Consider the following 61,163-nt stretch of genomic DNA (forward strand, 5'->3'; position numbering starts at 1 on the left):
GTATTAATTATTATTAATAAAAAAGATATATTAGAAGAAAAAAACTTATTAGAAGAAAAAGAGGTAGATTAATTTCAATATAGTAGATTTGGGTAATACAAATAAAAACCGACAATAGGGATTTCTAATATTAAATATAAAACCTAAGTATTTAGTAGGATAAGTAGGGAAACTATATAATATAATACTATAATTAAAAGTAGTAATAATAATATAAGAGATTTAAAATGAAATTTAGTTTGGGATCGGTCGGGTTTTTAATAATAATAAACCCTACGATAGGAATTTTAATAGCAGTAAATTCGAATACGTCATTCGAATCGCTAGACTTTTGATGCTTGCTTCTTTGATGAAAGATTGTATCGCGATACGATAGGCTAGTATTATTTAATCAATTCTATTAATTCTAATAGTTTGAGGGTACGAATTAGAATTGAGAAAGGTAGTTATTTAAGGAAGGAGGAAGGAGGTAGGGTTAGTTGGGCAAAATTCTTTAAAATTATTGGCACAGGGTATACAGTCAGTAGGGGAATTTATAGGTAGCTAGTAGGGTTAAAAAGTGGGTTAAAATGGGCTTGCTGGCCCGGTTATACTATAATGGGTTTAACGGGGCAGGGGGGGATAAATCCGACGGGAGTGAGAAAAAGCGGTACTACGACACCACGGCGTAATCGTTTTCTCTGCCTTTCCCTGCGTGGGTGAAGAGAGAGTGAGATAGAGGTACGTCACTGAGACATTTCACCGTTACAAAATGTTCCACTCACGTACGCTCCAGTCAGGGGTTCACTCCCACGTTCTTTACAACCAATGCCCAGAAAGGGACAAGGCAAGACGAACGAAGCGAGTAAAGAACCGAAACGGCCAAATCGTTTCGGTCTCAGTCTCAACCGTCGAAACTCTGCTTCATTTCGTCAACATTCTCTCTTCGTCACCAGCCTACCCTCTCTGAGGGACAGGAAGGTTTTGGATAGGATGTGAATACCATCATCATAACTGTTGGCGGTGTAGCTTCTCGCCAATGGTGCACCCATCCGCACCTACTGTCCACATCCGTCAATACACCGCTCTCAAGACCGCTTCGAAAATGTGCAGAACTTTAATGCACAACTCACCGTCTTTGTGAATATCTTCACAAATTTCTGCGTTCACTGCTTCTTTCTCTGCGTCTGGTACCCGACGGCCGACGCTACCAGACTGCTACGCAAACCGCTTGTGCTGGCGACCGCAAGTCGTCAACACCAAGGATCGTGATATTCGTGATATCTCCAACATTTGGTACACAGCCTCACTAGGACAGTATTAGGCTCACCGTCGTTCTGGAGGTGCGTCTGCCAACCGCGTCTGGTTGCTATTTCTGGCGCGCCTGTAGATAGCGTAGTTCGTGATGCCCCGCATCTCCCATCCTTCCCGTCACCACCAAAAAGCCCGTCGAAGGTTTGAAGAGATCGAAAAGAGACAATCCCGCATCACTAGGGCGTATTTGGTTCAACCAATATAATTTCAATCTGTTTTTAACAGGGGTAAAGGGTACAAAACGCCATCTGCAGCAACCGATTGGGATTTTGTACCATTTATCTTTCTTTTCTTTTTATCTTTTATTATATAGTGGCGTCTGTACGTACTTGGTGGCGCTAGTAAGCGAAGCTATATGTTGGGGTGTAAATTATTATCGAGATCCTTTATAAAATGCTTCGTTTTTTATGCTACGAGACTGTAATTACTGTAACGAACTTAATTTTGAAGATATTTACAAATAGAGACATCTTTCTAGTAGCTAGGAAACTATTCTATAAGATTGTATAACGTTTACGTAATTCTTATATTGGGTAGTAGCGGTTATTAATTGTAAAGGTTTCAGGAGTAAAAAGGGGGATGTAAATAATAGTCTACTATAATAATAGTTGGAATCGAACAAATTGTAGAAATAGTACTTTTAAGCATATAAAAACTATTATTACTAATAATAATAGCGAATCGATATAAATCGAAGATTTTTAGTTAATTAAATACCTAGTTGAGTGTTTAGTCAAATAGAATAGAATCGAATCGGTTAGGAATAAATATAGGTATTAATTCTATAATTTTATTAATTAGAATCCTCTATTATTAGTACTCTTATTTCTTCCCTCTATTATTTATTACTTCATTTTGCTTATTATATTTACTATTCGTTTATAAATTGCTAGCCTCGTTAATAACGATATCGATAACGAGGTATTTGGTTTAAATGAATTCGTTTATAACGGCCGTTGCAATTATACAATTTATCCCGAGTTGAAAGAGTTTAGTTTTATATTACTTAGTTACCCTAATATTTAGAAATATAATATTACGGCCGTATAGTTAGCGCTTCCTCTATATTTTCTTTTTTTTATTTAATTTCCTTAATCTACCTCTTTAGTTAATTAGTTAGCACCCTAGCTTCGAACGTTGCGTATTAATTAATCCTAGTTAATTCTGATTATTCTATAGCGAATTAGTATTAGAATTGACCAGGTATTACCTATTCGCTTAGGCCGGTTACCTGGGTAACTAGGAATAAATTATTTTATAATTCTAGCGCTGTCTCCTTAATTAGAAATTATAACCTTTCGATTTCGATTTACGTTCATTAACTGCTTTATCTAAATTAGTCCCTCTTTTACTATTACTTTTACCGCCGTTATTTCTATTATTATTATTATTGAGGATAAGTATAATATTGAGCCCGCTTTATCTAATGATAAGTTTTTACCTTTTAAGGAAATTAGGTCCCCGAAGTGGTTTATTAGTTAAATGAAGCGGTTTGTTACTTTCTTAGTGAATATTTAAAAGGAGTAAGTGTTCGTTAAAGGTTTTAAGGGGAAGAAATTGACGGCGGTTTTCGATAAGGCGCTTATAATTATATATATTAAATATTTTAATTAAAGTTGGATTCGTTCGCAGGTATGTAAACGTTAGAATATATTGAAGATTAATTATTGGTTATAGTTAAATTTTATATATAAAACGAGGGTATTATTTAATAAAACGGTTAGTTTCTTTAATGTTTATAAAAATATCCAGGTATCCTTCCTAGTTAATAGATTTAAAGCGAACTAATGAAAGACGATTTTATTAGAGAATTATAAGGAAATAGTATTACTCTTTATTATTAATTAAGTAATAGGTAAATATATTATCGATATTTTTAACCGTTTTATATTTTATTTATTTGGTCTTATCACGCTATAACTATTTATAGTATACGGTACTGCTTCCTTTCTTAGTCTAGAGGGAAAACCGTATTACGGATGAAAACCTCCAGCTATCCTATTTCTAATCCTAACCCTAGCCCCCGCGCCTATACGCCGCCTTACCGCGTCGCGCCCGGAGGAAATTTTGATTATTTCGTCGTTTATTGTCTTGTCTTATCGTTATCTCTTTCGTCCCAGTTAATAGATTTTATCGCTTCTAATTAATCAATCCCTCAAGACCCCACCCCTCCTACCCGGCATTTTAGTACTACGTTTTTCGTTAAATAGTTTTTCATTTTATTTTTAAAGTATAAAAGTAGAGGGGAGGGGTCTTATTCGATAGATTTCTTCGCCGATTAGCCTCTATCGGCTACTTATATATACAAGTAGTCTTTTAGCCGAGATTAGTAAAATAACGTAATTAACTATTGCGTATTGTTGTACGGGTTCTAGATTTTAATGCCGAGCTAATACCGTAGCTCCGGAATAAGCTTTAGAGGTAGGGTTCCAATTCCAAGATCCTATTAGCTAGAGCGGAGAGAGGCCGTTTTTTCAAATAGGGATAAATTTTACACGTGCCTAGTTACGTATTGCTAGGGTTTTAGACTAGAGCGGGCCCTCTATATTTTTAACGCTTATTTAGGGAGGAAAGCGGAAAAGAAATTTTATCCGAAAAATTAAATAAAAGAGAGGGGAGCGGGATTCGAACCTACGACCTTTCGGATAAAACCGAAGGTGAACCAAGCTCAGATCTTCCCAACTGAGCTATCCCCCCAACCGTTTTATATTGTATATAAAAAATAAGAATCCTTTGGTTGTAATTAAGCGAGATACTTTATATATTAATTTTGCTAGCGGTAAATAGAAATGGCGTAGTAAATACCTTAAAGTTGATAACGTATTACTTAGTAATACTGATGAGGTAGAGGAGGATTTGAATAATGACGAGGAGAAGGAGGTTAAAGTCCGCTGGTTAATTAAGAAGAGAATAATTTGTGTTGCTAATATAGATTGGTTTGCTTTTTTTATTAGTATTAAATTTAAAGCCTTTTCTTAAGCATTCGAATCTTAGCTTACTTAATTAACGGCCGCTGGGTTATTATAATTATAGTTTTTTTTTAGTCCTACTTCTTTTAATTTTTCTTATACGTTTGTTGCTTTAACGATATTTCTATTAAAGAGGATACGCGGCGATAAAAAGTAGTAGTTAATTAGCGAATTAAAGAAAGACCTAATATATGCGGCGGTGTTCGCTAATATGTTTAAAGCGAGGATATTATTAGTAGAGTAATTATTTAATATAGTATTTAATTACGAGGACGCGCCGGTACTTATTTTTTAAAATTAGTTTTGGTTTTTGCTTCGTTAGGAAATATTGTAATCTTTTTATACTATTTAATAGTTTTCGTTAATCCGATTCTATTATTCGTATCCTTATATTCGTATATATTATAATTAGAAAATTATATTATGGATTATAATTATATTACTATAATATAAAGTTATTATTATTGGGAGATATCGGGGTTTGACTGTATTAAATACAAAATATTATAAAATTCGAAATTTTATTAAATTAAAATTTAGGCTCTAGTAGATAATACAATTAAGGTTCTAATAGCTAACAAATTTAAGTTTTAGCGGGTAGTAAAATTTAACAAAATTAGGGCTCTAGCGGGTAGTAAAATTGTAAATATAGGGTAAATATAGCGACATAATTCCGCGACTATAGAATATAAACTTTAACCCTATATAAAGAGTTGATATTATATATTAATTAATTTTTTAATTTAATTCTAAAATACGTATAACTAATATTTATCGATTTAGTTTAGTCTAACGAATGAAATAATGCTATTATATTAATTTTTAAATAAAAGATGAAAAAGTGGCTATAGTATAAATAAATTATCGCTACCATATTTGCCGTATTTATTTAGTTTATTTATGCTTTACCCGGCGGATGTTTTTTACTTACCGCTAGCGATAATCACCCTTTTATATTTTCTAGGCGAATATATCTTTAAACCCTACTATCCTTCCGTTTTATTCAATATTTATATTAATTGTAACTTTATTTTTATTATTATTATTATTATTAATACGAGCGCGACCGTTCTTATTACTAATTTTATTTCTTTTATTGTTGGTTTTAATTTCTAAATTATTAGGATTAATACGTTCAATCTAATTATAAAGTGCGGTAACGGCGAATATAATATTTATTTGGGTTTTAATATTGTACTTGGGCGCCGTCGACTTTATAATTTCTACTTTTTTTTTAATATATTGATTGCGATTTTAATTTTTATACGATATTTCGAATATTTTAAATTATATAGCTCTTTTTGAATCTTCGGTCGATTAGTACCCTCCCCTTATTCATTAAAATAATATTAGGTAGCCGGGTGTAGTATTAAAATCCTTCGCCGTATATAATATTCTACGTTACTAAAATAAAATTTACTATTTAGTATTTCGAAACTACTTATATTAAATATTAATTGTATAATTTTAAAATTATATATTGAACCTTTTATTTCCGGTAAAACGTACGTAAAAAGACTATTTAAACCGACGGTAATTATAATATTCTAATATATATAATCCTTTCGACCCCGCTACGTTTTAATTTCGGATTTATATACCTGTATATAAATTAAAGTACCGTCGACCGCGCTTAAATAATCTTTAAAATATAGTACCAACGCTGCGTCCTTTAAATTGTATATTGTATTAAAAGGGGGAAGTTTAACAATATAATAATATAAAATAATTATAATATTAAGGATTTTATAGAAGTTATAGTTAATAATTTCGGTATTATAATTAAATTAATAAACCGTATCTCATTATATTTTATTATAAATATATATATATAAAAAGGTTATAAACTTCTATTTAAAGGATATCTATTTTATGTTATATATAGTAGTATATTTTAATATTTAAGTAATTACCTAAATAAAAGGGTAGTACTGTATATTGTATAGATTAAATAGTTTAGTCTTGTAATTAGGGTAGAGGGTATTACGAATAACAGCTTTACTTTCGTCTTTATTAGTATGGACTGATCTATATACGGTTTCGTTACTCTTTCGAAGGTAGATAGTTTAGATAATAGCAGCGACGGTTAGAAGGATAGTTATTAGGAACGTAAAGATACGCTATCGAATAGGATTTATATTAGAGTATTTCGTTTTATTAAGTAGTTATAGTAAAAAATAAAATTCGAGAGGGGGTCCCGCGAAGTATTAATTTCCAACTTAATACCCTAATTAATTAATAAAATACTTTATTTTTATGCCCCAACCCATTAAGATAGAAATTAATAGAATGAATTCTTACTATACTGGATTAGGAAGTTAATAAGGCTTTATATAAGTATATATAAGCTATGTATAGGGGAGGTACAGCTAAGAGCCTGCTGTATTTAGTTTATAGAGGGGTTATAGGGGGGTTATAAAGGGTAAAGAGGGTCCGACGCTGGATCAATACTGATATTTGCAGTTTGTTGGCTGATAGGGATAATTTTCCTATACAAACTTTTGTTTTGTTGGTTGAACCAAACACGCCCCTAGCCTCCCCTTCTTAGCCTTCTCAGTGGTCATCCGTCTGACTGCCGTTTCGACGCCCAATAGCAATTGCCATTCTCAAAGGAGAAGCGCAAAATCTATTCGCTGTGTTCTAAAGCCCTCAAGCCTCTTCAAGCCCTTTTCAAGCCCTTTTTACACAGGGGCCGTGGAAAAGGCCTGGCAGGCCACGAGTATGGCTCGGCACAGACTGGCAGCGGCGTGCGTGGACGTGTGGTAACACCACGGTTGTACACGCACCAGACGGGGCATTTCAGCCACATCTTCGGACGTACCTGGTGAAGTCTCAACAAAAAATCCAAATCATCAGGGTCCTTTTGCGGCGGTCTGTCGCTTGCGATGTGGATGTCAGTCATCCATCCATTTACATCCCAGTCGTGATGCTTCCAAGAAAAGCCCGTCACACCTTCACACCACACACATTTTCTGTTTCTGTCAGTCAGGCAGTTCGTAAAAAGGTCGTCAATACGTCGTACAACCGTCCAGTGGACCAGTGCCGAAGCAGTCATCTTTGTTGCCCTTGCAGGTGGCAGGTCGTGGCAGGCAGAGTTGCACACCACACACAACCGGTCCAGAACACCACCTATCTGTACACAACCGGTCCAGAACACCGCCTATCTGTACACAACCGGTCCAGAACACCACCTATCTGTACACAACCCTCCATGTCCAGATGAAGCATGTAGCGATGAACGCCTCAGCACACAGATAAGCGATGTCCGCTAATCTCGATTGAGATCGTGCCAATGAGAACCAATCTATTTCCAGTTGCAGCCCGTCCAGAGAATCGGACGATTTCGCCATTCTCGGGGCGGGGGTTGGTTCGTACGGGTCTTGTCTTGGACTAGAGGGCAAAAGTTCTGTAAATGTGTGTACTATGGAGAGAAAGCTAGAGTCAAGAAGGAAAAGAAGTGTGGAGGGCTAAAATATAGGAAGGGTGTAAGGGTATGGACTTATACGATAAGGGAGGGGTGGGGATATGAACCTACCTAATAATACGCCCCCGTAGCCTGAAATAGCTCGCAGGGACTATTATAAGTAAATAAATAAAGAATTTATAGTATTAAATACCTTTATTATCTCAAGGAATTTTCTTGGCCTTTAAACCTAATATTAAAATAAACTTGCCGTACTTATCCGCCTTTAACAGCTTTATTAAACCGTCTATAATTATCTCCTCTCCTTTAATATAAATAATATTAATTCTTATACTTCGATATTCTTAATAATCTATTTGAATTGTATATTTATATAGCGGTTCCTTTCTAATACTTTATAGTTTAGTACCTCATCCCTATTATTTTTACTATCAGTATAAAGAACTTTTAAGGGCGGTTGAGTATATTCAAATTCTTTTAATATATGTGTGATCTATTATAATGATTTTGTAGTCCGTATTAAATTCGTGAATTCCGCCTTAGTTGTACTCGTTGTAATAAAGGTTTACTTCTTTAATTTCTAGAATATTAGGCCGCCAATTAGAAAAACTATATGGCCCCCGGTATTATACTTAGTCACCAGGTCATTTGTAAACGAAGCGTTTCCGAATACTTTTAAATCTATATCCCTTAGTAAGATTCTTCCACCTAGGATTATACCTATATCCGTAATCTTTATTAAATAGTAGAAAAGATACTTTGTAATTATTATTAATTTAGTCGTTGGTTTTGCGTTTACTTTATACAGTTTATTAATCATAAACGTAGTATTTAATTATATACTCATTAATAAGTAATTTAAATTTTTAATCTTTTTGATATATTTCTTCTATTATTCTAATAATTCATCCCTAGTTTTATAATTCTTAACTTTAATATTAAAAGGCTATAATATATTTATCCTATATAAATTATTGTAACCGAATTTTTTAATAATAGCCGCCGTATATTTAACGTAATTAACGAAGACTATCTTCTCTTCCCTATTCCTTAAAATATCGAAACCTAGGAAGGTTTTTACTTCCCCTATATATTTAAATTTAAAATAAGCTAAGAATTTATTTTCAATATCGAAAATAATAGATTTTAAAGGTACTACAATAAGGAAATTATTTACGTAGAATGCTAATAATATACTTAGCTTTATATTATTCAATAAATAAATATTATTATTAATTGGTTTAAAACTTAACCCTTTTAAAATAGGTAAGAGTATTTAAAATTAATAAAGGGGTACTCTCTTTAAACTATATAACGCCTTTCGAAGGAAGTATACTAGTTTTTTTCATTTCGAAATCCCTTTTTGAATTTTATTAATTATGTAACGTAGTATTTCTTTCCTTCGGGAATTAGGGCATTTGAGAACGCCGTATTGAAATTAAATTAATAATATTTTAAATTGAGGATTATTATAATAATTAATAATATTTTTACGCTTACCGCCTTAGCTACCGCTATATATACTTTCTCTATATCCTATAATCCTTACTTAAAATTACTATAAATAACCTATTTAATACGAGGATCCTTAGTCTTTAATTTAAAATTATCCTTTTTATTGTATACTTATTTCTTAGGTAAAATTTCTATATCCCTAATATATAGTACTAGATCGTAAACCTTTCTTTCTTCTAAGGCTTCAACCTACTTTCTTATTATTAGCTTCCAATATACTTCGAAATTAATTAGCTTTCTAACTTATTAATAATTTTTAAGAATATTTAATTTTATTTCTAAGTCGTATAATACTTTAATAACTATTAAATATAGAAGTTCTATATTCTATTAAATAATTCCCTTCTCTTATAACCTATCATAAAAGGTAGGTATTATAGAATTACTATCCTTATTTTTTTAAATCGTATAATTATTATTAATTACCTTTAATTTATTTATTATATTTTCTATTATTAGAATTATTCGCGTCTAAAATCTCCCCGAAGCCGTCGTCGCTATAACTTCTAGTATTATTATTGGGATTTCCGGTGCTATTATTAGAATTTCTAATTTTAAGGATATTTTGAATTATTTTATTATTAAAGCCTCCGCCCCCGAAGATACTTTAACTTAATCCGTTATCGAAGCCTCCGCCCCCGGAAATATTCTAATTTGGCCCGGAAATACCTTATCATCCCTTATTATTAATTCCCTAATTAGAGGATTAAATATTAATTACCGGCGTAACTAATTGCGAAAGGGTAGTATAAGTATTTCTTCTTCAAAATTATAAAGGTTAATGAAAAAAAAAAAGTTCGTATATAATTTATTAAAAGGTAAATTCTCCTCTTTATATTCCTTTAATTTACCTCATTTAGTATTAATATTATCGTCCTTATTATTATTATATTATATTATTATTATTATTATTATTATTATTATTATTATTATTGAAAGGTTCTAATATATCCATATTATTATCGAAGGATTGAAATAATAAGTGGCCCTTATCTTCATTTTATTTAATAAATTCTAAAATATAGATTCTTCTATTATTATTAGTCCCTATAGTATTAATTATCATAATTCCCGTATTATTTCTTTTATTAGTATAAATATATTCGAATTGTCTTCGATTAATATATTTTCCGGTCCTATAATTAAGTCCGATAATTTTACAAATAGATTAATTGGGTTTATAGGAGGGGTGGTCAGTTTTATAAGTAGATTAATCGGTCCTAGGAATAGATTCGTCGGTTTTAAGGATAAATTCGTTAGGTTTAGAAATACTATTATCAAAGTATTAAGGAGGGAAATTGTAATTGGGGAGATTAGTATCGGCGTAATATTTAGTAATGGTATAGGTAGGGTAATTATTATTAATTCGGGTTTTGTAATACCTAATATTATTTCGGGTATTGAATCTTCTTTCTATTAAAGTCTTTATAATTCCTTCGGTTAGTTATTAATAATTGTTATTTAAACCTTTTTCTTACTTTATAGTACTTCCTCTACTTATTTAATAGATTAATTTGAGAAAATAATAGTATAGCCAAACGTTTCTTCTTTTAAATTCTCTTTCGAAGATGTTTCTAGGAATCTTATTACATTAATTTTAATAAGTTGTTTCGTTTTTAGATCCTAAATTAAGAATACTTTACTCTTTAAATTACTATATTTTACTAAATAACTTCGCTTTGTTCGTTCTATAAATTTATCCCCTCATATATATCTTTCTTTTTTAATATAATGATATATTATGTAGTAATATGTTTGGAAATGTTTAATATTAGGTTTAGGGTTTGGAATATTAATTGTTTTATTAAGAATTTCGTATAGGTTAATATATTCCTTATAAGATTTCGTAAGAAGAAGATTTATTATTTTAATTACCGAATCAATCATTAGGAGCTATAGTTCGATAGGAATGCTATATTTTAGAATTATCGCCTTTATTTTTTCTATTATTACTCTCCTAGCCCTTTGTAACGTTCTATTTATTTAAGGAGTATATATTAGGGTTTTAATAATTTCGATCCTTTTTAGAAGCCCCTAAGTAACAATTGAATCGTTTTAAAAGTCCTTAGAATTAAAGCTAAATTTTATACTACTATCCAAGTTTAAAACCTTTATTTTTAAGCCTATTTATAATTCGATGTATTTTTTCTATTTTTTAATAGCTATTAAATTATCTCTCTGCTCCCTAATTATTTTAATTTAATAAAAACCGCTAGTTATATAGATAAAATGAATTATATATTTATACCCTATATACCTTAGGATATTATAATTCTAAGTATTAATCCTTACGATTAAGAGCTTTACTACTATTAGGCTTAATACTTTATATGTAATATCTATTAATTTACTCTTTAAATAAGTATTGTAATTGTTTGAATATTCCCAATATTAGTTAGTTTTACTCTTGTATCTTTATATATTTTTAGGATTTATTTTCTTCTAGCATATATTAAGCGGCGGTGTATAATATTGTAATTTATTATACCGACTAGCGTTAAATCCGGTATTTAATAGTAATATTTTTAAATAATTAATTCTAATAGTATAATTAGTAGGATTAGTAGGTTATTTACCTAGTGGTATTATACTTATTATCTTTAATGCCTCCCTTTATTAAAAGAGAGCCTATTCGATTCTATATTCTATATTATATTGCTATTAATTAGATTTATTGTTATTAAAAAGTTAGTTGGTGTTGATGGGGAGAATATTGTATTTTTAATTTTAATAAAGATATAATCCCTTAAAAGTATTAGTAATTTTAATTTAATTACGTTAATATAATATAATTTCGAAGATTAGCTATTTCCTATTTAATGGCTTATAAACCTTAGTAAAGGATATAATTCTATAAATTATTTAACGTCGTTGAAAATGTTTAATATATATCCGCTGTCGAATATTATTATATTTCTATGTAATAAAGTTGCTTCGGGAGTTTATTAACTTTTAATGAAATTTAATTAAATATTAATATTATTCTATATATATTTAGAAGTAGTTGGTTCTAAATTATTCATTAGGAATTTTAGTAAAAATCCTCTAGGAAATCATTTTTAAAGGATAAACCGCTTAAATTAAATAATAAATTGGAATTAATGGTAGAGGTAGCCGGGTTGTAAATATTCGAATTATTACTCGCAATTATAGTAATCGTACTAGAACCCTTATTGTTCTCCTTAATAGCTTTCTTCTTATTCCTCCAATTATTCGGGGTTTTATTAGGTTTATACTATTAATAATTAAGAGTATCGGGAGCGCGATAATAATTATAAAGGAAATACTTCTAACTTTTAATAATTTTCTTACTATATTTATTATATAGAATTAAATTCTAACCGTTTCTTCTTCTATTTCCCTTTTTTCTATTATTAGTTTTTATAGTTTTTATTTTAATCTTAGTAATAATTATATTACTATAAGACTTCTTAATATTAATTAAGGTCGATAGTAAATTTAAGAATTTCTTAATAATAAATTATCCTTTATTTAAATCAGCCGCTTAGAATTTAATATTAATCAGGTAGGAGTGTTTAATAGCGTTGGAAAGGTTTGTTAATTCGATATTATTATTAATAATATAGTTAATATCTTTAATATACTTATATAAGGTTTAATAATATATAAGAAAGGCTTCGAGAAAAGTAAAGAAAGTTTACTTAAGGGTTTAATACTTATTTAGAATATTGTTTTTAATTTCGTTAATAATATTGGAAATACTATTATAAATTAGGTTAAATAGATATTTTAGGTCGTTATTATCCTTATGCTAATTATTAATAATTAATTAAATAATGTTTATAATTTTAGTATAATTTATATATTATTTAACTAACGCTTTCTTATTTTTAATTTTCGTAGTAATTTTAACCTTAGGCGCGGGGATAATCGTAATAATATATAGCTTTAAACTTAAGGAGGCTAATTAAATACGTAAAGTACAAACCTAAGCGTTAAAGTTAGTATCTCCCTTAAGGAGAATTAAAGTTGTAATTATATTGAATTCTATTATATTATTCGAATAATTAAAGTCGATAGGAAAGGCTATTTTATTAACGAGTAAAATCGTAGTCTTCGGGTTTATTATAGTATATAAGTAAATTATTATAATATTATTGAGAATCTTTATTCCTCGTAGTAAATTGTAATTATATTATAGATTAAAATTGATGAAAGATATTTTATTATCGGCGGGCGGGATTTCGTAGTACTACGTATACGTAATAATACGATACGACGGCTTAATTAATTCTTAAATGCGCGCGATGGTAGCGATGCGATACGATGATATGATTGTAAGTAGAGGGCTTATAACCTCTTGGATTAGAGGGCAAAAGATATATAGATGTATGTATTATGGAGAGGAAGTTGGAATTAAGAAGGAAAAGAAGTGTGGAGGGCTAAAATATAGGAAGGGTATAAAGGTATGGACCTATACGATAAGGGAGGGGTGGGGACATGAACCCACCCGACAATATTTTGCGATGGTGTCGTCTGGTGAGGCTACGTTGGGTCTGCTTGGCGAGAATTGAAGATGCGATGACCTCAATTTGACGGTGCTTCGGTGCCGACGGTGTTGAAGACTTGTGGGTAAAGGTTGTAGGTAAGGATTTAAGCTTTTTCCCCGGTCTTGTGAAAAGCTGCATTTTCAGGGTTCAAGCAGATTTCGCCTTGCGATAGAAAGTGAGGTTGATGCAGGGAGGAACACATAAGGTTCGCTCCATGTCCCTAAACTCCTAGCAGTCTGGGCAGAACCGGAAGGAGGAGTGTTGGCGATAGTGACAGCTTGGAACTGGAGAGGTTGACCTCTCTAGCCCTGGGACTGGAGATGACCACCAGACGGGCAATGGTGACCTCCAGTCCATTCCCAACACCACACCGCATCTGCTTCGCCTGGCAATAAGCGCGCAAGCGCCGTATCAAGGCAATATCCGGTGCTCACTTCTTAATGAAACGTCCTGTGGGTGATAGTGAGGATCTGTACCAGCTTTTGCTCTGTTCTGGGTGATGATCGACACCGGGGAGTTGATAGTGTTAGATTTGCTGGTGATTGATTGATTTTGTATATCTGATTCGAGCGCTCTGGTATGGGGGGTTCTGGTGGTAACCTATATTTGCTAAGACTTGTTAAATTAGGTGGTTGGGACTCTAGTATCTAGCTTACATTTAGCTAGAATGCTACCCTAGAATTTGATATACCTCCTTACTTACAAACCCCTTTTTCCTCTTTAAGGTTAAAAGTAAAATTATTTATATATTGCTTTCGTCGTTTTATATCCCTAATCCTAATATTTTATCCAAATCGTCGAAATCCACCTCTCTTGGTACCGGATTATCTCTTCCTCCGTCTTTTTGCGGCGGCACCTCAACTATACTTAATAATTTCCTAAATTTCTTATACTTCAAAATACCTAATACCTTTATTAGTCTATTTATTAGTATTAATATTATTTCTAAATATTCGATATTAAAAATCTTTTTTTCGAGAATCTCTCCTTTTGATTAATATTTATAAATATTTACGTACTTTATTTTTATATTAAAAGTAAGCGTTTCCTTTATAAGTACTTTAATAGTTTATTAGTTATTATAATGTAGAGTAGGAATAAGATCCTCTAGTAAGTTTACCCTTAATACCGATATTAATCGGTTTATAAAAAGGGTTTCCTTAATTATTTTTTTCGATTATATATGACTTTATTTCTATTATTAATATAATAAGCGTAGTCTATTTAATTATTCTTTAATTAATTAAATTATTATATAATTTAATTATAAATCCCCATGAATTTTTATAATTATTCTTATTATTAATAGACGAGGCGTTAAAAGTAATTTTGAATTTATTACTCCCGCCAAAATAAAATACTTATATTTTTATTATTTTTAAATATTATATAATCTTTTCGCTTGCTATTAAGTAACTAAAATTAGGAACATAATTATATTTAGTTAATTTATTTAATGAGAACGTAATATTTAATCGAATATTAATTGTTATATATAGTGAAGAACCTATATTAATTTAGTATGTTCGTATTTCTACGTAGTTAATAGTACGTTTATAAAGAACTAATTCTTTATATTTTATAAGTATTAAAGTAGGACGGTGATTAAATTTAAATAATTTAATAACTTTATTAATATATACTTCTTAAAATAATTAGATTTTTCTTTAGTTTCAATTATGTATAATTTTAATACTTAAAAATTATTAGAGTTCATTTCCTCCTATTAAGTAGTATTATGACTATTATTCTATTGTATATTTTTTAATTTCCCCTATTTTACTTTTATCGAATATAAAATCGATATTATCGATATAATATAGTATAAAAATAGTATTTTTCTTTATAATATATAGGTTTTTAAGAATTGTTTTAAATCTTATCCATTTAAATGCCCCGTTCAATTTTCGTTACGATAATAAAAGAAATCGTCGGAAGTTATATAAGAATTTGATAAATTTAAGAATTTTCTTAAGTATTTAACACCTTAGCGGTATATATATATAAATTTCTTTATCGAAGGAAGTATTTATAAAAGCGTTAATTACATTATATTAAATAAGTTCGAAATCAAAGCGAATAGTAAGAGTAATAATAGTACGAAATAATCGATTAGTTAGGGTAAACGCGTATATATTTATTCTTATTTTCTTCCATTAGTTACTTTCTATAATAAATTTCGCTTTTACTTTATTAAATGTCCCGTTTTTATTAAATTTATAGATATAAACCTTTATACAATCGAGTATTTATTTACGTTTAGGGTATGGAAAGTTTTTATCGATTTTAATCTACGTCTTTATATTTTTGTAGCTTTTAAGGTAAATTTCTGTTATTTCCTTAAATTATTAACCGAATATATAGTTATTAAAATCGTAGTACTTTTTAAGTATTAGGGGGAAATTATATTGGTATACCCTTTTAAAACGATTGTATTTTATAATTAACCTTTCGACTTCCGCCTTAATAATTATTTTCTTATTTATTCTAATTATTGGTTAGGTTAATTTATTTATATTAAAAGCGGCTTCTTATAATTTTTGATAATAATAGTATTAATTGATAATTCGGTTAATAAAATAACTAGTATAGAGTACGGCTAATAGGGTAAATAGAAGCGACGGGTATAAACCTATAATATATTCGATAAATATTTTATTGTAAATAGCCTATTAAATTAATATTTCTTTATAGCTAACTATTTTTATTTTAAGAAATTTCTTAATTCCTTTAATAATTCTCTTAATTTTAATTAAAAAAACTCGATAAGAAAGGTTTAATATTACCGTTATTAACGTTATTTAAGAGCGTATAGCCTTCGATATAGGATAATTTAAATACCCTCGAAGGTTAATTAGTGGGCTCGTTTATTTTATTAAATAGGTCGGCAAATTCTTCGCTAGTAATCTTAAAATCGTTTTTAAATTTCTTATTATTTAAGTAGTAAATAATATCTTCGTCGAATATTACGTCCTTGGTTTGAACGATCCGATTTATATAGGGATTCTATATATAATAAATAGAGGTCGCTAAGTAATTAATAAAATACCCGATCTACACCTTTAAGTTATACTTTTAAAATCTTTATTCCTTCCTTTAAGCGGCGTTTATTATAATAAATACCTTATACTTATAGATTCGAAGGTAACTTAGATTTAGTTTGCGTAATTTTTGCTGATTATGTTAGTTCGTAAGATAAATATAGAATTATTCGAAAGAAGATTTCTAATTATATAAATAACGAGGGGAATAATTAATAAAGCAAACGGCCGCGCAAATATTTTTTAATTATAAATCTTTTAGTATTTTCGAATTTAATAATATTGTACGGTATCTCTCATTAATTATACCCTTTAAACGTTCTATTCCTCTATTATATATCTAAGTATTAGGAGTAGAAAGTTTAAGAACTGTATTATACCGGGCGAATTTATTCTTAATTTTATTATTTTTAAATTTACTATTATATTCTACGGTTTTAACGTTAATATTATATCGGTACTTAAATATTTAAATATAGTTAGCTCAAGTATTAGCTATCGTAATAATTTTTTGGTTCGATAAATAGTAATTTTAGATTAGTTTTCATTATCGATAGGTAATTAGAAGAAGGTAATATAATCCTTTAAATCCTAATTTAAAATCGAGGAAATCGACAGCGAATTTTCTCCTAGGCCGTAGCTTTGGTCTTTCGAGACGGAGCTAATTTATTGTTTTATTTTTACCATTTTATATATATTATATTTAATTAAAGATATACTATGTAATTGTATTCTATTAACGTTCTATAGATAGTCGAATACCTAGGGACCTAAGTAGCCAAACCGCTAATACTATATTTCCGTTAATTATTTTAAAAGTCTTCGTATATATAAATTAATTTAATAATAGTACGCTACGAACGAAATTTTAGTAAATAAAAAAAGGATAATCTTAATAATTATTTAATTATAACTAATATTTAAATAATAAAAGAATAAATTGTTAACCTTCTTTAAATGATTATCTAGTAGTCAATAGTCCTAATAAAACCCCTATTTTTATAATTAAAAATAAGAAACGAAATTAATAGTAAAATTAAAATAAAAAGCAATTTCTTTTAATTATAACTTTAAAGGACTATTTTTATCCTTAATAATAATATCGACCTCCCCAAACCCTTTAATGTCTATTTAAATATTACTAGCCTATAAAGAATTATCCGGATTAATATAATGAAAATAAAGGAAACGAATAATTTTATTAAATATATAAAGCGAATTACTTAAATCGAATATTGTTAAATTATTAAGATAGTAAATTTTATTTCTAATTTTAAATGTTCCGCTAATTTAGAAGGTTACTTTATAAATTTGATTCGATAATTACGCTAACGCTAATTCTTCCTTCTCGACTTTCTCTTCTTTTTTTAAAGAATTTAATTATTTCTTTAGCAAATTCTAAAATTTTGCGAAGTTAATTTTAATAATATATTTAATAGAGGGGTATAATTTAATATATAAAAGCCTCGCATTTAAATTAATATACTAATAATTTTTAAAAGAATAATAGCCTCTCTCGTATATTTTGTATACTATACCGTCACCCTTCTTACGCGGTTGAATTTTAGATTTATCTAACGGGAACTTTCTTTTCTTAATACTAAAACCCTTAGGCTTTTTATTCTTACCTTCGTAATAAGCGTCCTTATTTTTAATATAGTTATAATTTTTATTATTATATTTCTAATTATTGTATTCGATACTAAACGATTCGTTAGCGCTAAAAGTACTATAATAGATTCCTCTTTTTTTAGCGGCGACTGTATAACGGATAATATTAATACTATACCGTTTAAAATCCTTATAGACTTCTATATATTTAAAGGTATTAATGGCTATTTCTTTATTAAATTTCTAAGTGCTATTATACTACCCCGGGCAAACGATTTTAATGTATTAATAAAATTCGAATACTATGAATTAGCGATGAGAATCTCCCCAATTCCTTTATTCTAACTATTATTTATAATAGTAGATTAGGTTTACAATTAATTAATCTAATTCTTAGGTTTTTTCGTAAGGATAATGATAATTTTATAATATATTTTCTTTACTTTAATTTAATTATTAACCGCTTTATAATGTATTATTTATTTAAAGTTTTAATATTATTCGTTAGTATTATATTCCTTCCTTATAATTCTATTTTATAATTTATAATTAATTAACGATTTTATTTAGGTATGTATAGCTTTATTGCTAGCTACGAACTCCTTTTAATCCTTTTTATTATCGGAATAGAGGTTAACTTCTAATTTATAGAATTATTTATTAATAAAGTTGTCTTCGGTAATAAAAATATTAATTATAATCTCGTTTCGGTCGTAGTATTTAATAAGTTCTTTATAATTAATCCTATTTTTGTAAATAACGAATTAAATATTAATACTACTATCGAAACGTATAAATTCCGCCTTTATATTACTAATATAGGTCTATCACGGGGCGAGGCACTGTTGAGGGTAGGGTAAGATATACGTTGTTGTACAAAGGGGAGGAAAGGAAGGTGTGCGTGGAGGACTGGCTATATAGGCGGGAGCCCTGGTCAGACCAGTCCGTGCACGCGCACACGTGCAACTGCACGTGACTGCTGTGTATGTAGCTAGTGCGTGCATAGCTCTAGGCTATGGCACTAGCTCTGGGCATGGCACATAAGTCAGTCAGTGCAGTGCAAGAATGTTATAGGCTAGCCCTGTGATAAGGTCTTTACTTCCTTAATTAAGGAGTAATAATTAGGATAAAGCTATCTCGGTACGGAAAGTTTCTTAGTCTTTTCTTAAAGCTAATCCTTAAAGGTATTAAGGATATACTTCGACTAGAGTATAAGCTCCTATCGTAATTAATTATTGCCGTCTTTAAAGTAAACGACGTTTTCTTTCGTTTCGGTAGGCTTTAAAAGGGACATTGTAATTCGGTTATTATTTATTATTTAAATATATTAATCGTTATGTTAAAAGGTTGTATATTAGATTATTAATTAATAAATTTGCTAGTAATTAATTGATTCTATATATCTAACTCGAACGCTCTGGTATAGGGAGTTCTGGGGGTAACCCATATTTGCCAAGACCTGTTAAATCAGGTGGCTGGGACTCTGGCATCTAGCCCACATCTGGCCAGAATGCCACCCTAGAATCTGACAGATAGCGAACAGATGGAGTTAACGGGTTGTGCTGATGCCGGCTGATCCTCCTTTTCAGACATACCGTGCCGAAAACGCAGCGTCTCGGTACCGGGCCGTGTGGGAACTGTTTCTTCCCCCGTCACAACCGCACGTCAACAACGTCAGGTACCATTCTTGACGTTCTCACCTTCCCCTTTTGTCACATTGACCATCATCACTTCCCAGTGCTTCTTCGTAACGACTTCCTTCGCTGAAGTGGCTTGTTGTCTTTCTTCCCTCAACGTGTTCCCATTTTCCTTCTTCCTCTTCTTTCCTTCCATCTTCGACGGCCCGAGACAGAAAGAGCAGAGGAAACCGAACGGGCGCCTCTTGCGCGCGTCTACGCATCTTCCACATTTCCACCACATGTGTGACCATCACACGCCCAAATCTCGATTGTGGCTCGCAGCCTGCGAACGAACATCACTGGACGCCACAATCCCAAAAGAAAGGAAATGTGAGAGCTGAGTGAGTGTACCTCTGTGCCAAGGCCTGCCAGTAATGCCTGCAAGAAGGGGGTCGAGAAATCCGAGAGGGGGTGCAGAATTCGAAAACACCAGGAAACGCGCAAGACTCGTCGATATCACTGTGGCTTGACCACCGACACATGCAAAACGGTGCGTCGAAAATCTCCCATCCTTAACCTCATCTTCCTCCTCAACACTGTGATGTAAGCGCCAAGTCACAGCCTTGTCGAGTACCTGTGAGAATCACTGTCTCCCCCAAGCTTCAGGTGAACGCTATTTCGCGGCCAATAGCCCACCGCCTACCGAGAACCACCGTTTCATACTTCCATATCCGAAAGCGATAGCGACAATACACACCGTTCTGCTCGTCTGTACTGGAATTACCGATTCACCTTTTCGTCTTCACCGCCAGCCACGCCCACGAGACACACAAAACCGTTAAGGAGCGGCGCAGAGACCCTTTCGTGGCTTCGTTAGGTCCTTTGCTTAGAGTGTCTCTGATAGGGAAGATTAGCCTCGTTGGCCTGGTAGATGACTGGCAGACCGAGAATCCTTCGCTATTTCCGTCTCAGCAGAAGTGCCAGCCACCAGTGCTGGAGAGTGGATGAACAACATGGACATTACGGATCTCGATGTATTTCCCATCTTTCGTCCGGTGTTCAGTCTGGTCTCTCCTTCTCTGGCATCAAAAGGAACGGAACAGCCCGTTCGCCACCACGATGCTGAACCATTGAAGGTTGAAACCCCCGCATTCTGAAGACGAGGGGACATCATTCGGTGAGCAACAATGATCGTTCGTTCTAGCAGTTTTCCAAAGGTCCTTCCATCTCTTTTCTTTTGTCGATCTGCCGACTTCCGACTTCTCCCCACGGAGATCCTTTGAGAAAGCAATATTTCCTTCGTCACCGTACATGAGTCGAGTTTCAGGTGCTGTACGATGTCGACAGTGTATCGAACCTTCGAAAGGGTGTGATACATGCCATCGTCTTGCATCCTCGCACTTCATGCCACCTGAAGAGTCGTGTGGATTGGCAGTCATCGAGATGAAAGGCCTCCCACCGTCAGTATCGGGCTCTCAACCATGATGCCATGTCTGGACCATGACCAGCTGTACACTACAGCTTCAGCAAAGAATGCCGTAGCAATAATGACGATTTCACCGAGAATCTGGAGAATCTGGACCGCCCTTCCAGCCACAAGGCAATCTTGAAACATCTTGACACGAAGCATGGCAACCCTACCGCTGATCTGATGTGATCACCAAAACCGTTGACGACAGGTTCGCATTTTTTTGCGTTTTGCCATCTTCCAGCACCAGTTCCAGGTCCTCCGTAACATGGCATGGCAAGGTATAGCATGGTAAGTTCCGCCCGCGTCTCGTTGGCCTCGGCGGTCTCGTCCAACAAGCGCACTTTGCCGCCTATCCGCTTTCACGCCGCTTGCGCCGTAGAATTGCATACGCACAACTGGTACACCGTTTTCTTCATCAATCTTCTTGCAGTTCGTATTAAAATGGGGGATGCAAGCCACTGAAGCCTCTGACCCCTGATTCTTGCCTGGTTGTTAACCACTCCAACCATTCCAACATGAGTGCACCATAGGGTTAGAACTGGGGCTTGCTGGCTGCTGACTTCCGTAAGGAACAGAGAATATATGGCAGTGTATAGAATGGCTGGGACATACTCAAACGGATGAAACTGCCAGGAACAGGACAAAAATAGGACTCGATAACACCATCTCGAAGTTGAAGAAATGGTGTGGAGTGGTGTGTACGATACGGTACTGACTTGCTTTCTTCTCCGTTCACTTCGGTCATCGTGCGAACTGTCTCTGAGTTAATCTCAACGTAGAGGTATCCATGTGTCTGCCATTGTTGATCAGCCAGACCGGCGAACGCCACTGATCATGAAGAACGCCATACCTCTAGAGGTTGTGTCGCACAAGTCCGCCAAGCTCCGAGGTCCCAATCGGTGAATCCGTGAAACACACAGAACCTGCCTCTGCGTGCGTCAAGAAGAGGGAAACTTCGATCCGGCACTCTTCCGGCAGTCTGGAACCGAGCCTTGCTCAGTTCGCGGGTGGACGAATGAGCTCCTTGATGGCGGCTGGTTTGAACGCGCCATCTAGCTACAATCCTCTGAATATGGTGTTATTGGGGGTCTTCGCGTGCAAAGAAGTGACTGAGATGTGGGCAGGGCAGATGCCAGATCTGGAGTGCACTATTCTGAGTTGTTGTGAAGTGGTGTGCTATCAACGTTCAAACGTCGTTCAAACCTCGTGTTCACAAGGAGTGCAACACAGCTGCATCACCAGGAGAAGCAGCATAGAATCTGTGAGGCATCTGTGAGGCATAGCGCGATGCCCAAGAATAGAACTTGCCGTGCATTCTGTACCTTGTGGACCTGCATTAGAAGTGTTCCATGCAGGTGTACCTGACTGGCCAAGCAGTGTTAAGGCTGTTTCGAAACGGCCAAGACTACCGCCATGTGTTTTCAAGAGGGCCAAGATGCCCGGTTATGACGACTACGAGGAACGAAAATAGTGATGATGATGCTAGGATAAGCCAAAAGGGACCGTCTCGCATAGAAAGCTCTATCTTCAGACGTCGTATAGGCAGGCAACGACGAGATAGGATCGATACTTGACGCCATCAACGACCGTAACGAACATTCCACGGCGGTGCAGTGGGCCAGGCGGAAGACCACCGTATTTGCCAATATCTGCCAGGTGCGGTGCCTGTGGTTGCATGTTGAGACGATCATATGGCTTGTTGGCCTTCTCCCTTGATGTGAACACCGAACACAGAGCACTCAGCCTTGCAGGCCAAGTTTCGAGGCCTGCCTGAGGCTGGAATTCCCATTGGATGATAGGAGAGGGAAATGGGACAAGGAGAGCTCGCGTGGCCAGAAATGAGCCAATTGCCATGTTTGTCTGACTCTGATTCACGCATGCAGATTGGTTTCCGAACTGTCGGGTCGGCCCTTGGGTGCATTGTGTAGAGTGGAGGGAGAGTGGGAAGGATGAAGGAACGAGAGAGGAGGGCAAGGACAAGCGAGAGGGGGGGAGGACCAGTCTGGAATAGACAAGTCGTAGCGAGGTGCTAGTGAGGTTCAACAGAAAGTGGGCAGTGGTGCCGAGACACCCTGCTGAGCCACAGCAATACTTACGCCTACTTGACGGTTGTCGATAAGGCGGCCGCTAGTGACTGTGGTCCTTGACCAGGTGACAGTGCCTGTTTGTTGCGCTTCAGTTATCTGTTTCTGTCCCTCCCGAGTCACTTACGCGTGGGGTTTGGAGTGTGGCTTGTGCCCTCCCTCCCCCAGTCTTCAGCTTTTCTATCCTGTGTCCTTCATCTCCTCGGCAAGCCATTTCTCGCAGAATATGGTGCTCGTTGGTTGAGAATGACCGGTCTCTAGTAAGTAGTCTTGAGAGGCGTGGGCTTGCCGTCGATAGATTTGTCGTCAAGAGTGGAAATCGTGCCATCATGCCATTCCGTAAGCACAAGGCCTGGCAGGGATTGCACAGTCCAGCTGTCAGACTTGCTCTTATTGCCTGTCAGACCTGGGGAGAAGTCAAGGGATCCCAGTGACGCATGCTTGAAGCAAGGACCGAACTGTGAAAGAAACGGTGGAAATTCGTTGGGTGTGGGATATCAGTCTCGACTTCAAGGTCTGATACAACCGGTGATACAACCGGAGATACCCAAAGCCTGATTGACCGTGGAAGAAATTAGACAATGAACTGCCCCCAAAACGCAGGGCCAGAGCCAGACCGGAAATGGCCAAATTTATCGATCATGTTGAACTACGATCCGACTGCACCTCCACGAGATTGTGGATCGCCCATCATCTTCTTCAAAAACTGATCGGAGGTCGGGCCGGGTCCAGTGTCCGACTGTCGTTGGCATGTCCGCCGAGTCCCTATCGAGACGAAAATTTCCGATGTTGATCATCAATGAACGAAAAGGAAACCGGTGACTGCACCTTCATCCGTACCTTACTTAGCGTCAAGCCTTGCCCTGCTGTCCCCCAAGGGTGTCTCGGGACCGGGAACCGTAGTGTCAAGGACAGTGGGCGATACCCTATCGTTCAACTGCCTGTCTGCCTGCCTGCCGAGAGAGTAACCGCGAATATCTCTCCAGTCCCTGAACAGCGCTGAAATGCCAACGAGACCAGTGACAGCCACCGTGAGAGCACAAGATGCGGGGGAGGCTGAGCTCTTCCGTCCGGCACACGTGTTTCTGTCCTACCCCGTCTGTGATAGGTGCAAGTTATCATAGTTATGCCGCGAAGGGAGGGGATAGGCAAGAAAGTATAAAAACTGTTATTCTTTTCTTGTCCTGGTGACTCGCTATCCCGTCCGAGATTGGTCTGTTTAATCACCGTTAACGTAAACGTAAACGTGGGGGGGAAGGCAAAAGGGCCAGCCAACGGTGTAAGGCAGAGACTGTTTGGCCAATCACATGTGAACACTTATTGATTCCGGTCGAGTTGAACAGTTTCTTATTCGACTCCATGACCACCTTGTCAGCGTCGGTTTGTTGCGCGGATAGTCGTACACTGTCCTCCATGTTGAGACGTTGATATTGAAGGTATCTTGGCCTTCTGTATGTCTGACTTTTAGCTCTTCCACCCCCATGTTTCGTTTCGTTTCGTTTCGTTTCGTTTCGTTTCGTTTCGTTTCGTTTCGTTTCGTTTCGTTTCGTTTCGTTTCGTTTAGGTAGGTAGTTGTTGCTTGGGGGCTGGCTAGTTCGCGACCAATACGGCTTCTGGATGGTGTAGCACTGCGTCTTCGCTTGCTTTCTGCCCTAAAGCCAGCACATACGAAAAGATGGGATAATGGAGATCTCGGGTAGATCCCAAATCTCCAGTCTGACGCACTGAGACGCTGTATGTTTAGTTATCTCGATTGTGTGTCCCTCTCCCGATGAACTGCCCGATGGCCCAGTCTCTGAAGCCGAAACATGTTCGTTCCCCTTCCGACATTTCCACTGCTTTTGTCTGGCTGGGATAGCTAACCGGCAGCAGCCAGCAGCTGCAGCAGCAGGAGAGCCAGCTTCGTAAGTGGTGAAACACGCCTTACTCCTCCCTGTCTCTGTCGTCCATCCTCTACCGTGATCCGTGATCCGCTCCGAGACTGCAGAGGAGACGAGATTGCGAGACAATCTGCACCCGAGAACCGTCGGTTTGGGCCGAGAAGAGGAGGTTCGTGAGGAGAGTAGCGAATCGTCCCTGTGGTCCACTCCTGTCGTTAGTTCGAGGGGACTGAGAGGGACAAGTACTCGGTACTTACGGGCCTTAAGGACACACCCCTCCCTTGCTTTATCCGTAGCTGTGCACTGGGTACCTTGCCAATCGCTGCCAGACTGCCCAATGACGCTATACGGAGTGGACGACGACACCTCTTGGGGCCTGATCTTTTTCAGGATGCTGAGCCGGCATTCCAACTTCAACATTCTGACTGTGGCTTCGTCTACTCCACAATTTAAAACGCTTTACCCTTTTGAGCTTATCAGAAGCAGCCAAGACGGTCCGGTTCTTAGCGAGTAGAGTGTGGTGTAGCTGAAATATCGTCGGAATACTCCGTCTTTATACCTCGCCAAGGCGCTAATCATCAACCAATTAGAAGGCCTAAATTCAGGGAAGTTGAGCGTTAGAATAAGAAAATTGAAATACTCGTCGGTTAGGTGCACGCATTGGCCACCCTCTGGGGGCCAGCCATGTGGGGCCTCCCTTTGGGGGCCGCTTAGTCGGTTGGCTAGCTGCAAGCGAGACCCCGGTGGACTCCACACCTAACCGACGAGTAATAGGGGTGCTATCTTTTCAACTCAACTTTCCAATACATCCCCACCGACCCACATTAACCTGGCCCACCCCAAAGTCACTCGCCCTTGGAATGTCGAACTCAGCATCCCAAAAAAGATCATACCCTTGGGCAATGTCGTGCTGAAGGTGACTTCGGTACCTAGCAACTGTCGGTATCAGGGCAAGCTACACACGGGACCGAGTCCATACTGTGTACGAATCGCTGCTGAGGTGTCGGCGGCATCGGTGTCGGCTCCGCGTTGTTGAATTGAAGGTTGTTCGTGTGTGACCCTGGACGGTCCCTGCCTGCCTCGTAGATCGAAGGGAAGTGCCCAGGCGCTTCTTGCCCTGTTATGCCCTGTAAAATTGTTAGTGCATTGCTGTTGGTGGCGCGGGCCACCTGCGTCCCTTCCACCTTGCCTGCCGTCAACATTGCTTCTTCCACCTCCCACCGTCCACGACATCAACAATGTGACAGATTACCGCTACCACGCACTGGGCTGCGCATCCGGTCCGTTCAGTAGCTGTCAGACAGACATGATGAAAGACAGGTGAGTTGCTAAAAAAGGATTGACTTCTACCACTAGTCTGATAGTGTACCTGCGCCGTCTAGATAGCGTGTCCTGTCCGCTAACAGATTGAAAGCCGGTGAAGCAGACTACGAACATCTCGACATGCACTGCACACATCATACGGCTCGCAGAGCGCAGATAGTGGCAAAAATGCGTTTGTTGTTCGCTGGCCATTGGAGGCCTTGTCTGCCGTCGACCTTTCTTTGGGCGAAGGACCTGGGTGAAGGACCCGGTCCATTTAAACATGCCCGCCATACTGCCAGCGAAACAGCGACGGCGACAGTTACGGTACAGTCCTCGGTCCGGGTCCGTCTCAACCTAGTGTCCACTCCCGAGGCCCCGGTTCCGGTCTTCACTAGACGACACCTAAGACATCACGGAGATAATATCGCCGGAACGCCATCATTAAACCGTTGGCCGTCTTGTCTCTGCCCAACTCCGAGTCCGGGAAAGATTGTCGGTCTCTGTCAGCGCTGTTTCGCGGATGTTGAACCGACCGGTAGACTAACAGGAGCTCCTGTCATCCTTTCATTTCTTCTTTTTGCTGATCACGGGGAGGGGGATCACTAACACTCGAATAGTTGAGTAATTACTCTTCTCATCCCCCCATTCTGCAATCCCATTCTCCATGCACCTCTACACCCTCTTTTAGGTGCCCAATGTCTGAAAAGAGTTATCGTCTCTTTCTTCCTTTCTTTTCTCGTCTTTGGTCGTCAACCATCACCACTACAACAATACAAAAAATGATAGTGTAGTTGCACTCATCACCTATCCCAACACCACCATGACATCCGGGGAATCTGGAAAGCTTCCCTTTTCCCTGCCTGTCACTCACAACGCAGCTATTCCCGCTCGTCTTCGGGTGAAAGGTTCTGAGATTCGGCGGGCAATTCTCATAGCGCACCTTATAGCGCCAAAAGATCAGCCCATGGGCCCACCGAGGCGCTGAAACTAGCGGTCTTTTAGCTGCCTTTTGGAATTCCGGGCCGCTAGTCCTGCCTGTCATGTCACCTGTCCAATGTAGCTGTAGGTGATAGCGAGTTACCACTGCTTGGGCAGGCAGGGAGGTCAGCCCGCCAACGACGGTTTCCTCCAACCAACGAAACCAGCCGACGAAAGAAAAGCAAAGGCGAAAAAGGGAAAGAGAAACAAGGGAGTACTCGCCTGTCACTCTCGTCATTACAATGAGGGGAAAGCTGAACGCTCATTGCTCCGACCAAGTTTTTGGAAATTGGTGCTATCACATCCACCACATCTAGTTCTAATCGATCTAATCGCTCCCGAGATTGTGGATCCAGATTGGATCGTGTCTGAGTATTGAATGTAACCAGGTACTTGGGCCCAACTACACTACCAGACAGTAATGCTCTCCACTTCCTCCTGTGAACAACAGGAAAGAAAGAAAAAGATTACTTAGTGTTGTCCATCTCGTCTTCGCTCAGATACACACACACCAGTGCCTGTCATGGCGAGCTAGTTTCCTACAAAAGCGTGGCGTAGAGGGCAGCTTATACTAGCACTCCAGCCAATCCGGTTGCCAATGCTCGTTCGGGTGTTCTGTAGCGGGCCGATATGTCATCTGTCACTGTCAGACTGAGGGGAAGTCAGGGCAAGGCATCATCACCACCATTCCCATCTGACTACACACGTTCGCGATTCAGCATTTTTACTTTTGATGAAGATAGCCAGGCTGTCATAATTCTCTGATCCTAGTCAACTTGGGGCTTGCATTGGCACACTCTTTCATTGTCTAAGGAACAAATCATGAAGATGCTGTTTGAAGGCCTGAAAACTTGACCGCAAAACAAAAACTGAACAAAAGCCTTACATACGGGTGGAAGCCGGTGCAGTAGCATCATGCATCTTCCCCGTTCCGCCGTCCGTCAGCCATGATCCCGCTTTTCTTCGTCTGTGAAGGCTTTCTTCGCGCAGGCTGACTGACTGATGAATGATGGTGGCGTCAACGTGGGTGTAACATCGTAGCGTAAGGTCTCAGATGATCGTGATAATCCAAAAAAAAAAAAGTGGAAACGAAGCCGGTGAAGCACTGGATATCCACTACGCAAAAGAAGAAGCAAGCGTGAAATTTCCTCATCTGGAACTCTAAGCGACATTTTCCTACCACTTTACCCTTTCATCACGAGCCTGCTTCTCCACCACCTCGACGCTACGAACATTGCGTACATCCAGATGATGCACGACAATGGACAGTTGGTGATCTGTCAAGCCCTGATTCGCACACTCCTATCCAGCATCACGTCTCTACCCGGAATGGCGGACAAGAAGTGATAACCCCCGTCAACATCTTCAACGCAGCAACAAGACCCGAGCAGAACCAGACAGCCTTGGAGGAGTCTGGGTCTCTGCTGATCATGCCATATTTGACGCGCTATCGAAGGGGCGATCAAGATCAAGATGTGATATCTCTTTTAGCGCAAACGGGCGGCATCGCGGAAGCAGATCATCGGCGATAGGTATGTCTCCGAAGGGGACGCGGCGGGATGAACTTCCGCAGAGGAAATCGTAGTTTCTGTGGTTAGCTAGACATCGTTGGTGCTGACTGGATGGCACTTGGAGCCTGAAGTCGTCACCAGGGATGCCCAGCTAAGCATACACCCGAAACTGATAGCAAGAATTTGCCGGGAATAGCGCCTTGCGCAGCTCAGTGAGCATGGAAACACAAGTCCGATAATGATGAGGAGAAAACCTCAGCACACTCTAAGACAAACCTACGCGCACTCTAAGCTTCAACAAGTGACTCACATTATTCCAGCCACAACGCTCAGAGTGCCATAAGACTTGGTAAATGTAAAGCAATAGGGTATAACTACTCAACTAACGTTTTTTTCTACTCATTTCTACTCTTCGGTGGCCGTTAACTCTGTAGTTGCATTCGCGGCGCCGGCGTTTGCAACTGGGATAACAACACGGCCACAACAGTGACAACACATCCACCAGATAAGCTACAAAAGCTGTTTTGGTCTCAAAAGGTGAGGTTTGAGCTCAAAGTACTGTAAAAATTACTTTTAGAATATAGAGCCGAAGAATGGTTAAAAAAACATCGTATAGAGCCGGGACTTAGGGTGCGCGTAGGTTTATTTTGGAGTGTGCTGAGGTTTTCTCATGATGAGGGGAAGGTGCCAGTCTAGCGAGGGCATCGGCACCCACGGACATATCCTGCACGATAGTCTCATCGCACGGGAAGAGACGAAGCACATCTACTCGTCTGAGCCTGGGGTCTGAAAGCGCGTTTCGAGCCCATACAAGTAATGTAGCATAGGCCACAGACGTTGAGTTTGACAGTTGGCGTCATGATTGGAGTGGTGAGCCATGTGTCTACCTAGCCTCGCTCGTGTGCATGTATCAGTCATAGCACTCGCCATGGCCAAGACTCCGAGCCTCATCTCAAAGACTCCCAGGCCCAAGGTTGCCCAAGGCTATCACTCCCAATCCACAGCCTCGCCCAGAATGTACACAGAGTGACCGATGACGGACCTTCCACAAGTGCAACTGAAATGATCGAGACATTGAGCATGTGATATCTCGTGAATCTTCCTGAAACACATCGATCTTCGTATTCGCATCCATCGTAGAACTGTAACAGACGGAGATATTATACCCGAGTGCTCGTGGCTTGTCTGACCGTCCGTTGCGGCTCAACAAGGGCAGACGGTCTGGATGACGAGGCTGCGCCTGTAGCTCGTGAATTATAATGCCGAACACTACCATGGGACCCTCCATACACCCTTCAAGCCAGTGCGGCTGCCAAGATGCCGCTCTCTGCCCACGTCCATGCCGTATCATCAGTTTCTTCTCTTTCCCGGCCGTATGTAATGGTCTCACTGTCAGGGCAGGCTGCTAGAGACACCGCGTCATGAATGTAACCAACGTCCCAACGGCACCAATACGCCGCGGTCCATGCTCCCACCTTTCATAGAAAATCCCCGGTCTTCTTGTGCTACTGGTCCTATCACGCTCGGTTCAGTTCCAGACCCGTGTCGGTACTACAACACTTTTGTCACCTGTCACAGAAGACCCGCAGGATGCAAAGAAGGCTTGAAAATGCATGGTACATTGATGCTGACGACTCCGCGGGATTGACAGAAGGGACACTGGGACGCTTGGACGGGAAGGAGCAGGTGGTGTGTGACAGGTATGCTCGGGGATCTCGTCGTGTGGCCGGCGCTGACTGGTACCGAGGAGTTCCGTGTCTTTAAAACCGGTGCCACGGAATGGTTCTTTGGCCCGTCCCGAGTTCTAGCAACTCCGTAAGCGCGGTACCGCTATCAGCAAAAATATGGCTCGGTAGCGATAACTCAATGGATTACAGCCCTCCTAGACTCGACCGTGAGAGACGGAGATGGTTAGTCTCACAAGTCTGCAAGATGCCGGGCGGAAATGACATGTCATCATCCAGAACCATGAAAGAAGAGGTTGTGGTGTTGTTCCAAATGCATCGTATCCGAGATCCTCCAGCGGACTGATCTTCCGTGTGTGACAGGTGTGTCTTTATATCCAGCAGTGCCAGCATCTCACGGCCGGCGGGAGACCTGGACGTCTACCTACGCGACTTTACGTACGCATATGTGGAAAGCGATCCTGTCTAGTTGACCAGGTATGTTAGGTGATCCAGGAATGGTTGTTTTGGCAAACTTTGCTTACAGCGGTGATATTCACGTTGGGAGAAGAGAAAAACAAGTGAGGGCGCCTCTCTGTCACCATCAGAACCTGCGTTTCTTCTTGGCCGGCCCCACGGCAGCTTTCTTCTCCAGCTCCTTCTGCAGCTCGGCTCGCTTCCGATCTGCTCGCTCCTCGGACGTTTCCCGTGGCTTGGGGGCCGCGCTAGGGCTCTTGCTTCTACCGCGACTGATAACCCTGCTGTCTGGCTTTGGAGACGGTGCTTTTCCAATCGTTCCCAGCTTGTGTCTCTTCGGCTGAGAAGCAGGGGGCGAAGATGGCGATCGTTCAGGTTCAGGTTCAGGTTCAGGCTCTTTCTGCTTCGCTTTACCGCCTATACCCCCTATGCGACCAAGTCCCCCCTTTTTGGGCGCAGGCTTGGACGAGGGAGGAGAAGGGGACGCGTCTTCCTCTGCTTCTGAAGCTGTTTCTGAGGCCATACCATTGTCCTCCTCGGGTATTGCTGGCGACGGTGAGCGGCTAGGCGGTCGCTTCCGGCCGCCAAGAGCGCCCAGTCGACGAGCCGGCGTGCTCTTCGGTGAGGCCCTGGTAGAACGAGGAGGTGGGCTCTGGGTCATCTGCACATCCTCGGCCTCGCCGTCCGATGTGGTGTCGTCATCGTCAATGACTGTCTGACGCGTGGCGGTACCACGTCTCTTGTTCGCTGATCTGAGCCCAGGCGGCGTGGCTTGGACTTGGAAGTCGTCATCATCATCCCCTTTCGTTGGTGGTTCTGGCGGTGGAGGCGTCTGTGTTTCTCTCTTTGACCGTTCAGCGAGGACAACCTTTCTCCCTCTGCCGAGTTCGGTCCACCAGGTGTCTAGCATGGTTGATGCTTCAAACTCCATTTCCGGGTTGTGCTTGAGGCCGGTTTCGCGAAAGACGGTGTCAAGGAGCGCAAGGATGTCCGTTGATCTGGTGGCTTCTTGCACTCCATCTTTTCTGAAGTCTGCTTCGACAAAGGGCGCGAGACCCTTGATCTTGCCTTCTGCTTCCTTCCTCTTGACTTTGCGTTTGCCTAACAGTTTGTTGAAGATGTGCTCGAGCCCCATACCGTTGGACTCCAGCTTGTCTACAAGTCTGTTAATAACGGCGTCCTTGTCTCGAATGGTGGTAATGAGATGATCGATCTCTCGTGCTCGAGCTTCGTGCGATTGGATCAGCGGCAACACGAGTTCCGTCGCAAGCGTAGAGGCAGGGCACTTTTTCAAGTACAGTGGCCACTTCAATGGCTTGAAAGGCTCGGGGAGAATGCAAGTAATATGAACCTCAATGAAATCGTCTTTGCCCTTGCTGAGAGTCAGAAACGTGTTGGGATGCTCTGGATCGTCAATGTCGAAGGCAGCTCGGATCCAATCAAGCAACCTCTGCAAGTTATCATTGCCGTCTGTTGGGTCAATACTGGTGTCCTCAGCCGATGCTCTTCCCATAATGGGTCTCCTCTCCATGTTCTCCATCCAGACGTTGGCAAGATCGGTCAGGTGTACCTTGTATGACTGGGCCGTGAAGTCGGTGGCAACCAAAAGGTTGGGTATGCCCGGGACGGCGACCGGAAGCGGCCTCCATGGCGGAGAGTTCGACATATTGGATAGCTGGCCAATGATCGGAATCGAATCGCAGACGGAGACGGTCGGGGCTGTTCAGAGTGTCCGGGTGCTGGGTGAAGCATGAGTTAGACAGGAACGGGAGAACATCGCAGCAAAGACATGCCAGGGTCAGTGGAACGGACGCACTAGGTGCTTTGATGAGGCTCCGGAGGGTATGCTAAGACAACCTACCTGATGCTGTGGAATGAGAAGCAGCTGTATCAGTACTTGGTTGTAACACGGCGTGAGTTCGATAGCGTGTTGAGCCTCTTAACGCCTAGGCGGCGAGATACGCGGTGGCTTCGGTCCCTTGCGGTACTCTTGACAACAGCTGCGGGGCGTCGTAGGAGAATGTGGTGATAACTAGGCGCAGTATGTTGGTCTGTCTGTCAAGGCAGCTTCATTAGCCAAAGTGAACCCAGCCATGACGTATCTGGTCATAAGGAGGGCCTAGGCCATCCATTTGGGATCAGCCTTTTGATTTGGAATCTTTATCGTACGCTGTATCACAGTCTCACAGTCTCACAGTCATACCATCCATGTGGGAGCTCCTGGTATCGTCCTTGGGGCCCAGAAGAGCCTCTTGTATAGGAAATGAGGCGGGCGAAGTGTTGCAGAGTGTCAATGGTACCACTTGGTGTCTTCTTGGCTGTCCACCGTTGCGAACAAGGCTGAGCGATCCAGTTCTAATCGGAAGCCGTCAGGACTCTGGGACGAAAGATGCCTGGTATATTGAACGGGAGCTCACCTCTGGGAAAGATCGGGCCGGAATAGCGAGGAGCCTCAAGCGCGCGGGTGTCGGCCGACAAGACGATGCAATGCCGGGACTTGGGTTGTCTGTGTCACGGTGCACAGCGAGAAGGGCAGATGTAGCGACCTTTGGTGCCGCACTGTCCTGATTGTCGTGGAAGGGTGAGATTAGTCGTGAGGTTGAGCCTCTCGTCGTCGTGGTGTTGGTTCGGCCCCTCAGTGGCAGCAATCGAGTCGCCCAGATCCAAGCTGACCGGAGCCGTCGTGACCAAGGCTGAAAAGGGTTTCCCCAATGGAGAGCTTCACTGCAGTGACAGGGCGGCGTCAGAAGTTCCGTTTGTCAAAGGCTCCTTCCTGCTCTTTGGATCCGATTCGCGATTGTGATGTCAAGAACAGGAAGGAACGTTGAGAGTCCGTGCACGGTGGCTGCTTGCATGCAGGCAGCAGTGCTTCACCGTCCGTCTTCTCACCTAGGTGTACAAGGCCACTAACGACCCGGGCCATGAACGGTCAACCCCCCTGCAAAGGCGTAAAGTATTCAGTAGGCCTTTCCACTACATACTTGTAAATGAATTTAATCTCTTATTTAAGTTGCCCTCCATAAATTCCAGTGTTAACATGGAAAAGCAGTGAGACTGAGAATTTGTTGTCCTGCCGCTAACGTCGCCACGCTTAAGGCCCCGCGAAATCTGTTAGTCCCTAAACAGACGAGATGCATGACAACGGGGAACGATTGGAACAACCTAGCACTACTCCTTTATTCTGGTGTTCAAATGTCACTTTCCATTGAAAATCTGCTGCATATCAAGTTGCGAGCACATTACCTTGATGAGGCGAAAAGTGTATTGGCCCGGAGAGTGTACATGAGCAAAGAATGTCCTATGCCCTATGTCCCGGGTCCGACAGCCCGGATCGGAGATGTGGATCCCGGTGAGGCCCGGATATATGGGGCTAGACCGTCAGGGTCACCGGAGACCTACCTTTAGACAACGACCTTCTAATCCCATTTGTCACGTGGTGTAGAGTACGATCATCGATGGGGTAGGAGTGGATGGTGTCGATATAGTTGCAAATTATTCACTGGAGACAAGCAATGCATTGTTGCTTTGTTCTCTGCTCAGTGATCTGGTTCTTGGCGTGGTGTCTTCTTTCACAGGCATGAACGAGGGCCACGGAGAGGCATCTAGACATCATGATTTCGGTCTAAATACTTGCGAGAGCTAGGTAATGCTTTTTGGGACCATTGTGTATCAAAGGTGGACGAATGGAAGTCTGATCTCGCTTTGTTCTTTCCGAGCAGGTGGGTTGAGGTGCCTGGGCACTCACTGCACGAGTTCCTTGGCGCGGGGGTTGCAACTTGCAAACCAAACACGTGCTTTCGTGAGTTGGTCGCGATTACAAGTAACTCTGTTCTTTCCAACTGCGACTTTCTTTTTTTGCGTCTTGGAGGGGCGACGCGTCACGGTCCCCTGCGGTGCCGTACATAACTTACTTGGAACCCCCGCATCGTTGATCTCTACTTTGACATCTTCACCAACCGCACCGGTTTGCACCCAGGATCGCATCAGCAGAACAACACGCGAAATTCATCACCCAGTCATGGCCATCTTGAGCTGCTTTCCCGGGCTCAAGGCCAACGTTAGGGTCGGCGGTGAGCTAGCAAAGGAGTATGATGCACCGCCTGAAGAGGTCGAGGCGCGCTCGAAAACGTTCGAATTTCATAAGCTGCGCTCAAGGGTCGGCGAGGGAACACCTTACTCATTGAGCTACATCGAAGCGAAGCCGGGCGAGTCCTTCGAATTTGTCATCGACACCAGGAGCATCAAGCTTGAGCGTAGTGAAAAGCCTCAGAAGTTCCAAGTGACTGCCGTTCTGGACGGATTCAGGGCGCATCCGAAACTGTTCAGCAGCGAAGTTTTCACGTTCAGTAAATGTCTTACTGGCAGCCCCAAGACTGACTTTTCAGAGACAACGTTCAACTTTGCTGCTCTCGAAATTTGTAGGGTCATCCTCGCTGAATTATTTCCAGTGGGATAATGTTCTCCATTATGCCTTGTCGCTGACAGATTGACATTGCAGTGGAAAAGCCGGTGCCGGAGAAGGACATCAAGAAGCAGATCGAAGAGGCCAATAACTACGGCACACTCCTTATCAAACTCGATCTGATCCATACCAAACCAGGATCGCCGCAACCAATCAACTTTGACCTCGCTACACCCAAGCCGCCTGTTCTGGAGGTGGCCGAGAAGATTTTGAAAGGAAAAGCAGTGGACAGCAAAACCACGTAAGCGGCCAAAATATACCGAAGGAGTCAGTAGCATTACTGGCAAGCTCATTACTTACACGCGTCTAGTTTCCAGTCACAGCGGATCTATGTACCCTCCTTCGTTGGCATCGACTACGCCGATAGCAAGCGGCGGCCCTTTGCAATTTTTGAGTTCCGATACCGAACAATGGGTGAGTAACAAGTCGGGCCGCAGCACCCCAACACCGCAGGTATCAAAAGAACCTTTGCTCACGGAACATTACAGAGGGCCTTATCCGAGAGTTTATTGTGCCCCGGCCCGAAGAAGTTATCGATGTCGAGGAGGAGTACATGGTACGCATCGCCCTTGCGTTCTCAAGATCTACTGTCCCAAACCAAAACACGCTGGGCTAACTGCTGGATGTTTTGTGACAGCGTATCAAGCATATCAAGCCCGAAATTGCCGTCGAAGCCCGTGGTATCAAGAGAGAGCCCATGGACGCAGCTCTGTTTGCTGCCCGCTACAAACAGCGCCGGTTGGAAGACGGCAAGGTCGAGATCGATCTGACAGACGACTAAGGTTTACACTACACATGTGTCGGTATTCGTCAAGCTGGTTCAACCAATGTTTCTTTTTCTGAGGAGGACTTTTTGCGCTGTCATTCAACGTACAGAGGGGCCAAAAAGGCACGGAGCGAGGAGCAAAAGGCGTCACGGGGGTTGACTGCTGGTCTTGTTATTGCGATTGTTGGGGAGTGGCACTTGTTTCCAACTATGAAGACGAGAGAGGCAGAATCTGCTGTTTGTCCAATGACTTTCTAGCAACTGTATTTGGGATCCCAAGAACTAGGTAGTTCCCGCTTTTTCGGTTTACTCGGTTCGCCAGTACAGGTGATATTGGGCATCATCTTTCCGCACCCTAACTGACTTCCCATATAACTGTAGCTCCTTCTCTTGTGCATATCATGCTTTGTTCGAAGATCGGTCAATAACAGCAAAGCGAAGCGGGAGAAAGTATTCGTTGAACAGCGCTAGGGGATCGAGAGTCGCGCGGGTGTACGATTCCATTGCTTCGATGAAATCGGATACGTATGAGCTCGTGGCGCTGAAGGCATTGGTATGGGATGAAGGGAACGGCCTTGTATATAGACTTGTGGACTCGTAGTTCTTGCTCGTGAGCATCGGTAGATCGGTAGGAGACTCGCAATCTCGTGGTGTCGAGGTATTGGGGTATGTAGAGCGCATGGTGGACGGCGGCATTGTCGCGGTTGATACTCGAGGGCAGCAGGAAATTTGAACAGTCGCGAGGTTGGATATTGGGTATTGCTCCTGTTAAAAGCGAGTATTGTTAGCTTGTTGTCTCGCCTGAAGTGGTGTGGGAGGCCGAGGGAAGTGGCCGAAACGAAGAGAGGGTACTTGGACACTCGTTCATAATTCGGCAACGAGGCGTCGTGTGGAAGATCTAAACCACAATTGTGATAAAAGCGGGAGCTTAAGATGCCAGACCCTTCAATGAAAGGCAGAACTGTGGTATGGACGAGACGTGGATGTTCCCCATTCCCGTCAATTTCGCTGTGTAGGCAAAGTTTCGTTGTCGGTCCCACTTTCCTTCCCGGGGACCAGGCGGGGAGGAGACCTTGATGGCTGCGCGTCTGGCGCGTCTGCATCCCGTTTGTTGCCTTGCCAGCCAAAGCACGTCCAGCGTGTCCTGGGATGTGCAATGTCGCGCCTTGTGTCAATCTATTCCAGTCAGATCTATCTGGGTGCGCGATGCTGACAAGAGAAACCAACGATGTTCCACCTCTCGTCGCTGAGGGAACGAATAACCACGAGCACCGGTCGGGCTATCGCTTCCATCACTCGCCATCATCCTGTACCCGTCCAGGTCTGCAGCCCTTTTCTGGCACTCGAATGCCACAAGCGCTGATAGCGATAAGGAAAGGGGAAAGGACGGGAACGGACGCGAAACGCGTGTGAAAGACAGGAGCTGGGTCAGTACGTATTGATGGTGTACGCGTTCGGTCCTGGCCGCCCTTTCCTGGTTGCTCTTGCCTTCTTTGCTTGTCGTTCCGAGTCAGCTTTCGTCCAGGCAGCCTTCGCGCAGCCTCCAGCCTGCAGCGTTGCCTTGTCATCCACTCCTCCCTGACACAGCACCATCGTCTCTGACTTTAAGCTGCCATCCAATATGCCATGGTCAGCAGTCACGATGTCTTTCACTTTGGGGAAACACCCGACAGCAATAAAAACCGCAACAACTGCTACGGGATCCACAAACGCCGGAGAAAGCTCCCTCTGTCGTGGCCCCCGCCGCGCCGACGACCCCTTCCGGAACGATGGGCACACGGCCATACGCCTAATGCGCACATAAGTTTTCAGAGTCATCAATCCCAATGGACCCCTTGTTGGTCAAGAGCGACTGTGATGAACGGAGATCTGGGGCAATAGTTGCCCATCTGCTTTTCTTCCGCTTGCTAACTTTGATTCTAACAGACTTCCCGGTTGTTGACGATGCAGCGTATCCTCCTTCGTTCAGACGAGACCACAGGTGGCAACCACGAACAGACAATGATAATCCATGCCACATCCACCAGGTTCCGCGGCTCCCTGGGCCCGAGCTTCCCTACATACTCGGCTCGCTATATAAGGTAGCGTTGACCTTCGTGTCGCTCCTTGCCATTTGACCTAGTTGCGGGACAAGATCACTTGAGTTGCGCAAAATATGGGAGGACTCGCCTTAAGCAAGGAATAAATTTCTGGAAACGACGCGCGGTTTTCCTTTTCCAACTCCGCTCCCGTGACAAAACCACATCAACCATCCTTCCAACTCTTCAAGCTGGTCTATTATCCCGTCATTCAAGCTACATAGCTTCGCCTCTTCGAGTAACGATCACCACGAAAAGCATATCCAATTCTGATGGCGCCGAACTTCCAGAAGCAGATTGAAGCCCTCCAACATCAAATCGAACATTCTAGCAAAGCCCACATTTCAGAGCTTGGGAAGATTCAAAGCCAGGCTGCAATGTTCCAGGAGGAGATTGAATCTTTGCGGCAGCAGGTCCAAGATGCCAATGCTGCTCGCGAAAAGGCAATGAAAGTTAAAAATCCTGCTTCTCGACTTTTGCAGGCCATACCTATCCGGCAGGCCGTGGACGACAAGTCTCGGCCACAGATATCATTCGCACAGTTCTGCAACTTTTTCGCATCCGGTCCTCAACTCCCCGAAGAAGACTGGTACGCAATTGTCCCTCACCTCACCACTCAGAAACCGTCAACATCTTGCGAACTTCCTCTGCCCACCGAGTTCTGGGAGGTTAGTGACACCTGGGGTCCTGAACGAGCAAGTTATCCCTCGGTCGCTTCCGACGGGGTGCTGGAATCATGCTTGGGTCTCTATGCCGTCTTGAAAGATTCTTCCCGTCAGGATTGTGACTGGCGGAACATGGCCCTCTTGTCCGTGCGTCAGTTGATGAAGGAGATGCTCAGCAGGGGCATCGTCTACAAGGGGCTTATTTCTCTGATTGCCAACATGGTCATCGGGCTCGTCGAGACGAAAAAGCTGCAGAAGGACGATCCCTTGCTGTTCGCTATTTGGCAAGTCGTTGCCTGTGCGGACGAGATGCTGACCAATTTGTTGTCCTCGGAAAGAAGGGCGTTCAGGGATATTCTTACCGGAGCCTGGTCCGATATTTCTCGTTCCATCATGTTTCACACACAAACAGAGGATCACAAGGACATTCGCCCTTTCGACCTTGTTCTACAGGCATCACTCAAGCCAGGCCGCATCTATTACCACACCTCCAAGGTTGGAGTAGTTGTGAATAGGGATATGGATAGCAATCAGCGGCGGTACATTGTGCTTGACTTTGATACCAGGAGACTCCGTGTCGTGGAGGGGGAAAGATGGGATGTGAAGGATACTGGGACTCTGGTTGATGTTAAACTCCTTGGAAATGATGCAGGGACTGGTTACTGCTTTGAGATTGACAGACAATCGTGGGAGCTATTGATATCAGATACGCTGGACGGTTAAATACTTATATTCTTCTTCAAGTCAAGATGGTTTACTCCCCACTTCTGGAGCTGTCGGTCATGCACAAATAGGTAATAGACAACACATATAGTACCTTTAGCCCAATGTCAATGGACAACGCCTAGAAATGCAAGTAGTCTACTCTCAAGTCCCAGACGGACCGGAAAACACTTTGGCTAGCATAGGTAGCCTGTCAGGCCAGCACTTGATGCCGTTTATGCTTCGCTCTCCCAGGTATGACCCGATATTCAAATCCCGGATGAGGTCATAAGCAAGGCTAAGATCTTGGCATGGCCGATTAACGAAAGCGGTGGTGATGCTCTCGCTCACTTCGTAAAGGGCAAAGTCAAAGAAATCTTGCAATTCTGGGAGTATCGCACAGACGGGTGTCTTCCCATACATTGGGGACTTTTTGCGCCGACAGTATACAGACGGGTCCTGTCCGGCTACGTTGGCATCGTCAGCTCAAGTTACCCTGGAAACGTTGATGCGTGCAGCCTTGTAAGTGTTGTGGGGCCAACCGAGCATCCCTGCACCTTGTCAGCCTTACGACGGGTTAATTTTGCTGTAGCGCCTGCAGGCTCCTGCAAGGCACTGATAGCCGCTAAACTCCAGGGCTATTAATGCCGCTTCAGTGGGCTGGTCCTGCCCCTCTGCAAATGACGGGAAATGAACGCAAGGCTTGACCCACCCGTCAACAAATCGAACCCGACCTCCCGCCTCTTTCAATGTTCCACGCAACCGAGAGCAACCAAGTCGCTAGGGAACAGGAGTCGACCAACACAACCGAGATATCAACGTCCGCACATCAGTGAGTCCAACCTAACGGCCTGACCTGGGTATTTCGGAAGAGACTGGAGAGATGGGAAGCTGACGTTCGACCACACAGGCAGGGAACCATCGGGCTCACGCACCGAACTCGAGGCATGTAGCGACCGATCGAGCGACCGACCGAAATCCAAACCCACCCAGACACCTAGACAGGCGTACCGGTTCGCGACATAGAGTCCACTTTACCGTCTTCTGTCCAATCAAGGCAGCGAGCTTGCCGATTTGCGCTCGTGCTGGACAACTTTAGGCCCATCTGCTCAATCTCGCCCGCGATTCTGCCAACAGGCCTTCCGAGGATCACAATTCGCCCCGATGTCCAGCGTTGGGCTCGAGACAGGATTGACGATAAGCACAGTCTAGGGCCTGTTACATGACGAATACTGATATACCCGCTGTTTCGTCTCTCAGCCGGACATTCCCTCCCTCGATGGATCTATACCTTGGAACAAAGTTGCAAAAACGAGAAGCTTCTCTTCAAACATCTGCTACTATCAAGAAGACCGAGACTCCGGCGTTTGAAGCCGCGGCGATTCTTACAAGGGAAAGGGCATGACACAAGAACTGGACACTTGACTGACGTCCTTTTTGGCAAGCTATTTGCTTCAAAACAGCCCGCGCTGAATGCAAGACCTGTTGCCGCATTGATAACTCGGCTCAATGACTAGCATTACTTTCCGCGGCTATAGTTGTGGGCGCTTCGTTTGGTCTAACGAAATAGGTACTCCGAATGTACCTCGGAAAGAGAGCATAAACCCTTCCGTCGTTTCTCGACCCAAACTGTCCGGCCACAACCTCTAACCTGAAAACATCAACTCACACTGGGTCCAAAGGGCGGCACAGCTACCTCCGGCTCCGGCTCAGCATACACTTCCGTCTTTCGCAACTCCTTCAAATTCCTCATAATTACCGCCCTCTCGTTCGTCTTCGGATCCCTATACCTATTTCCATGCCTATGCATCGCCCTAACACTCAAAGCACACTCCTTCGTAATAGGATACAGCCCATCCTTCATGTAACCACTCATCAAGGTCTCCCCAGTCCGTCCCAATACAATATCCGGCCATGACTGATTGGTAGTACGAAAAGGTGGGAGTCCGCTCCGGGAGGCAACGAAGATGTTGAAGTCCTGTAGGAGACGTTGGAGGTAGCTGTGCGTAGGGCGTGCTAGACAGTCGTCAAACGAATGGGAGAGAGTATTGCAGAGCGGGCAGCCCAGAATGTCCCCGTGACTGGAGGAGAAGCTGCAGTAGAGGAGTGGGTGACTTTTGGCATCGTCGAGACGGTGGCATTCGACGCACCAGGCGCAGGAAGGGCCGTCGTAGGGCGTGGGCTGGGAAGGATGGGAGGAGCTGAATGATCCAGAGGTAGGGACACGCGCAGGTGAGAGAAACCCTGTCTGAAATGTTGTAAGTTGTTGGTAGATGTTTAATTTTCTTTCTAGTTGCTTCATGCGCTCCTCAAGGTAGGCTGGAGGGCCGACGTCTAGGATGTAGGAGGGCAAGGACAAGGGATGACCTATGGTCGCCGTGAAGGTGGCGCCGGGTACTCGTTTGGTGAGGAAGTCGACAAGTTTACTAGCTTGAACGGGATCACAGTCCACCAATGCTACGATGTCGTCAGGAAGTCCCGCGTTGGTGAGGATGTCCCGCATATGTTGACGTTGCGCCTCTCTGTTGCGGTTGGATTGTTCAAAGTCGCCGGCGCGACTGTGACCTTCGCCACGGCCGTTGCCATCGCTACCGATGTCAGATGCAGAGTCCATCGTTGTACCTGGTAGCTTGCATGAAAGACCTTGTTGTGTCGGTTGGTACCTCTATGGTTTGATGGAACAGAGTAATAGAGAGGTGAGAAAAGAGTTCGGGAGAATTATGTGTGCGGAAAAAATAGTACGATCACAAGGGAAAAGGGCGGGGTGTACTGGCAGATAAACTCGAACTCAAAATGACTGTTTGCTCATGTGAGAGCACACCTAAGATTAGATAACGGGCAAGGCTCACATACCTCTAGTGTTGGAGGCCGGGGTGGAGAGGAGACAATAGAGAGGGCAGTAACGAAATAGGAGAAACGGAAAACAATACTGGACGAGACTGGAGTGCCGGCGAAAGGAAGGACAGTAAGTCGGCGCCATTGAAGGTACGGCAGGCCAACACTTAGTATAGATTCTGGTCGTCCACCATCTCCACCACCATCCTATCTACTACCTGCCTCTGCTCAAAGTTCCCTTTCACTGGCCTCCTTGCTTGGTACATATTTAAGCCCATTACCATTGGTGAAAGTGGGGACAGAAAGGGAGAGGATGGGTTATGATGGAAGCAAGATCGGAAAAAAGAGCAGGATAATGGTATTCATAGGACAGACAGTCCAGAGGGAGCGAGGATCGGACAGTCTGAAATGTTCGAAAACGGCTTACTCAAACCCTACAGAGAGGAAGGCCATGCATACATAGGTAAACAAAATGAACTGCTCTAAGGAGAAACGTGATTGTGAAGTGAGATCAAGTAACCTGATAAAGTAACCGCTAACATGTCGAATCCGATTCATGTTTCATCTCTGGGCGATACTTTCCACCATGGTCGCGGTTCCTTGTTTCCACTGCCCTCAGTGTTGCGGCCGCATACACCTAGACCCATAACTTTGAGGACGGTTGGGCCAACCTCTTTGCCATAACGTACATTATAACCATCTGGAACCGGAACAAAGCCATTGAGACATCATGTATCCCAACAATAACAACAACAGAAACGATATCAGTAGATCAAGCCAAACAAGCCGGACCTTCCAAATGCTTCTCCATCCTGGTAACGTCCAAGGAGCCGTCACTTTCACCAACAGAGTAAGAACGCGAGCCAGACATCGGCATCTGACACACAACGACATCTACTTCCCCTTTCCAGAACTACGCACTGGCTTCTCAAGCATAGGATTCTCGTCAGTTGACCCATCACAACTTCCCCCCGTTTTACCAAGCGCGAGTGTGAAGAAAGGCGAAGCTGACTGACTATAAGAGGTAGGCCAGACGCTGTCCTTGGTTTCCGCAGCACGCTTCTTTGGCAAAGGTTGCTGGAGAAAAGACGCCGGAGATGACTTGGGAGAGGAGTCGATAACAATCACCTCCGGTGCGGGCTTGACAGCAGCGGCCGGGACAGTTGTATTGGGCAGTGGAAGTTTCACAACGAACAGTGAAGTCGCGCCAGAGGAGCCAAAGAGGGAAGGGAGAATGGAGGAGTTTGTGGGCCAAATGGCTGGCTTGCTTGGAACAGGCGACTTCGTTTCCGAGAACGAATGACTGAAGACGCTGCGAGAGCTTCTCGTACTCTGATCGCCAGAGCCTCCAAATAGACTCGATGTGAGGTTAGACGAGGAGTCGAGGGACGGAGAAGATCTGTTTTCCGACGCGATGTGATGAGAAAAGATCTTGGACTGTTCTTTGGGCCTGAACATATCAAAGATGCCCTCGGACGGCTTTTGAAGTACTGGAGTACTGGAGGGGACCTGCGGAATATGGGCAGCGGGTTGAGATCTGCCGGAGGACGATGCAGACAAAGGCGGTGGCTTCACGTGCCCATGTTGTATATGTTCGGCAAAGCTCGGAATCGTCGGAGCAACGGGCTTGCTTTCTGACTTCGTCTGCTCTTGTTTCGAAACAGCTTCAGGCGCGTGACTGTGCCCAAATATCTGTTCTACCTCGACAGAAACGACATCCGATGGCCCGGATAGAAGGAGAGATAGGAGGCGTTGTACCTTGCGGCACAGGAATCCCGATGACTCTGTCGGTTGGATGTTGAAGTTTGCCCTCCGGAGACGCTGGAAAATCATTTCCTCAGCTCGGTGCCCCTCTTCTGGGAAGCCGTCGATGGCAGCGGCTGCTCCACGACTAAGAGTAAACACCACTGTGCTCTCAGACTGATTGTAGTGGGCGCGTATCGTCTCCCCATGTCTAAGCCTGTGGACCATGAAGTTGTTGGCATGACGGAATCTTCGTCGCCTCCTCGACTGGCCATCGTAGGTAGACGAAAAGAGGTCCTAGATATGTTGCGTTAGCACACAGAGAGAGAGGAAGTGGGTGCCAGGAAGATGAACTCACGGGCTTGCGATCCTCCTGTTTGACAGGAGCAGAGGGAACGGGCGGCCGTGGAATAGAGAAGTCGAACCTAGCTTCGTGCTCTGACTTGATCACCACGCCTGGTTCGGTCTTGATTGGGAGCATCGTGTCGGCGTGTCCTTCCTGGCACCGAATGAAGACGGAGACTGATATGACTCAAGATCGGTTGGAAATTTGGAGAAGAAAGTACTGAAAGGGCGGAAGGGAAAGGGAATTCAGATAGTAATGCGCGTCTCGGAATGTCAATGGCGGTAGGTGAGGCGGGTTTTGTTCGGGACGAGCGGTGCGCAAGTATTCTTTCGGCGAGCCACAAGGAAAAAAAACAGGCCTTCGCTTCTTCAAACGCGTCTGGGCTTCCCTTTGGTTTGGTAGTAGTTCGCAGCCTCGAGAACTCGACGCGAGGCGGGGCTCATGGGCCGCTCCTTCCTTCATCGAGGTTTCATCTCCCGACTCAAGAAAGATAACGATAAGCCGAGGGGCACCCAGTCATTCCCGTCCGTCTGGAGGGGCTCGGAAATCGAGAGAGATTTCGCTTGCAACAGCCCCTTCCGAGAAGAGAGCAGAAGACGTTGACTTCGTAATCCATTTTTCCATCAACTTGACAGCATCTGTTTTTCCGCTTTGGACACCTTTCTGAGAGTTCAATGCCATAAGAGACTTGCTTACTGTTGCAAGGTAGAAGACATATGGGTTCTCATTTGTAAAAGCGGAGACGACAGTATCAAGCAAGAATGGATGCCTCAGATGAAGCCCGTCGAGAGATGAACGGCGTTTGCTCACTCCATCTCCATGGGAACACAAGCACATTTCCTCCTGCCAAGAGATGCGATGACAAGATTCATATCGCCAAAGATATGATAAACCATAGAGTATCGTGATCAAAAGGCCCACATGGCGAAACGTCATTGAGTGCTCCTGAGGACGATGATGTTGATGACGAGAACTGAAACCGAATGTCGTTGAAATTGGGGAATGGGGGCCCTGGCCATTCCCCACTGTATAGGGCTGAGAGGATAGTGGGGGGTTTGCCCTAAAAGCTTAGAGTATGGCGGGGACCCCTGCGCCGTTCGTCAGCAGTGGATCTTGGCGCCTGCCGGAGATTGGTCCGATAATCGGCCGCGACAGGCTCTCTCCTCTTCGCTCTTTTTCTCCCACCCGTCTTTCATCCTTTCCTCTTTCCCATCCATCATCTCTTTTTCACGATTGGCACAACTGCAAGACAGGAACCCAGCCTCAGTGCCAGTTGTCCAGCATGTCTCGCTTCCGACACACTTCTGCCTGCCGTTAGATCGTCACAATCATCACATCGGTAACGAGTCATCGCGCGCCGGCCCCACAAGTTGCCAGGATTGCCATGGGTTTTGTCGTTTGGACAGCCAAAGAGAATGAAACAATCAATGGAAGCCGAGCAAGAGGTCGCCCGTCTGCCTGATGCAAGTGTGGAGAAGATGACGGCCGCCATTCGCTGGGCATCAATGAGGGAACACAACCAGCCACGGCAGCCTGCATTGTCAGCGACATTGACCTCTTCTTTCCTCACCGTCGCCGCCTTGGATGAGGCCGTTGGTGGTTGAGATGGCAGGCGCCATGCATAGAGATGTCAGACATGGGATGGCGGAAGGAAGTATAAAAGGTACGAGTATGCCACCGCTTCTCTTCTTGTCCACCAGATCCTGTCGCAAACCTTCTGCCTGTCTCCTTGTGCTACCATAACCGCCGTTCTTTTGCATTCTTCAGGCATATCATACTGGCATCTATACAACAGACATCATGGCTCCTACTACCGTCACCGAGGATGTCCCTGATGGGGCTCCTGCCCAAGAACCCGTCAAGACCAAGTGTACCTGCAAGTGTACCGAGACGAACGGGGTCAACGGCCACGACGAGACCACGCCTGAAGTAGAGAAGACCGCGACCCCCAACGACGACACCAAGCCCCAAGACACGCCCGACGACAAAAAAGACGAAACTACCCAGACAGTCGAAAAGACAGACTCTGACACAAAAGATTCGGCCACGGACGACAAAAACAAGCCCCCAGAGGACCAGACCATGAAGTGCGAGTTTAAGCACCTTGATAGGAGATATGACGAAAAGGACGAGCATTACTTCACCGAGCGCAAGACGGATATTGAGAAACCAGCACAAAAGGACTGGTGGCGTCTTTATGCCTTTTGCCTCGTCAAGCACTACGACCACCGCGGCGAACATGACAACACCCGTCTCTACGTTAACCCCCAGCCCCTGCGTCAGCTCCTCAGGGACGTCATTGGCGACTATCCCTCCGACCCCATCGATGTCGACGACGTCCAGAGCGAAGCTCCCTACCATGCCCTCTTCCACTACCGCAAGGAACTCCAGGCCGAGGGCGTGAAACGCTTTGCCGACGACCAGGAGTCCCTTCAACAGTTCAACCTCCTCATGGACTGGATCAGGAACCACTTTGAGTCTGAGATTGCTGCCTACGAAAAGTGCATCTCCGGCGAGATCCGCGCCATCTCGTACGATAACGCTTGGACCCTCCTACCGCCCGGCACCATTGTCCACTGCAAGATCTTGGATCAAGATCGCGCATATCGCGTCAGCCGGTACTATGATCAGTACGACGAGCACGCCAACCTCGTTGGCATGACCCTCTCCTGTCGCTACATTGACTTTGACGGCGAGAACGTGGGAACTCTCAAATCGCATCTGACCTTCCGCAAGTACACCGGCGTTGTCCAACTCAGCGAGCTTGATATCGTTCCCCTTCACCTACATGAGGATGCCGACGGGATCCGGAAGACCTTACTAGCACGTGGACGCAAGTGGGAGAAGCATCTTGGCCAACATTACGTTCAATACAATTGCATCGCCGTCATCAAAAAGGAGATGCAAGGTTACGCCCGCTTCGGCGTCAACGGCCGCGTCATGATTGACTGTGCCACCTTCCACCGGCTGGCGGCCGACCACTCGTTTGTTGTTAAGAAGTTGCCGAGTTCAAAGTCCAAAGCCCCTTCCCTGTCCTCCATCAAGTTCACATCAGAGACCAAAGAATACGAGCCTCTGACTGACGAGCAAGCCATGCTCACCAACGCCACCGTCCGCGGATACTCCTTCACCATCAAGCGGTTCCTCGAGTTCTTCGTCGACAAGCTGGAACCCATCCAATGGAACACTTCGTGCTTCGACGGCCTCGTCCTCGACCCCACCATCAAAAGGACCGTCCAAGCCCTCGTCTCTAACCACACCCGTGAGCGGCCCGGGTTCGACGACATTGTCAAAGGCAAAGGCCAAGGCCTTGTCTGCGTACTTCACGGTCCCCCGGGTGTCGGCAAGACTCTGACGGCAGAATGCGTAGCCGAGTACGTTCAGCGCCCGCTGTATATGGTCTCATCGGGCGACCTCGGCTGCGTCTCCTCCGAGCTTGACGCCCAGCTCACCCAGATCATGGACATGACCGCCACCTGGCGAGCCGTCCTGCTCATCGACGAGGCGGATGTTTTCCTCGAGCAACGTGCACTCCATGATCTGCACAGAAACGCCATGGTCTCCGTCTTCTTGCGCGTCCTCGAGTACTACACCGGTATCCTCTTCCTCACCACCAACCGCGTCACCACCTTCGACGAAGCATTCAAGTCAAGGATCCACATACCTATCAGGTACACGGACCTGAGCTTCGAATCCAAGCTTCAAATCTGGAAGAACTTCTGCGGGATGGTGCCCGGAGGTGTGGACATTGATGAGCGGGGATTGGAGAGGTTGGCGGAACACGATTTGAATGGGCGGCAGATCAAGAATGCGGTCAAGGCTGCTGAGTCGCTGGCGAGCTTTGACGGTGTCAAGCTTGACCTGGCTAGGCTGCTGCAGGTTACCAAGATCCAGTCTGTGTTTGAAAAGGACCTTAGTAGTGTCGCAGGCGTGGATTACACGGCGCCAGGAGGGAGGGTAAGGGATGCGGATAGGAGGAACATGTTCTTGTGAGCACGTTGTTGTCTCTTGGGCGTCCTTTCTTTCTGGTGTTGTGTCTTTCTGGGCCTTTGTTTCTGACAGTCGGTGGCCTTTTCCTTTGGTTTGTTGCGTCTGTCCTGACAGCTCGTGGGTTATGTCTTGATCATCTTTGAGGTTCCATTGGCCAGGTAGGTAGGTATGGTGTAGGCGTTAGGGAGCATGTGTGACTACAAGCGATATCTGTAGATGATAGAACTACACAGCGTATAACATACATCTTCAAAAGTTTTTTTTGACTTTCTTTGATAATTGCCACGTTGAAAACTGAGAGTTGAACATGCCTGCATTGGTTCCTAGTGAGCTTTCAGGTTGCCTCCAACGGGCCTTGCTCGGGCAAGGAGTTCAAGCCTTGCTCGATCTCAAGGCGGTATGGGAGTTGTCCACATGTTCCTCTATAGACGATAGCCACGAAGAACAGAACAACTCGAACGTAGCAGACAATCATCTCCACAAACCTTCGCCTCCTGAACTATGGTTCCTGTATCAGCACATCCCCGTCTGAGAAATTGGGCCTGGAGACCCGCGAAGACTCAAGAGCTTGAAGAGCAGGTCATGGTCTCGCCTACCAGATACGATCAGGCTCAAATGTGTGCGACGAAGATTAGAGTATGAATGAATGGGTATCAATATCATATGTTCTGTCGTCTGTATGTGTATGTAGGTAGGCTCCGTGCCCTATCCAGAATCCCAGGTAATATGTACAAAACGAATGTCCAAAGCCAGAAACACCAAGCCAAGTCCTGTTGATCCTGTTCAGCCGGTCAATGATAACAACCTGACCTTGCCGCGCTTATAGGTAACTGAAGCCAACCCATCCAAGCCCCAGTGTCATAATAAAAAATTATGTGCAGTTTACCGGCCCATGTATGTATGTCCAGCTCCAATGTCATTCCTGCAGGTGGCTCAGCCTCGGATGCTCGAGCAACCTCACCTCAACTCGAGACCACACTTCTCGACCACGAATCGAATCGGCTTCCTCGTCCGATGGTTCGTCACCCCTCTCGGCGGGATGATCGGCCTCATCACTGGTCCCGGTCCCAACACCTTGCTTTGTCTCAGTCCGCCATTTCCCCTCGGTCTCTGCACACCACCACCAACCCCTCCAGCTCCCATCTTACCCCCTTGTGCCTTGCTCTCTATCACCCTCAAAGAATCATCACCACCCTTCTTCGCAACGCGCTCATCAAATCCCCACCTCCCCACTCCTCCACCAACCAACCACCCCCCAAGATTCCTACACTGGCTAACATCCACCCACTCCAGTCTTCCACACCCCTCCAGGACGTTCTCCACGCCCACCCCCGTCACTCGTACGCACCCGCGCACGCTCAGCCCACGAAGCTCGTTCAAATGCAGCGCTATGCAGCCCAGACTCGCGTCGGAGACGGCGCTGCCGCAGAACGCCATCCTTAGTTCTCTTAGACCCGGCAGACCCAGCGCAATAACCTCGGTGGCGGTATCGGACAACGCGCAGCAGAAGGAGAGATCGAGATGGGTTAGGGACTTGCACGAGTTCACTAGGGCAATTATGGAAGTGTCGGTTAGGTAGGTGCAATCTGCTAGACAGAGGCTCGTGAGATTAGGGAAGCGGTGCGGAGACCAGGATTGGAAGCCTTGATCGGTAATGCTCGTGCAGCGTGTTAGGGAGAGAGATTGGAGTCGGGAGGAGGCGTGTAGAGCGAGGTGGTGCATGGAGCGGTCGGTGATGTGTTTGCAGTAGGAGAGGTTGAGGCGGGCGAGGGAGGGGCAGCCTATGACAGTACCGGGCGGGGGCTGGGCGGTAGCGGTGGCTGAGCCGTTGGCGGTGGGCTTTAGACGACGGCTGCGAGAGTTGGAAGAGGCGATGACCACCTTACCGTTCTCAGATGAACGGGAGGGGGGAGGCTCGGGGACCACCCACCCTACTACCCGCGCAAGCAAGTTGTCGCCTACTTTGCGGCAGTTGGACCAGTCGACTTCCTCGAGACCTTTGGCGTTTTCGGACATTTCGAGAATTTGCGACGCGGAAACATCCCAGACACTGCGCATCTTCCAGACTTTGATGTTCTTGCCGCATTGTTTCCACAGGGCTTGGAAACCTTCGTCCGTGATGTGGAAGCAGTTGCTGATGTCAACCTCGACAGGCCGTAGACCAATGAAGGGGGCGAAAATGTGAACAAGGGACCAGTCGGTTACTTTGCGGTTGATCAGACTGAGGTCAACATGGGTACAGAGGTTCGGGCTGGTGGTGAGCAGGCGACGCCAGTCTCGGCAAACGATTCGTAGTCTGATCATCTCGAGGAGATCCAGGTGCTGGAAGATGCAGACCAGGATGTCATCCGGCAGGGAAAGCTTCTTGGCTTGGTCTTCTATTGTAGATGGTCTCCAAGGTAAAGTTCGTGCGCGTTTGCTCGGAATCGGGGAGCCGTCAGACACGGAATGTCGCAGCGGGCTGCTCTCGGGAGTAATAGCCTTCATGCCGTTGACAATGGCAGAAGCATCAGTCTGAGGAGTTGGCGGGGCGATCGAGTTCCTACGACGATTGCGAATGTTCTCCATGTCCACGCTAAGGTACGGGTCAGGATCCGAAGGCTGGTGTGTCTTGTCTGTTGCCGGCGAGGTTGGCTTCGAAGGTGTGGTAAAGGTAATTTCGGGCTCGGCATCCACCATCTCCACATCTTCATCCGTTCCCTTGATGCGCCTCCGAGCCGTCTCTTCCACCTGGGACCGAATTTCGGGTGGACAGCGCCTCCAGAGCTCTTCAAGCGCATCCCCGCCAATCATCAGACATTCAACTGCAGTAATGGACCGGACAGTGGCAGTTCTCCCTTCGGACAATCCCAGGCTGGCCACCTCACCGAAGTATTGTCCCTGTTTTAAACGGGGTCGCGACAACGTCTTTTCAGATTCATCAACGACCTCAGCTTCACCCCGGACGATGAAAAAGATGTCGTTACCGGGACTGCCTTGACGGACAATGTCGGTAAAAGGTGAGTAGGACTTTGGCTGTGCGCTCAAGCCCAGGAAGTGCAGAATGTCGGGAGGCAGCGTCGAGAACAGCGGAAGCTCTTTAAGCGTCTTTCGCACATTGACGTAACCGCTTCCCAGGGCGCTACCACTAATCGTCGGATCGTCAATAACACCAGGACTGGGTGACTTGCGCTTCTTGCTTTTGACCACGGCGCCCTCCTTGATGCTTCCCGACTCTCCGGTACTAACTTCGCCAGGCGCTGCTTCTCGGGCTAGCTTATGGCTCGACAGTTTGCTCATCTGCCCGCCTTCCTGCCGCTTTTTCTTCAAGATGGTCAACCTTTCCTGTGCTTCCTGGCGAATAGCCTTTTCCATCTCAGGGTACTTGGGCAGTTCGGCTTGTAGGTCCTCCTTCTTGAGAACGACCAGCAGGCATTTCGTCCTCGCAATGATAGTCGCAGTTCGTGGAACGTCCATGAGCACACCAATCTCGCCAAAGAAGGCACCGGGTGTGAGTTCCGCATAGACAGCCTCGCCGTCGCGGGATGTGACGGCAACCACGCCTCGAACCAGCCAGTACATGGCTTTTGCTTCGTCGCCTTCTGTGAGGATGTGGTCTTGGGCGGAATGGACTTGAGGTTTTAGGCGGGTGCCAATCGCAACGAGGAAGCCTTCGGGGGCGGACATGAAGAGGGGAAACGATCGGATTCGGTCAACCAGGTCTAGAGGCATGTCGGGGATGGTCGAGGCCGTCAGAGGAGAGGGGCGAATCGGTCGAGTGGGATTAGTCTCGACATTGAAGGACCTGATGAGGGCGCCCGAGTCTTGTGGTGGTTGAGGTCCCCCATGGTGCGCCAGAACCCGGTAGGGCGATGGAGGCGGTGTTCGACTCCGGCGCATGTTTGGTGATGCTTTGGAGGTTATATCGTCGGGTCGGTTATGGACGCAACAAACGGTCGGTCATGCCAGTCGCGAGTGTGCTATCGGGCACAGGCAAGTGCGGATTGTGATGTGTGTGCTATGGTGTACAGAGGTATGTCGAGATCGTTCGCCAAAGTCCGTTTGCGGCTTCGTGGCGGGGTGGATCAGTTGGGACAGCTCAACTGCGACGGAGCATTGCGTCAGGTTGATGGAAGCTGTCGTCTGTAGGGGTCTGGGGAGGAGGTTTAGTCAATGTCAATCCTCTCTGGTCGTAATTTCTGCGCATTACCCACAGAGATAGGTACCGCTAGAGGTTGATGGAGCTATGGCAGCTCTTGAAACAATCGTGTACGACGGTTGGATGTGAAGAGAGGTCACAAGCAGTGGTGGGAACCTGGTTGGCGATGTGGCCGCGGCCGGGGGACTTGGGCCCTTGTAGCGATGGCAATTGTGGGGTATATCAATCGCAATGGCCGGCGCTTTGACGTCGGGTGTTGGAGCTATGGCGCCGGTGTCGAATCGTGATGCGCTACCGTGCCAAGGTGCTTGTAGCTCAAGTAGGAGAGGTAGCTGATGGTGAATAGTACCTAGGTAGACAACGACGAAGAAGAGAAAAAGAAATGAAGTGATTGTTCTCTCGTCCCCATCTTGGTTGCTGCGCCCGTCGGCAGGTCCAGATGAAGATGGCAAGCGGCACTGTCTCCCGCAACCGTTCGGCAGCGTCGTTTTGGTTTAGTGCCGAATACAGTGCGTGGTACCCCGTAACCGCCGGCACCCAATCCGTCCAGTTTCAGCGACTGCGACGATGTTTATCTCGACGACCACAACAGCAAGAAGTGCAGGAATCACAAGAACGTTTCAGGCATCTGTCAGGATGCATGGAAGCTGGTTTCCAGAAGGAGGGGAGGTAAGACGCAAGAAGAGGTGAGCTTCCCACCTAGCTGACGGCGATGATGTAGCTGTTGGTCCCCTTCTTTGTCCTCGTTTCAAGCTGACAGCTACGTATCTCGAACCACTCCAGGCTCTGGAATCATTCGCTGACAGCCATTGGAAGGATCAGAACAGGGCTTCTCGAAGGGTGACGCGCTGTGCTGTGTTGTTGTCACACCCCACATCCAATACTACCACCGTTATCGACGACGACGAGGACGCCAACAGCACCGTCTTTTCCCGACTTCCCGCCGATATCGATTCCATTCCTCACCGCTGTGCTACTACAAGCTTTCTGTCGATGGTCACAAGGGCCGGAAGCGGATTGCTAGCCGACCAGCGTACCTCTGCTGTCGACTGATGAGCATCACGATATCCACCTCGATGACTTCATGCCGTGGAGTACTGCACGACAGCAGCATCCTTGTGGTTCGCTGTCCTGCCGTTCAACCTCGAGACATCACAAGAGTCATTCAGCCGCTTCAACGACTACATAGCGTCGGACAACCCGATATAACGAGCGACAAGAAAGAGATGGCGCTGTATAGGCTACACCCATGAAGACCCTGAAGACCCTGAAGAAGAGCACCCCGGGACCCGGACTGGTTGCCGCCACAGCCCTGCAGAATCCCTTTTCCAGAACAATTCTAGCTTCTGGACCGTGCACAGAGTCGTCAACGGTCAAATTCTGGGCAAACAACATCACAACAACATCAGCAAAAAGGGACACCAGCCTGGATATCCACGCGAACCATGGCTGCGGATGTCTTTTGTTGTTCCGCGAAGAACATGGCAATCTCCAAAGACAAACAATCATCTGTACCGGATCAAGTGCCGGTTGGATGACAACACGCGGGATCTCCGTAGGCCGTAATAGGAGGTCCCCACGTTTTTGATCCCATGTTTCCACGTTCATCACACTTGGACTGTCAATGCTGTCGGTAGCCGTCCGGTAAGCTTCGATTCCTCGCCCTATCTACCAGCTCATCATCTCCGAAAGTGCATAACTAACACTATCGTAGACAGAAAGTGGATGGCTGTGCACAAGCTCCCTCGTGTATAAGGTGCCTTTGCATATCAAGACTTCGGTCTTGCTCGGCGTTCGCTTGACATAGGCTTGAGCGAAGCTCTCTGACCATGGAGATTACGACCCTGTTGCGGTTGTTTTTGAGTCTACTGTTCATGTTGTGTCGTCGATGATCCTGACGATCTGGATAAGTGGGCACGAAATGACCGGTGCTGGACGGAATCTCAAAACGGTGGATTGCGTCTGAAGTTTGAGTGCTCCCACAAGCCCGCTCAGGCTCCATCAAAGCCTTTCAAGCCTCTGAAGCCACTGGTACGGAAATTGACTTGGTGGTGGGCAATGATACGGGATTTCCTGGACCGGACCGGGTTAATCGTTCAGCAACAACCATCCATGCTAAACCAACTTCCGCTCACATGTCTCCTTCCGGTAGTCCTCATCATCTTGGGCAGAACACTTTGGATACTGCACAAGCATCTCAAGGCGATCAAGAGCCAGGATGATCCTATCCCTTTACCGTCGGATCTATATCTGCTCATCGGTGTACTAGTCAAGGCAAGTCTGACTTCATTCCCACCCAGCTTTTGGTTGCTAACAAGTCTATCTACGAATGCGTTGACCGCGATCTCCGTGCCGTGTGTCCTTTTCTTCCCCGAAATCATATACACACATCGTCTGCTCCAGCTCCAGGAGCTTCAAGTGCAGGGGCAAGCTCAGCGAATGGTACACCCACGTCTACAGACCAAAACCTGGAAGAACACAACGCAACCCCTCCCCTCATCATCATCCACACCGCATGGATGTCCGGCCGCAGTACATTGGTATGCCTGTCTTTTGCAACCGCTGCTTTGGAATTTTGGGATCTCTTCCTCGGTACGCTGCAAGTGAGCGCGAGTAACTATGGAAGCACGACGTGGCAGGCGGACCTTGCGGGGTTGCTGATTGTGATGCTGATGGAGATGGTGACGGTTGTAGGATTGGTTGCGGTTTTGTGGATGGGAATAAGTAGAAAACGGAAAGGGAAGCGAAACCTGCGAATGAAGCCGGCGACGAATCTGCAGAGGATGGTTTTGACGATTTGGGTTGATAGGATGAACATGTTACGATCCAATAAGGGATCACTTATGTAAGCAGCTAGATAGACCAATCAGGAGCGCGCCGCAGAGCCGCAACCGTAATAGCGGCGCAGCGGCGCCCTTCTGAAGGTCGGTATATAAGACGGCCTCCCCAGGCCTCTTATATTACGGCTCTTCAGCAAGCAATAGCTTTCACAATCGATCAGTACCTTTTGGCTACTACTACCGTTGTTCTTATTCCCAGCGATATACTCCTGTGCTTGTAACGGTTCGTCACAGAACACAGGAGGGACTGGGCCGGGAGGTGTTCCATAGTAGTCGTTCATGGCGTCTTGACGCATCAACACAACGGAAACTCTCATTGACCCCAGCCTGAGATCTTCTTGGTAGGTAAGCAGTTCTAGCAGGCTCCAGTGCCGGCCTGTATCCCTTGATCGTCCAATTCGTGTGGATATGAGCCGGGCTGATGCTCTTGTACAAAGGGGCATGCAACTCAGTCTTAAAGCCGGTGCTCCCCGCCGCGTGTTGAGAGCGAAACATACAATGTACCGCAAACTCTGGACGACGAGTCAGTTGTTAATGCCATCATATCCTCTAGCAGTGAGTGGCTTACAAGGAAGTGGCGATAAGCCTGGGAATAAGTCCAAATCTTGCCCGTTCAATTGCCTCTACCAACTTCCATCCCACGTGGACGAAGATGATCCTGGTAATTACCGTATCGGTGGTGTCGTCTTGTTCTGGCACGGCCGGCGAGGGAGAGAAAGATCTGGAAGATTTCCCGTCCAACCGGCAAGACATGAAGGCATGGTAAACTCCCGCTATCAAGAGAACGTGGGGAGTGATGATGAGGAGGAGCACGGGGTCAGACATGTCGTCCATAGCTTCTTCGGTGCTGCTACGCCTGGCTGGGAAAGATTGACGATGACATTATCATCATGGAGAAAGCGGTGGGATGGGGGATAGCAGCCATATATCCTAGATTTGCGACCATTGCCCGCCAGCCGAAAGCATAGGGTGCATCATGTTCATCTGGCGTCAAGCATTTCTTGCGCCTTGCTCTTGCTGCATCGGCACGCATCCATTGCTTCGGGTCTCATTGGGGACGGCAAATAGGTGCTTGGTATCCCTTTGTCGTCAAGAATCTGTCAGGACGTTCATAAGCAGTCAACTCAGATTAATGTCGCGGGACCACAGCGAGAAATATCGTGAGGAAGAGCCGACGGATCTCGACGATGTCAAAGACGTTGTCACTTGTCAGTTGTCAAGTCATCCAAAGGCAAAGGCAGGTACAGAGGTAGAAGAGGGCAGTTCCTTCGAGCAGGGTTAGGGTCTGTAAAAGCCGACAGCCGGCGCCTAACTCCGACAAGGACGGGAGCGAACGCGCGGGGCTGCTCGAAGCTTCTCCTCCAGCCCCAGCACTGACCACTGTGACGCACATTACCTAAGCACAGGCACTGCACGTCATCCATCTTTTGCCTTTCTTCGGCGCCGATATAGATTGGCATCGGTTCCGTTTCCAACCACCGAAGCACCTACAGCAACACCTTCATCACATCTCGACATCGACGGCCACGTTTCTTCAGCATCGAGTCGCACCCACGATAATGTCTTTTACCCTCACCATCCGCGCTGGGCCTGCGCGCCTGGCTTCGCGGATTCCCGAGTTCGCAAAGACATCGAGCGGTCCTGCCGCCGCCATCCGGGCGTTCCACAAGTCTGCGCCCAAGACCACCAACTTCTTCACCTCGAGGACGACGACTCCCTCGCTCATCGCCCAGAAGCCCGCCACCAACAGCCTCCTCGCTCGTCTCCAGGGCGCCCGCCGCGGTTACCAGTACCAGTCTCACTCTCAGCCCCAGCAGGACAATGGCCTGTTGATGCGCAAGCTCCTCGTCGGCGGCGCCATGGTCGGCGGCACCTGGGTTACTCTGCAGTTCATGTTCAACCGGGAGACTCGCGCGGACGGCGGCATGCCCGCGTACGAGAGCTCGTACCTCAACAAGACCTTCATGCACACTGGACTCGGCATCGGCATCATCGGTCTGTCGGCCTACCAGATGCTCCAGACTGGCTTCACCTATCGTCTCATGGCTACGAACCCTTGGGTTGTCGCTATCGGTGGTCTCGCTCTCTCTTTCGGTTCCATGCTTGCTACTCGCGCTATTGACCCTGAAAAGTAGGTCTTTTGTGTTCCTGTTTGTCTGTGTTGTCGCATTCGCTAACACGTTCTTCACAGCTACATTCCCAAGTATGCCTGCTGGGCCGTCTTCAACGCCACCCAGGCCGCCTTTGTCGCTCCTCTCCTCGCCATGGCTCCTCCCGCTCTCCTCGCTCGCGCCGGTCTCTACACCCTCGCTATGATGGGCGCCATCTCGTTCGTCGGTGCCACCGCTAAGCAGGAGAAGTACCTCTACATAGGCGGTCCTCTTCTCGCTGGTGCTGCCATTGTCGCCGTTTCTGGTTTCGCTCCTCTGGTCCTCCCCGCCACCGCCGTCCGCACCCTCGCCTTCACCGAGAACCTCTGGCTCTATGGTGGTCTTGCCGTCTTCGGTGGCTTTACCCTCTATGATGTCCAGAAGGTACTCTACCATGCTCGTCTCGCCCAGGCTGGCGTCATCAAGGAGGATCCCGTCAACGAGTCCATCTCGCTTGAGCTCGACTTCCTCAACATCTTTGTTCGCATGGTTCAGATTCTCATGATGCAGCAGAACCGCAGGAAGTAAGGGGTGTTCGTAGGATGAGTTGAACAAGAAAGCGTTGAACAAGATACCAGATCGTTTGCTTTTGAAGTTTTTGGTTAGCACTCTGCTCAGTGTTTATTGTCGACGGAGGAGTCACGCAAGAAGAAGCTGTTGGTCTGATTCAGTTCAAGCAGTTGTTTGTATTCCACTTGTATATCTAGATATCTCAAGAAACTCCCAATAAAAAACGACAAAACCCAAGATCTTCCTTCCGTCCCAAACGCCGTCTGATGCAATGTTGTCGCTTGTATGTTAAATCCGTCCATGCCGTGTATGCTGTCCGGGATCCCGCTGTGTTGAATTACCATCCCATCATCTCTCATCCGGATCCTGCCCGAATGTCATCCCCAGGTTGAGCTTGGCGCATTTCTGCTACCCAAAACTCGGTTCTATGCGCGCTGGGCGCGGCACAATTGCTCAAGACCCGAGCGCCTACTTGAGTTCAGGGAACTTGCGCAAGACGTGACTGGGGCACTCATACCCATCGGGGTTGTTCACCAAGTACAGCTGGTGATACTCCTCAGCATCCCACCACTCCTTGGCCGGGAGGATCTCGGTGACGATCTTGCCACCCCACCACTGCTCGTTGGCCTTCTTTGTGATCTCCTCCGCAACCTTCTTCTGCTCATCGTTGTGGTAGAAGATACCGCTGCGATACTGCGCGCCGACATCGGGCCCCTGCATGTTGTGCGTCGTGGGGTCGTGCATCTTGTAGAAGAACTCGAGGAGCTGGGTGTAGGAGAGACGGGTGGGATCGTAGATCAGGAGGGTCGCTTCGGCGTCTTTGGGCTTGTTAGTGACACAGTCGAGAGAACAAGCAGAGGGAGACCGGCATTCCCGGCAGGGGCTGCCGGAGGCATCACCACAAAGAAAAAGACTTACGGCCAGTGTTGCCAGAGCAAACTTGCTTGTAGGAGGGGTTGGAGGCGTCACCGCCAATGTAGCCGACGCGCGCATCGTAAAGACCCTTGTCGGCAAAGTGCTTGCGGTAGAGGTGCTCAACGCCCCAGAAGCAGCCGGCGGCGACGGTGGCCTTCTCGGCGCCCTCGGGGACGTGGACGGGGCTGGAAGGGAAGGTGGTGGTGGACATTTTTAAGGTCTGGGTGTTGAGGGAACGGAAGATGCGACCGAGGAGCGAAGACATATGTTACGTTGTTCGGAATGGGACTGGGGATCGCGAAGCTGATGGATGGAGGTCGGGAGCTTTATGAAGCTTCGTAGGGCTGAGTAATAAGTGGACCGAGGTGGATGACGAAAGATAGAATGGAGATGGCGTCGTCTGCAAATTTTAAATGCGCTCTTTTTGGGGATGTTACGTCGGTTGAGGGGGGTGCCTCCACTACGGCGCTCGAGGTTCCCGACCGACAGTGGAGCGGCAGCCCGCCCGCACCGAGCCCCAGCTCGACGACGAACGCTACGCCGACTGCCACGACGGATGCAGGCCGACCCGCACACACAAGATACCCCGACCACGACGCGATAGATACGTCGCTGCAGAGAGCTATACGTCAGAACAGCCGGGTGGCGGCTAGAAGGCCATTGGCGCCGATCATGTCGATTCAACCACGGCAATGCAAAGCTGTCACAGGCAGGCCGCCAACGGGATTGTACACCTCTGCATGGATGTAAAATATTAGCTCGGTTTTTGCGAGTGGCAAAGAAGCTTAATTTTTGCACAGGAAATGGCTCTCTTGTCGTCTGTCTGCTCCCTGTTTCTTGTAGGATCGCCGTACTAAGCTAACGTTTTATATCCATGTAACACCAGACGTGTACTAAATTAAGGATGCAGAAGCAGAAGAGTACCTGCAGTGTAACCATGCGACTAGCAATGACAATTGGAATGCGTGACAGCTTCCTAAAGCTCTTTCCCAATGCCTAGAGGTATCTCTGAGCTGTTCCATAGATAAATTTATAATATCTTGTTCTCTTTTTTTAATTGAGTTTGTTGTCCATATGCAGCTACCTACAGGTAGCTATGACTGGCACGGAGACAAATCTAGCCCTGATGAGGGCTTACTTAAAGCTGGGAACTAGTCCAGGAATTTGAACGATTAATTAGCTAGCCATACCCAGCTTATTCAATAAAGTTAACTTCCCATAGAAACGAGAGCAGTGCTTCCTTTCCACACCTGGTTATAAGAGAATGGCCGTCGTGAGAGGGAGCCCCATGAGCTGTCTCTGTAACTGCTGTCGCTGTCTGCTGAAGTGCCGACAGTAGAGGAAATGAGCTGTCGTCTATCTCGTTCTGTCGCAATACCTATAGACGTCTGAGTCAGTCTTGCCCATGCATTTTAGGTAATTCGCTATGTGTCCGATATCTTATACGCGGATGTGACACTCCGAGGGCATTCAGAGTAGTCAAAGGGTTAGGGTTAGGGTTAGGGTTAGGGTTAGGGTTAGGGTTAGGGTTAGGGTTAGGGTTAGGGTTAGGGTTAGGGTTAGGGTTAGGGTTAGGGTTAGGGTTAGGGTTAGGGTTAGGGTTAGGGTTAGGGTTAGGGTTAGGGTTAGGGTTAGGGTTAGGGTTAGGGTAGGGTTAGGGTTAGGGTTAG

General features: G+C 45.2%; 11 protein-coding genes and 1 pseudogene across 12 annotated transcripts; 5 read left to right on the forward strand and 7 right to left on the reverse strand.

The window, feature by feature from the left end:
* Positions 1–3,903: 3,903 nt before the first annotated feature.
* Positions 3,904–3,990, reverse strand: B0H65DRAFT_t41 (annotated as a pseudogene). The gene has a single exon. The product of its transcript is annotated as a tRNA-OTHER (tRNA).
* A 23,390-nt stretch (positions 3,991–27,380) lies between these two features.
* B0H65DRAFT_73624 (uncharacterized protein) lies at positions 27,381–28,190 on the reverse strand. Its single transcript, XM_062831339.1, has one exon. It carries the CDS (start codon positions 27,937–27,939, stop codon positions 27,433–27,435), a length of 507 nt encoding a protein of 168 aa, XP_062687651.1. The 5' UTR covers positions 27,940–28,190; the 3' UTR covers positions 27,381–27,432.
* A 3,142-nt stretch (positions 28,191–31,332) lies between these two features.
* B0H65DRAFT_73704 (XRCC4-like factor-domain-containing protein) lies at positions 31,333–33,293 on the reverse strand. Its single transcript, XM_062831342.1, has 3 exons — positions 33,215–33,293; positions 31,422–33,092; positions 31,333–31,362 (listed from the first exon to the last, which is right to left on the reverse strand). The coding sequence occupies exon 2, from the start codon at positions 33,017–33,019 to the stop codon at positions 31,481–31,483; it is 1,539 nt and encodes a 512-aa protein (XP_062687652.1). The 5' UTR covers positions 33,020–33,092; positions 33,215–33,293; the 3' UTR covers positions 31,333–31,362; positions 31,422–31,480.
* A 1,853-nt stretch (positions 33,294–35,146) lies between these two features.
* Positions 35,147–37,069, forward strand: B0H65DRAFT_454540 (uncharacterized protein). The gene is made up of 5 exons (XM_062826198.1): positions 35,147–35,771; positions 35,852–36,056; positions 36,126–36,229; positions 36,304–36,371; positions 36,453–37,069. The coding sequence occupies exons 1-5, from the start codon at positions 35,372–35,374 to the stop codon at positions 36,594–36,596; spliced, it is 921 nt and encodes a 306-aa protein (XP_062687653.1). The 5' UTR covers positions 35,147–35,371; the 3' UTR covers positions 36,597–37,069.
* Positions 37,070–38,931: 1,862 nt separating this feature from the next.
* Positions 38,932–40,047, forward strand: B0H65DRAFT_565694 (uncharacterized protein; the record flags this gene model as incomplete). The annotated part of the gene is made up of 2 exons (XM_062830291.1): positions 38,932–39,072; positions 39,187–40,047. The coding sequence occupies 2 exons, from the start codon at positions 38,932–38,934 to the stop codon at positions 40,045–40,047; spliced, it is 1,002 nt and encodes a 333-aa protein (XP_062687654.1).
* A 1,639-nt stretch (positions 40,048–41,686) lies between these two features.
* Positions 41,687–42,640, reverse strand: B0H65DRAFT_565695 (uncharacterized protein; the record flags this gene model as incomplete). Its single annotated transcript, XM_062830292.1, has 1 exon — positions 41,687–42,640. The coding sequence occupies one exon, from the start codon at positions 42,638–42,640 to the stop codon at positions 41,687–41,689; it is 954 nt and encodes a 317-aa protein (XP_062687655.1).
* Positions 42,641–43,293: 653 nt separating this feature from the next.
* On the reverse strand, positions 43,294–45,275 carry B0H65DRAFT_73739 (uncharacterized protein). Its single transcript, XM_062831344.1, has 2 exons — positions 44,963–45,275; positions 43,294–44,901 (listed from the first exon to the last, which is right to left on the reverse strand). The coding sequence occupies exons 1-2, from the start codon at positions 45,083–45,085 to the stop codon at positions 43,756–43,758; spliced, it is 1,269 nt and encodes a 422-aa protein (XP_062687656.1). The 5' UTR covers positions 45,086–45,275; the 3' UTR covers positions 43,294–43,755.
* On the reverse strand, positions 45,276–45,959 carry B0H65DRAFT_73738 (uncharacterized protein). The gene has a single exon (XM_062831343.1). The coding sequence runs from the start codon at positions 45,884–45,886 to the stop codon at positions 45,467–45,469; it is 420 nt and encodes a 139-aa protein (XP_062687657.1). The 5' UTR covers positions 45,887–45,959; the 3' UTR covers positions 45,276–45,466.
* Positions 45,960–46,750: 791 nt separating this feature from the next.
* Positions 46,751–50,383, forward strand: B0H65DRAFT_415683 (P-loop containing nucleoside triphosphate hydrolase protein; the record flags this gene model as incomplete). Its single annotated transcript, XM_062823999.1, has 2 exons — positions 46,751–48,907; positions 50,234–50,383. The coding sequence occupies 2 exons, from the start codon at positions 46,751–46,753 to the stop codon at positions 50,381–50,383; spliced, it is 2,307 nt and encodes a 768-aa protein (XP_062687658.1).
* A 4,565-nt stretch (positions 50,384–54,948) lies between these two features.
* Positions 54,949–55,974, forward strand: B0H65DRAFT_73800 (uncharacterized protein). Its single transcript, XM_062831345.1, has one exon. It carries the CDS (start codon positions 55,137–55,139, stop codon positions 55,683–55,685), a length of 549 nt encoding a protein of 182 aa, XP_062687659.1. The 5' UTR covers positions 54,949–55,136; the 3' UTR covers positions 55,686–55,974.
* A 1,315-nt stretch (positions 55,975–57,289) lies between these two features.
* B0H65DRAFT_454552 (inhibitor of apoptosis-promoting Bax1-domain-containing protein) lies at positions 57,290–58,818 on the forward strand. The gene is made up of 2 exons (XM_062826199.1): positions 57,290–58,049; positions 58,110–58,818. Exons 1-2 carry the CDS (start codon positions 57,478–57,480, stop codon positions 58,594–58,596), a joined length of 1,059 nt encoding a protein of 352 aa, XP_062687660.1. The 5' UTR covers positions 57,290–57,477; the 3' UTR covers positions 58,597–58,818.
* B0H65DRAFT_73887 (peptide methionine sulfoxide reductase MsrA) lies at positions 58,756–60,072 on the reverse strand. The gene is made up of 2 exons (XM_062831346.1): positions 59,497–60,072; positions 58,756–59,396 (listed from the first exon to the last, which is right to left on the reverse strand). The coding sequence occupies exons 1-2, from the start codon at positions 59,756–59,758 to the stop codon at positions 59,047–59,049; spliced, it is 612 nt and encodes a 203-aa protein (XP_062687661.1). The 5' UTR covers positions 59,759–60,072; the 3' UTR covers positions 58,756–59,046.
* Between the last annotated feature and the right edge of the window lie 1,091 nt (positions 60,073–61,163).

Source organism: Neurospora tetraspora, assembly GCF_033439725.1.
Source record: "Neurospora tetraspora strain CBS 560.94 chromosome Unknown B0H65scaffold_1, whole genome shotgun sequence".
In the NCBI taxonomy this organism is placed as follows: domain Eukaryota; kingdom Fungi; phylum Ascomycota; class Sordariomycetes; order Sordariales; family Sordariaceae; genus Neurospora; species Neurospora tetraspora.

What these genes read in the sequence shown, in the direction of transcription:
- B0H65DRAFT_454552 (XM_062826199.1), top strand. Translation starts at nt 57,478, where the DNA reads ATGTCTTTTACCCTCACCATCCGCGCTGGGCCTGCGCGCCTGGCTTCG. An exon ending in CGCGCTATTGACCCTGAAAA is followed by an intron (nt 58,050 to 58,109) that starts GTAGGTCTTTTG and finishes CGTTCTTCACAG; the next exon opens with CTACATTCCCAAGTATGCCT.
- B0H65DRAFT_73624 (XM_062831339.1), bottom strand. Translation starts at nt 27,939, where the DNA reads ATGACGAGAGTGACAGGCGAGTACTCCCTTGTTTCTCTTTCCCTTTTT.
- B0H65DRAFT_73739 (XM_062831344.1), bottom strand. Translation starts at nt 45,085, where the DNA reads ATGCTCCCAATCAAGACCGAACCAGGCGTGGTGATCAAGTCAGAGCAC. An exon ending in AACAGGAGGATCGCAAGCCC is followed by an intron (nt 44,902 to 44,962) that starts GTGAGTTCATCT and finishes CAACATATCTAG; the next exon opens with GACCTCTTTTCGTCTACCTA.
- B0H65DRAFT_454540 (XM_062826198.1), top strand. Translation starts at nt 35,372, where the DNA reads ATGGCCATCTTGAGCTGCTTTCCCGGGCTCAAGGCCAACGTTAGGGTC. An exon ending in GCAGTGGACAGCAAAACCAC is followed by an intron (nt 36,057 to 36,125) that starts GTAAGCGGCCAA and finishes ACACGCGTCTAG; the next exon opens with TTTCCAGTCACAGCGGATCT. An exon ending in ATGTCGAGGAGGAGTACATG is followed by an intron (nt 36,372 to 36,452) that starts GTACGCATCGCC and finishes GTTTTGTGACAG; the next exon opens with CGTATCAAGCATATCAAGCC.
- B0H65DRAFT_73887 (XM_062831346.1), bottom strand. Translation starts at nt 59,758, where the DNA reads ATGTCTTCGCTCCTCGGTCGCATCTTCCGTTCCCTCAACACCCAGACC. An exon ending in TTGCTCTGGCAACACTGGCC is followed by an intron (nt 59,397 to 59,496) that starts GTAAGTCTTTTT and finishes ACAAGCCCAAAG; the next exon opens with ACGCCGAAGCGACCCTCCTG.
- B0H65DRAFT_73738 (XM_062831343.1), bottom strand. Translation starts at nt 45,886, where the DNA reads ATGACGTTTCGCCATGTGGGCCTTTTGATCACGATACTCTATGGTTTA.
- B0H65DRAFT_73800 (XM_062831345.1), top strand. Translation starts at nt 55,137, where the DNA reads ATGATACGGGATTTCCTGGACCGGACCGGGTTAATCGTTCAGCAACAA.
- B0H65DRAFT_73704 (XM_062831342.1), bottom strand. Translation starts at nt 33,019, where the DNA reads ATGTCGAACTCTCCGCCATGGAGGCCGCTTCCGGTCGCCGTCCCGGGC.